The following is a 72,089-nucleotide window of genomic DNA, read 5'->3' as shown; positions in this document are numbered from 1 at the left end:
ACTTCCTACAGCAATGAGGCCTCACTAGATATATTACCTACTACCTCATATAGCTCGATATACAACCTTATTTTGTACTGAATTTGACATTTGGATGAATGTCTAAGAGTTGAAATGGATTGAGCAACTAGTGACTCATAGCTCAACAAACTAATGATTTAATCCAGCATAGGAAAAATGATTGAGATTTGCTATATACATCTGTTGGATATTTTGAAACCATGAAATTCTGTACTCTTTTTTTTTCAATTTTTTAAAAATTGTATTTACTATCTATTCAGTTAAGAAAATTCCTTTCTCATACAATGATTGAACATTTATGGAAATTATAATTTGTGTGATACAGCCACACTGAATTGGGAAATTTAAGCTTTCTTTTTTTTTTTTTTCAAATGCTTTATTAACTTCTGGTTTACATCATTCATTTCCGCCAGATTTTTAGTTACAAATTTTTCCCCTGTTTTTCCCCTACCCACCACCCCAAAATAGTGATCTGACAGGATATCTCCTCCTCCAATCTGCTCTCTCCCATATCTTCTCCCATACCCCTTTCGACTTTTCCAGTAGGGCATAGTGGATCTCTACGCCCCAGTGCCTATATATCTTATTTCCCAATTACATGTAAAATAATATTAATAATTGTATTTATATATTTTTAAACATTTGATTTTAAAACTTTGAATTCCAGATTCATTCCATTCCTCCCTTGTCACCCACCCTTACTGGGAAGATAAGCAATTCAGTATAGGTTATACATGTGTAGCTATGCAAAACATAACCATAGTAGATATATTGTAAAAGACTGACTATATTTCCCTCCCTCCTATTCTACCTCCCACTTATTCTATTCTCTGCTTTGATCCTGTCCCTTTTCAAAAGTGGGTGCTTCCAATTTCCCTCCCACCCCAGCCTGCGCTCCCTTCCATCATCCCCCCTCTCATCCCCTTCCCCCCTACTCTCCTGGAGGGTGAGATACCTTATTTAGTGTGTATGTCATTCCCTCCCTGAGCCAAATTCAATGAGAATAAGGTTTGCCTTTTTGCCTTCCTGTTCTTCCCCTCCATTGTAACCACTTTCCCTTGCCTCTTCTATATGAGATAGTTTACCCCATTCTGTCTCTCACCATCTCCTCTAGTTATATTCCTCTCTCACCTCTTAATTTCACCTTTTAAGTATCATCCTTTCCTATTAAATTGGTCCTGTGCCCTCTATCTATGTATACCTGTAAACATATATACACACATTTACATATGTATTCATATGCCCATATACCCTCCTATATAGACACACACACACATATATATATATAATGTATATTTCTATTCCCTTCAATTGTTTTCATACTGAGAAAAGTTTCATCAATTGCAATTATTGTTTTTCCATGTAGGAATGTAAATAGTTCAACTTTGATAAGTTCCTTATGATTTCTTTTCCCTGTTTACCTTCTCATGCTTCTCTTACTTCTTGTATCTGAATGTCAGATTTTCTATTCAACTCTGGTTTTTTCATCAAGAGTGCTTGAAAGTCCTCTATTCCACTGAATGGCCATATTTTCCCCTGAAACATAATACTCAGTTTTTCTGGGTAGGTGATTTTTGGTTTTAATCCCAGCTCCTTTGACCTCTGGAATATCATATTCCAAGCCCTTCCATCCCTTGGTGTAGAGGCTGCCAGATCCTGTGTTATCCTGATTATGTTTCCACAATATTCAAATTGTTTCTTCCTGGCTGCTTTTAATAATCTCTCCTTGATCTGGGAATTTTGCAACTTGGCTATAATATTCCTAGGAGTTTTCTTTTTGGGATCTTTTTCAGGAGTTGATTGGTGTATTCTTTCAACCTCTATTTTGCCCTCTTGTTCTAAAACATCAGGGCAGTTTTTCTTGAGAACTTTTTGGAGGACAATTTCTAGGTTCTTTCTTTGATCATGGCTTTCAGGTAGTCCGATAATTTTAAAATTATCTTTCCTGGATCTGTTTTCCAGTTTAGTGGTTTTTCCAGTGAGATATTTCACATTGCCTTCTATTCTTTCATTTGTTTGGATCTGTTTAACAGCATCTTGATTTCTCATAAAGTCACTAGCTTCTATTTGCTCCAATCTAATTCTGAAGGAATGATTCTCTTCAGTGAGCTTTTGAGATTCTTTTTCCATCTGGCAAATTTGGCTTTTTAAGGCATTCTTCTCCTCATTGCCATTTTGAGCCTCTTTTGCCATTTGAGTTAGTCTGTTTTTTAAGGTATTATTTTCCTCAGGCTGTTGACTCTCATTTCATAATTTTCTTGCATCATTCTCATTTTTCTTCCCAATTTTTCCTCCCACTTATCTTATTTGCTTCTTAAGGTCCTCTTTGGCCTGTAACCAGCTTGTATTTTTCTTGGAAGCTTTTGGTGGAGGAATTCTGACTTCACTGTCTTCCTCCTGTTCCATGCTTTGATCTTTTTTGTCCCCAAAATAGGAGTCTAATGTTGGAGTGCTTTGCTTGGTTTACTTCCTTTGACTGCTCATTTTGCCACCGAATTACTTACTTTTGGGCATTTTGCCACATTAGGACTCCGCCACCAGACAGGGGAGCTTGGTACCAAATGCTGGGGTTTTCTCAGCTGCTGGAGGTATTAGATGGGTGCCCTTTCTGAGGTCTCCCCATGCTCTGGCAAGCTGGACACACACTCCAGGACTTCCACCCTAGAATGCAATCCAGATCGAAGAATGTTAAAGCAAGAGCGGTTACCCCTCAGACTGGTGCTTGGTCCCTCTACACGCTGCAGGCCAGGAGCTGAAGCTTCCATGTGGGGGCTGCTGGGCAGCTGCATGGCTGTGGCTCCTCAGTGGCTTCTTGCCCCAGGGGAAGAGGCCGAGGCACTCCCACTTACTGGGTCCCAAAGTCCAGACTGCACTGACCTCTCACTTTGTCCTTTGTATCTATGTGTTGATAATTCTGGAAACTGCCACAGCTCCTGCTGATCTGGAGTCCCTCCAGCCTGAGGCTGGTCAGGCCCGCCCTGGGGCTAAAGCCTTGGCATGAGGCTGGGCTTGGCTCCTAGAGCGCTGTGCTGGCTGATTCCTGCAGGCCTGCCGGGCTGTCCCCAGCGGGAGGCCAGCTTCTGTGTGTCATTTTGTGGGTTCTGCAGCTACAAAGTTTGTTCAGAGTCCCTTTTACATGAACTGAGGGAGGTGGAAGCTGGAGTCCTGCGGAAGTTGAAATTCTCTATTCTTAAAGTTGGAAACAACTTTATAGATGTTAGAATCCAACTTCCTTCCCATTGCAGGACTCTCCTTGGCCAGGAGGTCTTCTTCTACATGAACTGAAAAAGAAATCTGTGGTCACCCTTCATGTCCTAATGTTATACTTCAAGCACTCTTCGTCCAAGCAGTGCTAGGTAGCTTACTGGATAGAGTCCTGGACCTAGAATCTGGAAAACCCAAATTCAAATATGACCTTAGAAACTTGTTAGTTATGTGACCCTGGGCAAGTCATTTAACTTCTGCTTTCGTTTCCTCAGTTGTAAAATGGGGATCATAATAGCAACTACCTTCTGAGGTTCTGGTGATAAGTACAAAGAATGCTGTGGCTAAAGACTTCCCACCAGGTTGACACTGCTCTATCTTTGGGTTGTATTTGTTTACCTAGTTATAAATACATTTAACTGTACTCTATGCCTCGTGTACAAAAAGGTAGTGAAGTGCTTTCTCACACATATTGCTGAAATCAAGATATTCTGTTCATCATTTTCTGTTCTGCAAATCCAATTATCCCAGTTGGTTAACAATTTCAGTGTTACTTATTGGGCAAATGCTGGGTTTTAGTGATCACTGATCCCCTTTTTAATGTCCATAGATGATTTATTAAATAATCCTTTCTAGATTTTTACTGGGAATCCACACCTCACTCCCTGGTCTAGTTTCTGATATTTACCTTTTTCTCCCTTTTGAAAATTGAGCCATTTGCCTGTTTCCGGAATTCTAGTCCCTTTCTCATTCTCAATTTTTTTTTTAAATATTGCTGTAATTATATCTGAAAATTCCTTTGGTACCTTTGGTTCTTTTCTGAAATTGGAATCAAGACAAGCATTTTATGGGTTCATGACAAATTTGTGTTTCTCAGTCTCTACTGGACCCTCAGTGCTGCATAGTCATTCCTTTATTCTTACCAGCTTAACTCTGTTTCCCTCTTCACAATAGCCAATCCAAACCTTCCTCTTCTCTTTAAGACTATTATGTCACCTTTTCACCCTTTCCTCTCAACAGTGAATCTAGAAGACTACTTTACTGAGACAATATGAGCTGTTTCAACTGTTTAAACTCTGTATTTCAGAAACTCTCTTCATTAATTCCTGATCTCTCAATTTAATTCAGCAAGGATTTGTTAAACCTTTACTGTGTATATGACTTTATATAAGGAACACATTGACAAGAAAGTTCCTGTGCTCTTGGAGCTTATATTCTATTGGAAACCTGAGGCAAGCAGGGTTAAGTGACTTGCCCAGCGTCATACAGGTATCTGAGATCACACTTGAACTCAGGTCTTCCTGACTTTAGGCTCTGCATTCCATCTTCCTTGTCACCTAGTTGCCCCAAGCTTGACTCAAGCATTGGCCTAACACTTTAACCTTTTCTTCTACTTCTCTAAACACAAAGAGTTCATTTAGGTTCTTTTACCTTCCCATCATTAGTCATATATTATGACTTACATTTTGTAGTCATCCTGGGCTATATGCCCCTGTCTTTTGTATAATTTTTAAAAATCTGACCTCATCATAGAATTCCCTTCCTAGCTTCATTAATCTTTTAACTGCTACCCTTCCCTTTTCTTTCCTCAGGTTCATTTATGATTATAGTGTCAGAATCCCATTTTTTAGCTTCCATTTGAGTTGATATCTTTATAGTTTTCAGGTCTTGAAACCATTTTATTTTAGCTTTTTGGCGGGATGAAGGCAGGGTGACTTGCCCAAGGTCACATGGCTAGTGTTAAGTGTCTGAGACCAGATTTGAACTCAGGTCCTCCTGATTCCAGGACCAGTGCTCTATTCACTGTGCCACCTAGCCACCCCATTGAAACCATTTTAGGTTGAACTTTGCTTGCAAATTTTGAATGATAAAAATGTTGCTCATGTAGCATTCAAAGAATTTTTTATATCTTTTTTTCTTCTTCTTTCTTTGCCAGTATTACTTGGATCCTCCATTGAAACTGAATGAATCCTTAGACAGGTATGGAATTAACAATGAAGATTTCTTTACCTTGAAGCATGGAGAATCAAGAGATGTAAAGACTGATGATGAAAACCTTGAATAAATGTGCACGATAAAGACTGGAAATAAATATGAATATCAGAGGGCTTTAAAAAAAACAATCTCTTGCAAGATTTGAAATAGCAAGACAAATTTTAAAATTAAGAGATAAAGAAAGGGTGGTTTTCTTTTAAATTTAGAACTAGATCTATCCAAGTTTGCATTTTACTTTATTTGTAATAATTTGCACAGGCTAGTTAATTTATACATTGAAATATTACAGAGCGATAGATTGGGTACTGTATAGAATTTAAATGTTATCTGTCTAAACCCATAATGTTGCAACAGAAGGTGTTTTTTGTTTTTATTTTTTACTAATTTAAGAGAGTGATTCATATGTGGGGTTCCTTTTCCAAAAGTTCAGAAAGGTTCATTCCTATGCTTCATGTCCTTTATATAAGGTGAATCAAAATTCATTGTATACCTATGTATTTTAAGAACCCTAATTGGTAATATAATCCCCCACCCCCACAGTACTTTTGTTACTAAAGTCTCCAACTATGCTCTTTTCAGCATAGGTATATTGGGATTTTGGTTCTGCTCTGGTTTTTGAAGGGTTTTTTGTTTTTTAAATAGGGGTATGGTATGCTCCAACTGAATTAGGAGGGAGAAGGTACAGAATAAGGTAAAGGGAAGGGAATAAGAAAGCATTATCTTTGAGAACTTTTTTATTTCACAAATATATATGAACATGGAAGTTGATGTTTTTACATAATTTATATCAGGTTGTGATAAAATGTAGCTATAGACTATAGTTTCATTTACATTTGATCCTGTCCATTCACCAATCTCTCTCTAAAAAATACCCCTTAATATTCTTGCCTAAATTCTCCTTTTCATTGGTCTGTGTAGCCTAATCTTAAAAATTTCAATACGGTTTATCTTTTAAAATTAACTTAATGATTACCTTGTATTACATTAAATAACTTACAATTAGATTTTGTCATTATAAGCAAGGTTCTATATTAAATATATTCACTCACACTACCCTGTGCTACAGTCTTACCTAAATCAATTTTCTGCATGTCACATTACTAGAATTGTATATATTATGCCAAATGTTTGGTACTTCAGGGAGTAGCCAGTTAGTCAATAAATAGCTTGATAAATTTGCATGTATGTACAGAAGCACTGAGATTTGGATGCAAAGCACTGAATGTCTGAATTCAAGCCTTGCCTAGCTATACCACTGATTTTTTTTTTTGCAACTTCAGATAAGTCACCTCCCTGTGCCTCAAGTTTCCCCATCTGTAATATGGAGCTAAAACTTTTTACCTACCTTCCAGGCATACTGAGGAATAAAGTACTTTGAAAATATACAAGAGAAAATTATTGTTTAAGGTTGTCTAAGAATAGGCACACTTAAACATAGACCCAATGCCTCTGAAAATGTATCTTGATAAATTTTTACCATATATGAAAATGAAACATGGAAATGAAAAACCTAGGGTGACCTAACTTACCCATGTTGCATATTTGGAGAGTAACAACCCACATGTAATTGTTGATGTTAAGCTTTAGTAAATTCTGTTTTATTTTTTTTGCTTACAAAGATGAAAATTGAAAAAATTTTGTGTACTGTTTGACAATAGCAGCACAAAATTCTCATCATTTATTAAGTCAGTTTTCCAGAGACAAAAACGTTCAAGTATGTACATCTTCAGTACAAAGTAAAATTGTATAGGAAGACAGGAATTCTATAGAGCATGGTGATTTTACATTAGTTATGCCAACCCTACCTGCAAACTTCAGTAACCATGGACACCTAACAGAAGCCAACATCTTCTCATCCATGTTTCTGGCATTATGTCCTCAATGAAAAATTTAAAGATTACAAATTGTCTACCATTTAAATTTACATTTTGCTTGAATATTTCTATTCCGTGAATCACCTTAATATTGTTTTTTATGTTTACAATAGCACCTTTTAAAAGATCTCCCAAGCACTTTAGAACATTCTATTTACTCCCTTAGCAAACTCATTTTTATTCAGACTTTTGTATGAAAATTTTGTTACTGTTTTAATTGTTCTCACTTTTAAGACTTACTGAATAGTTCTTTTTAGTAATTAAAACAGTGAGGATTCTGGTCCTAACTGTATAATAAAATAGCTTTATTCACTGAACTCCCTAAAGAATAACCAACTTTATCCCTGACTCTTTAAACATTTCTTTTCCATTGTAATATTTGTCTTTTGCCGTCCACACTTAGGAAGGCTTACATAGTGTTCAGTGATGACAGTTTTCAAATCTGAAAAAGTGTGAAGGGTGGATGACAGTAAATCAAATGTTTCCCTTTATTTGGAATAAAGGGAAGTACACTTTTTGGGTTCAGTCTAACTTCTACTTTTAGTCTTATCTATCCTAAAGTGAAGTCATAATATACTTTGGTTTGTTAGAATGTTCACTAAACTTTTGTGTGTGGTCATTTCTCCCCCAAAGTAAGACTCTTTTTCTCCTCAGGTATCATTCTTTGTCTTCCTCAAAATTGTCGGTTCTAATAATTAGGAGGAAAATCCTATCTAATTAAAAAACCATGGCATTATTCAAGCTGTGCCATGACATCTAGCACATATGTATCAAACATAGCCAAATAAACTTTTCTTTCTTTATTACCATGCTGTAACATATCCTTGTAAATTCCACTCCCTATTTCCTATTAATATATTTGGACAATGTCCCAATTTCAAGAAAACACCAGGAATTGTAACGATCAATAGTTCCAATGAATGGGTTGGCTGAGGCAGGGAGAGAATGAATGAAATGCAATCATGCCAACTGTTGGTAAAGGACATTAAAACCAAATGCCAGTTATAGTGAGTACACATGTTGCTCGTATGTTTTCATTAATTATGGAACATTCAAGAAAGTAGTTTTAAAATATTGTAAAGAAATGTGCCTTTTTAAAAAAAAAAAAGGGATGTAATACATGTGATTGTATCACTATGTATAAAATTATAACTGCTGGCCAGAATGTGTACATTACTATTCTCTCCCATCAGGAAGTCTATTTTTTTTACCTTATATAGTACTTTTCTATTGTAAATATGTTATTATTTTTAAAGTTTGATTTGTGTCAACTTGCCTGAAAAATTCACATTTTTCTCTAATGATGGATTCTTGATTCTCTAGATGAAGCACTCTTATATCTATGTAATAAAAAAAAATTTGAAGTATTCTTTGGATACAATAAGCACAAGGGGAAATAAAACTTATATGTTGGTTTCTGTATTGCTAAGCATAGTCTTGGATTATGAATATTAATACTGTAAACCCAGTTGAATATATATCAATACATTGCACAATAGCTTGTGAAAATAAATTTACTTACTACAAGTGCTGTTTAAATCATTTTTATATACTTTAACTTCCAACTGGTACTGTGGAGGAGATATCAATGTAAATTCTTTTCCAATATAGAGATTGCCATTTTTTATATTTAAATAGCCAGTACCTGGCATGGAGGAGGTACTTAATAAATGCTTACTGATTGATTAAAGAGATAGACATTCCTAGGGAAATATGTATACTTTAAAAAATGTAGCATAAAAATGTTTTTAATTTTAATGAGGGTGAGCAGCATTCTAGCTGGAAACACCCATGTCTGTAAGTTAATTTTTTTCCACAAAACATAAGCATCATTAGAATAGTTTTCAAAAGGAAGTATTATGGGTGGTTTTCTCTTAAACATTTCAATATTCATCTATCTGAATATTGTCCAATGATGCAGACTTAAACTTCTTGCAACTCTCATCTGCCTTCCTCCAAATGCACCAGAAGTTCCACCCAGGATTGGAGGGCTCCCTCACCTCACACTGTAAAGCTACTATGGAAGTACTTGAGATGTCAATCATCCATCCCATATCCTTCCCACCTGACTGGCCCATCTTTTTCTATCAATTTCTCTGATGACATCTTTGTTCCTTTTTTATAGAGCCCATTTATGGGTTGAAGCTTCCTCCTACAATGAGTCTTTCCTGCCAATCTGTGATAGTCATTTCCGTTTCTTCAGAGGCTTTGCTCCATGACTCACAGCTATATAAACACCACCACAACTACACTGGTATTGGAAAGATGGGCCTTTATTTCTAGGAATTTGGGATCACTAAGGAGCTTTGCAGCTTGCTGAATCCAACCCTGCCTGCCTCCTCTTTCATTTAATTCTAGGCCAAACTGGTTCTTCTATACTGAGTCAGATATCTATCTTAATCCATGGGCAAGCTGTATAGGTTAGCCATCCAACTGCATGTCATATACATTACTCATCCAATGAAACGGTTACATTATCAGTACGGGTTAAATGAGGGTACTTGTTAGACTTGACTGTCTGAGTGCCTATGACATGCTTAGCCCTCTGTTGGCTGTCCTGAAAGGGGAAAAATGTATAAGATACAGTCATCATTTTAGTTGGAAAGTCAAGACTGTCACTTGTTTTCCCAAAATCAATTACTCAGGGACAGGATGAGGGAAATGTGGTTAGACAGTAGTTAATATTTTTTGATAAGCATTTATTAAGCACTTACCAGACACCAGGTACTGTACTAGGTTTGGAGATACAGAGACAAAAATTAAACAGGCCCTAACCTTTAGAAGATTTTGTTCTATTAGGGGAATTTGCATTCTCTTGGAGGTGAGTATGGGGAAAAGACCTGGAAGGGGGGGAGTATATATGTGTGTGTATGAGTGGATTGTGCTAAATTTTAATTAGTAACTTCAAATGGCAATTAAAAACAATCAGTGGAGTCTTAGCATGAATAGAAAGCATCCAGAAGGGTGACAGTCCCCTTCTACCCAACCCTGAATAGTCTCATTATGTTCAATATGTAGAGTGACTGGTTTTAAAAAAGATCTTTAGCAAGCTTGAAAATGTACTGAGGAAGGGAACCAGCATGATGTAGGGACACAAAACCACACTGGATGAAATTCATTGGAAAAAAAGGGTTGCCAAGTATTTGGGGTAAGAGGGGGAATATGATAGCTTTCTTAAAACGAATGAGGACTGCCCTATGCAAATCATTATGATTGGTTTCATTTGTTCATGGAGAGAAGAGCTAGGGTCAATGAGTGCCAAGTCAGAGAGTCATATTTTGTGTCAATAAAAGGAAAAACTTCCTACTAAACAGCAAGAAAATGGAATGGAGGGGTGGCCAGGTAGCACAGCGAGTAAGAGCACTGGCTCCAGTGTCAGGATGACCTGGAGATCAAATCCTGGGCTCAGACACTTAGCACCCACCCAGAAACACCTGGCTGTGTAACCTTGAGCAAGTTACTTAACCCCAATTGCTTAGGGGTGGCCAGGTGGCTCAGCAAGTAAGAGCACCTGCTCCAGTGTTGGGATGACCGGGAGTTCGAATCCCGGGCTCAGACACTCAGCACCACACACAGAAATAACTGGCCGTGTAACCTTGAGCAAGTTACTTAACCCCGATTGCTTAAAAAAAAAAAATGGAATGGACTGTAACTAATTTTAGTGATGATGACAGAAAATAGAAAACTAGTTCAAAGAGAAGACAAATCACTGGGGGAAGGCATAAATATATTTTTGACCAGATCTGGGATTTCATTAGGAAAGGAAATCCCTGGGAAGAAAACTCCCTCTCCCAGTCCAGATTAGCTCCTGCTCTGCAATTCAGTCTTAGAGAACTGCCAGAGGCACTGAGAGTTAAGCCTGGATATACCTAGTCAGCACGAGCATTTGTCAGGCACGACCTGAAAGAACGTTTCCCTGACAACAGTTCCATCCATACTGCCATGTGGCCTTCTGAAGCCGGAATACATTTATTACTCTTTGGACTAGAAAACACATGATCCCTGATTGTGGAAAAGTATCTTTTCCAAAGCTGAAATTTTTTGCTTAACCTCGGAATTAAACTCACAGGGAGCCTGCAGATGAGACATGTGCTATTCTGCCAAATTAAAATGGAACTACTGCATATTGGTGGTTATTACAATGTCATGAGAATTCCCACAGATACACACAGGCTCGTTTTCACTAGAGTAGTTGTGCCAAAATTTACTTAGGGAATTTTCATATTTAAAACCTTCTAGAGGGCTTTTTTCAAGGCTTTAAGGAAGCTTCCTCCATGTCTGTTATTCCACTTCTTAAAATTGCTGATTCATAATTTATAATTCATATAAAACATAATTCATAATGTTGTTCAATTGTTCAGCCATGTCTGACTCTGTGACCCCAGAGGACATATCGTCCATGGGGCTTTCTTGTCAAGGGAAGCGGAATGGTTTGCCATTTCCTTCTCCACTAGATTAAGGAATAGAGGTTAAGTGACTTGCCGAGGGTCACATAGCTAGTGTGTAAGGCTGGATTTGAATTTAGGTCTTACTGACTCCAGGTTCAGTGCTCTATCCACTGAGCCACCAAGTTGCCTCTAGTTAATTCAATAAGTATGTACAAATGTTATTCTAGGACCCTAAACCAGCATCAAGAATTTTTAAACAACTGAAACCTTTCAAATAGAAATAAGCTTAAAAAAAGTAATACTGTCACTGAAACTTTAATAGCAATTTTAACTTTTGTACTTTGGTTGACAATTGCAAAAGGCTTTTATGATACACAAGACATCAAAGGAGCCACCAAAAGTTTGTCCCAGTGTCATTTAACATACCTTACAATAACCTTTACTAAAAAAAGTCTTTTTATATTTAGCAGGAAGTTTTCCCTTTTATTGAGCCAAAATATGACTCTCTGACTTGGCACTCGTTGACCCTAGCTCTTCTCTCCATGACCAAATAAAGCCAATCATAATGATTTGCATAGGACAGTCCTCATTCATTTTAAGAAAGCTATCATATTCCCCCTCCTACCCCAAATACTTTTATACAAAAAGTATATAGTACAAATGTTAATAATAATCACTCCAGAATAAAATCATTATAAATAATTATAAAATAATAATTACTTCAGAGTCTTTTGCTTAAAAATACAATTCATTAAAATAGCATACCCCAAAATGAAAGAACATGGTACATAACTTGGAAAAATACATTTCATTTATCAGACAGAAGATGACTCACTGTTAGTTGAACCAACTCAATTTTCCTGTCATATTCCAATTGTAAGATCCAGATATGGAGCTGGAAGGGACCTCACAGATCCAACTCCTCTGCTTTTCAGATGAGGAAACTGAGGGCCTGAATGACTTGCCTAGGTTCATACAGGGAGTAGACGGCAGAGCAGGGATGGTACTCAGGTCCTCTGATTCCAATCTGTGCTCCTTCAAGTCCCATGTATTAGTATAGCACTTTCAAAGTATCTTCATATCTATTTATTGATTTGATTCTTGAAATAACCCTGCACAAATTAGAGGAAATTTATCCCTATTTTGCAAATGAGGCTTGTCAGAGAGGTTAAGTGATTTGTCTCAAGTTCAAGTCCTGGTAGCTAGGTGGAAGACACTGGAATCCAGGAGTAGGTTAGATATAGATTAAGACTATTCTTAGGCTATGTTATAATAAATCAAAATACTGAAGGGACTAGACACAAAGGGGTGATTTTATTCATTTGGAGAATAAAACATCACACAGGTTACTGGTCACATTTGTTTTACACATTAGTTATTCTGTTGATTTTATGAAAGCTGTTTTAATGTTAAACACTGCGATACATTTTAAAAAATTATTCTGTAGCTTTCACACATCAAAATTCTAAGAGTCTTAAAAAGTTCTATAGCTCTCACTTGAACTCAAAGCCAACCAGAAAATTCTCAATAATTTGAATTAAGGATATTTTAACAAACTTGGACATTTTAGCTCACCATTTTTTAAATTTCTCAAGAATTCAAATGTAGGGGATGGCTAGGTGTTGCAGTGAGCAGAGCACCAGTCCTGGAGTCAGGTGAACCTGAGTTCAAAACTGACCTCAGACACTTTAACACTTACTAGCGATGTGACCTTGGGCAAATCACTTAACCCCAACTACCCTGCTCTCCCTCCACTAAAAAGCAAAAAAAAAAAAAAAAGAATTCAAATGCAAAATCATAACAGATTTCTCTTTGGATAATGATCTCATGCCACAGTATTAAGGGTCAATGAATCTGAATTAGCTCTCCAGGACTGGAATCCTCAAGGGCTTCTTAGACCAAACTCTCAAGGTCTCTCTTAAGAACTTTGGAACTGATTTGTGACATGGGAGACACTGGAATAAGTCCACCCAGCATGGTGTGCCCTCATCAGAAAAGGTGCTGTGCTCTATAAGCAAAGCAGAACTAAAGCAGCTCAAAAGAAACATGAGATGCACAAATTTAGGGAACCCACTCCAAATGTTCACACTGACTATTTGTGCCTGACCTGTGGCAGAGAATTCCAAGCTCATATTGGTCTCATCAGCCACAATTAAACATATTGGACCTTGACTCTAACATAGTGAAGTCATTTTGGTCTTCTTCAGGAATTAAGGACAACAACCAGCCACCAGACCAGAAAGTCCCAAAGGATTTTCCAGGTGTCTTCAGGTTTCTTGCTGCAGGCAATACTCTCTGATGGAGCCCATCCTTCTAGTTTTACTTTACTCATCAAAGGTGTAAGAAAAACTGGAAATCTCCATAGATTCTACTTCTTTCCCTTGGTTATAGTAAATGGCAGAGACCATATGAGCAAACAGCCAATCAGAACCTTTGTTTTATTTTTGCTAACAGGAACAATATCTCTCAATGAATTTTCTCTCTCTGCCCCAAGGCTCTACAGCCACCATTGTAATTTAGGGGATGAGAGTCCCAAATATGGGAACGAGATAAAAGTATCAAAACCACCTGTCTTGCTCACAGACTGCAACACTGAGCTATTCCTTATGGCACTGGTTTTTTAATTTTTTTAAATACAAGGCCAATCAAAGTATGGTGAGTATTTTTGCAACTTTCTCTTTCACATTGACATCATGGTGACATGCTAAAGCCAGCAGTTTCTCAGTACATTCTGTAGATTCTCCATACAGTAAAGAGAAAAGAGAAGTGTTATTAAATGAATGCTGGACAAATGCATTCTCTTTCTGCTTTATACTGTCTTTTAAATTTGCAAAGAGTGTAAGGACACGAAGAAGAATTTCCCTCTCCACGTTTCCATCAAAGAGGGAAATCAGTGATGATGACACCTAAAAAAGAAATAATTATTACTTTTAAAACCAAAATTTAGGATTCTAATATACAATCACATTTTTATATGCCCTGGTATGTCATGATTATATTAAAATATTTTAAATTTAGTAAGATAACTCAAAAATAGTTTTTTATTTAATTGATGATAAAATATTTTTATACATATTTGTGCCTACTTGTATCCACCTCCAGGGTGGAGAAGGAAAAAAAGGAAGAAAAATAAATTTACACGATAACTTTATTATATATTTAAAAGGAATAGCAAGCTGTATATAATAGATTTGCAGTTTCATGTGCAATCATCTTTTTAAATTTATACTATGTTATGGAAATGCTTGTTTTATTCATAAATAAAAAAAGGAAAAAAAATCTTTTTGTGATTATTCCTCAGGTACCTGTGCAAAATCTTCTAGGGAATTCACATACTATTGGAAAAGAGGGGCTCAACACTGAATGTTAAAATGCTGTATGCTCTGAATATTAGGATGTGGTTAAATTTTGGGGAGGGAAAAATCCATGTTGTTTTAAAATATCTAATGTGTAGTTTCTTTTTAAAAAATTAATCACTGAGTGAACTATAAGAAGAGGTTTTATGAAAACATTTCATGTCATAAAGTTCAGGGTGAAAAAACTAAATTTTATCCTATGTACATTAAACTATTAATACAGGGAATTATGAAATGGCATGACCAAGTGCAATTTCATACATATACTTTGTTCTTCAAAATAATAGCTCTCCTATACTTATTCACAGAATGGCCTGAGATTTCAGTATTACAGTTATTTTTCAGTTGATCAATATTGATTGATTTCATTATTTAGTAGCTTCTCGGTGATTAAATACATATGGTCTATAGAGCTTAAAACAAAATAAGTATATAAACTATTTACCTGCACATTGAGAAGTTCTTTTGTCATGGCTGGATTTGCTGACAAATTCAAAAGGACTTTTAAAGTCTGAATCTGAAATGAGAATACTTGCTAATTAATTTCAGCCATTTGAGCTTTAAAGGAACAGGAAGAAATCTTATAAACTAGATAAAAATGAGGAACACAAAGAATTAGTATAGATCTATAACACAGTCAGCTTCCCATGAACATAACCTGAGATAATCATATTATTGTATGGCAGCTAAGTAAGTAGCAGAATGATGGCATTTTCAAGCTAAAATAGTTTAGCTGAGATATTAGGTATAAATAGTTTAGATTAAAGTTGTTAGTAACCCCTCATTCTATACACAGGAAAACTAAGGCTCAAAGAATTTAAATATTTTCCTCAAACTGATACAGAATCAGGCAGAAACCTGGCAGAACCAGGGCAGGCACTTCACATCTAACTCTTTAAAAAGTCTTCTGTTCGCTTTATGCATGAATAGTTATTGTGCATGATACAAATAGAATTCATGTGTTTACAGGCTCTGACCTATTTTGAAAATTTAGCTCCATTCCAACAAGTCTATTATGTTACAAGAGAAAATTAACTGTACCTGTGTGAAGTCCAGAAAACAGGGTGTTACACTACAGACTGAACATTGTTCTAACCTCTACAGAATACTTACTAGCAAAACTAGCATCAAGCTACAAAATCGTAATTTCTTCTCACAGAAAACAGGATACTTCCTTGGACTACCAAAGAATTTTGCAATAAGAGGTACTCTATGTCTTCAAAAGTGGTATGTTTGTTTTTTTTAGTCTTTAGAAAGAGCAGTGGGTCAAAGGAGAAACATCAGAAAAGCAGGTGAGATGGTACTGGCTAGAAAGGAGAGGAATGTGAATGAAAAAGAAAAATTGTGGAAACAGAACACTGAAGAGTTAAAAAACAAGAATTGTGCTTCCTCTCCGGAGTACAGTGGTTAGACCTTAAGGTCAAATCCATGTGACTCCTATTTCTTTCTTGACATCTAACAAAGGGATGAACGAAAGATCCACCTCCTACCCTCCACCCCAATCCCATCCTTTGTAAGTCTCATTGAGTTTTTAGACTCATTACCTCAAATCTGGTCTACTGTAATAGTCCCTTGGCACATCTCACTTTTCTACTCACTTTTCCCACCAATCCATCCTACACATTAGTGGCTGATTAATTTTCTAACCAAATACCTCTGATCATGTCATCCTCAAAATTCCCTCATGGACATCCCCAGAATCTCCATTTGGAGAAGCACTCATTTTAACCATGCTTATTCCAAATCTGGTTTAGCTCCATGACTCCCAGACTACTTCTCAGCCTTTCCTCAAACATGCCTCTTCCAGTGGCCTCTGTAACCCCATCCCTGCTTCCTTTTAGGTGTTGTTTCCCCATTAGAATGTAAGTTCCTTGAGGGCAAGAACGTTTTTTGGGGGGAGTTGTATTTCCACAGCTTAGCACAGTGACTGGCACATAATAACTGCAAATGCTCTTGTCCACCTATCAGCTTCCCACTATTTACAAAGCAACATCAATCTATTTATTATGTTGGGATGCTCAGACAAGGTCTCATGGAGTGGCATGTCTTAAAGTCACTGCTTGTCTAGGTTTGGATCCTCAGCTTCACAGGTTCAGATATTTGATTTATCAATTTGTTTGGGAGGGATAAAGCTCAGGGGAAATGAATCATGGTGCTAAAAGTCACAAGACACTGGGTGAAACTAGAATGGCAGCTGATAGATAATGGGTGACATTCTGGGAGATAGCCCAGGAATAAGAACTGATGTGGGCTGTCTGCAGAGGATAGTCCCTCCTGGTGGGAAAGTCTAAGAGGATTAAATTCTAATTATCAAAGTATCTGTAAAGATTTTAGATGTAATAATCTTACAAGTGAGAAAGTAAAACTCAGAGAAATACTCGCCCAATGTCATAGGTGACAAATCCAAGTCCTTTGACTCCCAAACCAGCAACCTTTGTTATACTACCAAAGTCTCCACCCGAGGGCTGCTTGGTGGTATACAAACTGTGTGTGTGTGTGTATATATAAATTTTTTTTTGGAGAAGTGAAGGCAAGGCAATTGGGGTTAAGTGACTTGCCCAAGGTCACACAGCTAGTCAGTGTCAAGTGTCTGAGATTGGATCCGAACCCAGGTCCTCCTGACTCCAGGACCAATGCTCTATTCACCGTATCACCTAGCTGCCCCCAAACTGTATATTCTTGAAGGATATTTCTATCAAGTGTAGAGAGCTTGAGGAATATCTCTGTGGACAAATCACTTAATCTCTCAAGGTCAAAGTCAAGTAGAGAAGATAGTAAACTGATAATTAGACCTGGCAGACAATTTTTCTCAATGCAAGTTTTCTATACCAGTGAAAAAACATTGTAGGGACCAAAAACAAACCTCTAAGGCTATTTTATTTCTATCTTTTTTTTTAAAATTAATTTGTTTGTTTCCTTTTAGTTTACAGGATTCAATTCCACAATTCCTTGAGTTTCACATTTTGATCCTCTCCCTCCCTTCCCCCCCAAGGCAGCATATAGTCAAGTATAGGATCTGTAAATACTTTCACATTATACATTAGTCAGGTTATAAAGACAGATTGTATCAGATGGAATGAAAAATGGTAAAGAGGACATAAAACCAAACAAGAGAAGGAAAAAGATCAGGTATTTTGCTTCTACCTGGATATAAACTCAGTTCTTTCTAGTTCTTTCTCTGGATGCACATATTTCTCTCCATCATGAGTCTTTTGGGATTGACTTATATCACTGCATTGCTGAGAAGAGTCCAGTCTATCAAAGTTGGTCATCACACATATGCTGTGTCTGTAATTGTGTACAAATTTCTCCTGGTTCTACTCTTCTCACTCAGCATCTGTTTGTATAAGCCTCTCCAGGCAAATATGAAGACCGTCTGCGCCTCATTTCTTATAGCACAATAGTATTCCATAACATGCATATACCACAACTTGTTCAGCCATTCCCCAACTGATGGGCACCCCCTTAATTTCCAATTCTTTGCCACCACAAAAAGAGCTGCTATAAACATTTTTGTACATATGGGTCTTCCTCCCACTTCTATGATCTCTTTGGGATATAACCCTAGGAGTGGTATTGCTGGATCAAAGGGTATGAAAGTACTGGGCTATTTCTATCTTAAGAATCAGTTCTGAAAGCAGGAGGATAACTTCCCCTAAACAATGAGGAGGCACAGCAACAAATTCTTACTGCTTAACTTTCCTTCTTAAACATTCCTTATTATTAATTTCTAAAACCTCTGGTCATGACAGCACTCCTTGATTGAGAGATGAGATAATTTCTGAAGTTAAAGTACACGTTTAAGTCATGTAAGATAAATGAGAAGATGATGCCTTTATGTATGGGTGGGGAAAATAAATGCTAGATCCATTCCTAAGGTTTAAGCCAAAACAAACCTTTCAAGGAGCAGTTACTAAATATTTCAGGGTAGGTTACTTATGCAGATGGCAAACCCCACCTCCTTTATGTTCATTCTTATTATCTGTAATTTCAGAAGATAACGTTTTCTGTCTTGTCCCTAGATTGCAGGAGCATAACCTATTTAGGGCCTATATTGCCTACTGTGCATTAACTGTATTTCATGCTCCTTAACAATCAAAGCTCTCCATGCTCTGACCCCAACCCAACCTTTGTCTCTATATGTTTCACTATTCCCTTCACATGAATCTCACTCCAGTCAGACTGGATGACATCTCTCTTATTCGTACAGCTTGCCCTCCCCTTCCATTTCTACCAAACACGATTCTATTAATTATTTAAATGCTAGCTCTAATTCTCTCTTCTCTGAACAAACTTCCCTAATTCTCCTGGCTGGAAGTGTGATTTTCCTGTCCTGTGGATCCTGATACCACCAACATATCACTATTTCAATAATACTTCAATGATCTGTGATTTTCTCAGCATGGATAGTCCATGCACTATCTCAGAATGCAATCTCTTTAAGACAACCTAGCAGATGCTCTTTGAATATCTATGGCTGAAAAAAATTCATCACTACGCAGCCAACTTGGTGATAAGACCCTCTGAATTTAGCTAGGTTGGTCCTCAGATAACAGATAGGTAGCTGGACTTTTGTGGAGGCAGAGCATTACACGCATACAAGCTGTGTGATCTCGGTTAGATTACTCATTCTTTGAGCCTCTATTCCTTGATGTAAAACCCTACCTTGCCTATTGTACAGGATGGCTCTGAAGATCAGATGAGAGAAAGTACAGTGTCAAGTACTTGGAAAATTCTAAGAGCTCTAAGGAACGAAAGGGGCTATTATTGTCTTACTGACCAAATTAGGCTGTCAGCCCCTGGAGGGCAGGGAGCACATCTTAAAGCATTCTTTGTATTCTCCCCTGAATCTACCTAGCTTAGTGTTTTGAAATAAATATGTGCGATGAACTGAACTGACCTCAGTGTACAAACAAACACTGTGAAAACAAATTTACTTTTTAAAAAAGTGAATTAATTTTTATCAATGCTAGTACTAATTGAAATGGGATCCTAGGAACAGGACCTTCTTGGCCTCCAAAATACACAGTTTCAAGGTAAATGTATGTAAATGATGTAAAAACAAAAGACTCCAAAATGAATGATGAAACAGCAGGGAAAGAAGTAATGCACATTTTTTCTTCTAATTTAAACTGTTTCCTCTTTTTATTTATTTATTCATTTATTTATAACATTTATTTTTAAAAAACTTTGAGCTCCACATTCTCTCTTTCTCCAGTTCCTCCCCAACCCATCAAGAGGGCAAGCAATACACCCAGTAATGGGCATTTGGTACCTAATTATAAATGTAGCTTTTATTACCTGCTAAGCAATGCTACCTTAGAAGCAGGACGGTGAAGAGGATAACGATGATGATGATGCTAAAGCTAATACAAAGCACTTCGAGGTTTGCAGGACACTTTACATGTTACCTGATTTGACCCTCAAGGCAACGCCGTGAAGCAGACACTCCTCATTTTACAGATGGGGAGACTGATGCAGAGGCTAAGTGATTTGTGCAGGTACATACAGCTCCTAAGTGTCTGAGGCAGGATTTGAATGTGGGTCTTTCTGATTCCATGTACAGAGCAATTAGACTGTTCAGTGGAAAGAGCTCTGGACATGAAGTCAGAAAGACCGGCATTTAAATCCTGCCTCAGACACTTAAATCACTTAGCCTTGCTCTGCTGCAGACTCCTCATCTGTAAAATGAGGGGACTGGATGAGGTGATTTTTTTTCTTTTTGGAGGGGGGAAGGTGGAGCAATTGGGGTTAAGTGACTTGCCCAAGGTCACACAGCTAGTTTTTGTGTTAAGTGTCTGAGGCTGGATTTCAACTCTGGTCCTCCTGACTCCAGGGCCGGTGCTCCATTCACTGTGCCACCTAGTTCTCCCTGGATGAGATGATTTTTAAAGGTTTCTTCTTGCTCCAAAATGTATGATCTAATGATCCTGTAACTTTATGATCATAAGAATTATCAGTATTTGAGGAGCAGACAGGATTTTTAAATAACGTATACATTTAAAATCTATGACTTTAATTCAGCTGTTTGGGCATCTAGACTAAAAAAGTCTATTTTTTGTTTTGTTTTGCAGTAGACTATAATGTACCTTTGAAAAGGTATCTATCTGCATGCAAACCTTTCATAACCACTTTGCAAAATGCTGTAACTTGAATTTTTAAGCAGATCTACATCCAGAGATCCCATTCCTAAGCATATACCCAAAGGAACACAAAGACAGGAAAAAAGGTTAAATATACACCAAAATAGTTATAGCAACATACTGTGTTGTAACAAAGAACTGGAAACAAAGCAGATGCCACACTAACTAGGGAATGGTTTAGCAAACTGTGGCACATGAATGTGACAGAATTTTACTATGCATTAAGAAATGATAAATATAGGGACCCACGGGAAGATATCAACTGCTGGTAACAGAAAAAAGAAGAACCAGGAAAACAATATGCATAATAACTATAATAATGTTAATGGGAAGAATTATAAAAAGTGAACCTTAACACGGAATAATCATACCGATCAAGATCTGCCCAAAGGAAGAATGAAAAGAATTCACCACTTTACCTTCTTTCCAGAAGTAAGGGGATGATGTATACGCCATCAGACTAGATTTATGTGTTGGTTAGCTCTGCTTACCAGCTTTTTTTCTATTTCTTTTTTATTGTTTGTTCTAAGGGATGGCTCTCTGGGTAGGGAGTGGGGGAGAGTTATATGGGGACATAAAGCTAATATAAAAACCAAAGCTATCGGCAAGTTTCTTGTTTATTGAACCTAAATGTTAACTTCTTCATTGCTTATATAACTCTGGAAGGTTAAAAATATTCAAATTAGATGTTCCTTTAAAACAAATCCCACTTAAACTCACCTGCTTAAATGAGCTATTTGAACTACAGAAATTTCCTACTGGTGTCAGGACAAAGCAATCTTATGGGTTAGAACACTAGACATGGGAAAAAAATAGCTTTTTACAAATCTGTCCTCATGTAATCTAATCATACCCAACAATAAAAAATAGCAGGCAGGAAGGGGGTAGTAGTCTTTCTACTTTTGAAACTGTGGAAGTTTAAGGAGAGATTAATTAAGGAAAGATAATTCTCTCTAGAGACCTTCCTCTGTCACAATTTCCTAGAAATGACCTGAGTGCCTCCTGCTAACATTAAGTAGCTGTTTCAGAAAGCAAAACAAAAGAAAGAAAACAACTTGTTTTTGACATCAGTTAATTATGATACTTTGGGGAAAACAGTGGCAAAAGTTTATAAAACATAAGGAATGGTTCTGTTCATGTGAAGCAAACCTGAGTCACAAAAGATTTTTTTAAAAAATTACTTCTAAGCATGGCTTAAGGATTAGGCTTTCTTTTGTGCAAATCAATGAATCAAAGCAAGAATGGCAGAATGAAGAGTTCTTGATTTGTAGTCAGCAGACCTTAGTCTGAGTCCTTGCTCTGTTACCTGTCACCTGCCTACTTTGGGAAAAGTACATGCCCCTCTTTAATCTTCCATATGAAGCTGGACTAGATAATCTCTTGTCACTTCAAGAGTTAAATCTATGGTCCCAAGAACAGCATAGAGAGAATATTTGATCAGGGAGATATCAAGTACGATACCACATGGTTTCACCTTAGTTAATATACAGTTTAAAAAAACTGACACAGCTGAATGATACAGAAGAGATAGCTATAAACAGTACCAAGTCATAATGGACGACCAGATAATTCATGACACAGTGGAAAGGGCAGTGGCCTGAGCATCAAGAGAGATGAATTCCAGTCCCACTTTCATTTGTCACCCTGGACAAGCCACTTCTTTTGGTCACTTCCCCTGATGGTTAAATGAAAGGGTTGAAAAGAATGGTCTGTAAGGTCCCTCTTGGTTCTACCATTCATGAATTACTATCATCTTAGTTTGAAGTTGGGTTGCCACCCACTTCCAGGCTCTTTGGTGAGTTCTTGACTGGCAAAAATTGCCATCTTATAGTAATGGAAGGATGATTATTTTAAGCATTAGGAATTCTAGTTTTCCTTTCGCACACATCACATAAACCTTCATAATTTCTATTCCAATGATGGTAACATGGACTACTAGTAAGGTTTTTATTACCCAAAGACAAACAGTATTGTGGGTCCAATGGGGAAAGTTTACTCAACATTCTAGTGGCTGTTTGCCCAATAACTAGGTATCCAACTCAGTGCTTATGAAAGAAATTGTATTCCAAGAGGTCATTTGCAAATTAGCTATTTGAAACTCATAATGTAATTTTTTCCCTACAGAAATGTTAGAAAATATGGTTAGGTTCCAAAATGGACCTCACAAGTCAATTCCCATGCCTTACTGTGGTACTGAAGTTCTTGAAGGCAAGGCCAGCAGAGTACAAATTTTGGCAGGAATGCTAGAAGGTTTAGTCCTGGCAACAGCATATGCCTACCTAACTACATTTGGAGAGGCCCATTTCTAGAAGGTAGGCCAATAAGTAATGATTTTTTTTGGCTAGTGACTCATGACAGACATAAACTTGTAATAAAGGAAGTAGAAAGAAATACTGTGCTATCAACTTTGTCTTTCAAAATCATAAAATCTATTTTAAAACAGAGACACAGTATTCTGTGTCCTTGGCCTAACTGGCCTGGAATACTAATCCATATGGAAGGACTAGCAGGATCTCTCCGGGAGCCATGCCCATTCCTTAATTCCCCAAACCTAGTATTAGAACCCAGAAAGAGGGGAGGTAGACAGAGAAGGGGAAGCCTTAACTCCAAGAGAAAAGAGCACTTAGGACAACAGAAGGTTGCTAAATAGGCTTGAACAAAAATGTATTGTCTCTAGTATGATGAAGAAAGGGGTAAGATTGGGGGTAGAGGGATGACTCTGTAGCTAGCCAGGCAGCTACAATAAGTCAGCCAGCTGAGTAGACAGCTAAGAGCCAAAGCAGATAGCAGAAGGCAAAATAATGAGAGGGAGAAGAGAGGGGAGGATCAAAGGATTTTAGAAGGAGAAGGGACTTAGATAATTTGGTCCAAGAGCAGCGGAGACAGTATTTGAACCTGGGTGCAGAAAGAGCTTCCCAAAGGGTCACGCAGTTGACAGAGAACCAATAGGGATGTGGAAGGTAAAAAGGAGGAGGTTGACAGTGGGTGGGAAGAAGGAGAGGAAAAGGAAGGGAATTCTTGTAGGCATTATAGCAGCTAACAAGGGCTGCTATATCAGTTACAGGGGGGAGGAACAAAGTCAGAAAGGCAGCAATAGTGTTAGGGAACAGGAAGACGGAGCTAGGGAAAGTGAGAAAGTGGTAAAGACAGAAAAGCCAGGGTGGTGTGGCCACTCTTATCCGTGACATGTGTAAGAGGTCACGGACTACCTGTACTCTAGAGCTCAGTTCCATCTAAGCAAGGGTCGTGGGTCTGTTTAAGATCCTATTCAAGTGGACTCATCTATGGAAAACATTAAACATGCTTTATGATAACAATATGGTCTCATCTGTAAGTCATCTTGAAGACAACATACAGAAATCTCACAAAGGTGATATCAGAGGCCATCTGGTTCAACCCATACCTGCATAAAGAAATCCTTCTACAACATAACCATCAGGTGACTAGTCTTTGTGTGAACACCTCAAGTCAGAGAAAAACCCACTCTCTACCTCCTGAGGAAGCCAATGCCACCTCCAGATAGCTTCAAATGTTGGAAAGTTTCTACTTATATCAAACCCCAATCAGCCAGGTAGCAGCTGCCACCCATCCAATTTCTGGAGTCAAATGAACATAACCATCATTCAAAAATCTGAAGGTAGCTCTCATGTCCCTCTCTATTTCTCTTTTTGAGGCTAAAAATCCTCAGCTCCTTCAAACACTTCTTAAGATGCATGATCTCAAGGCCCATTATCATTTTGGTTGCCTTTAAGTTTTTAAATATCTTTTTACAAATATGATGCCTAGAAATGCATACAATACTCCCAATATCGTCTGATCAGGGCATAATGTCAGGGGTCTATCACCTGTTTATTCCTTCATGTTTTATCTTTCTTAATCAGCCTAAGCTTTTGTTAACATTCTTGGCCATTTTATCAGACAGCTAAAGCCCCCATACCTCTAACCATGCTTACCTGACTTATGAAGTCAACTTTTTTTAAGCCAAGTGTAGAACTTGATATTTATACTTGATAATTTACATCTTATTTGATTTGGCCTTAAGTTCTAGCCCATCAGGATCTATTTGAATCCTAACTTTGCCACCCAGGGTTTTCAGTCTCTCCCAGCTTTGTGCCATCTTTCTATCTGACAGGAATGTTATCTCCACCTTTATCCAAGCTAGTGACAGAAATGTCAAAAGGCCCAAGGTCAATCATGGATCCCCAGGGTATTACACTGAGGAGTTTCTTCCAAGTTTCCAGTTAACCAGTTCTGAATCTTTGTTATATTACCATCTAGCCCGTGGCTCCCCACTTTGCACAAAAAGGATCAATGCATACATGAAACTTTCATTTGGACCAGTGAAACCAACAATCTACAGATGAGGAAATAAAATCTCAATTAAGATAAGCAAGAGGCTGATTTTAAAAATAAGAGTTTCATACCTTGGTGTTTTCATTTCCCACACATAACAAATCAAAGAGTCCTGAAATTGAATTGGCAATTAAGTGCTGATAGTCATTGGTGACTGTCATGTTTGTTAACAATCTCAAGCCAGCCAACTGTACATCTGAATTCAATGGAGAGGAGAGTGTCTCCTCACAGATTTGGCTGAGGTGTACCTGGAGAAAAGAAAGAAAAATGAGAACCTTAGAACGTCAGAAATACTACTGAATTTCATCCAGGATAAAATAAATCATCCTCAAGTGCCTGGGCAAAGGAAGAAGCTTTCTCAGTTGTCTGTATAACAGGCCCTCCTTACTGTGTAGTGTTCCTTAAATGAAGGATTCCCAAAGCTTTGCTATGGTACACAAAAAATGGAAAAACAGAGTAGCTTTCTCTCCAAAGTTAGCTTTTTCATGGATAAAAGGAGGAAAAACCAAGTATTCTTTTAATTCACTCAGTCATGTGGGATGTGGGATTAACAGTGCCTCAAAATAATACTTAGTTAACCAAAAAAGCAGCTCTAGAGTTTATCAAATTTTCAGAAAGAATTCAAAATTATCCTGACAATCTGCTCTATTCTATAAAAAAGTTAAATTGTACCCAGAATGAACTTAAAAGCCAAACTTCCTACAGCAGAAAAATCTCTAGGACTCTAAATTTTTCTGTGCTTTACATGGAGGTTCCAGTCTAAAAAATGTTTATAAAGGACATTAACAAGCTGGAACATATTCAAATGAAGCCTATCAGGATAGCAAGAGGGCCTGAATCTATGTCACAGAAGGGAGTATGTGGCTTTCATAAGGCTTAGAGTAGGTTCAAGAGAAATCTTCAAAGTATTTGAAGGGCACTGAAAGACTAAGAGATCCCACTGCTAGGCCTATACCTCAAGGAGGTCAAAGAAACAAATATTCTATATATAACAACATGTTCACAGCATCTCTTCTCATTGGAGCAAAAACTGGAAATAAAGTAGGAGCCTAGAGGTTGGCTAGACAAACTGTATTAAATGAACACAAAGAATTATTCTAACATGAGAATTCAGCCAAACACTGGAAAATTCATTAGGAAAAATACAAAATATACACAATGACAACAGTATAAATGAAAAGAATAAAACAAAGCTGAATGTTTTATTATTATGAAAATCTTGGCCACAGAAGAGAGATGAGCAAATACATCTGGTATGTGTTGTCAAATGTGGTCAGCATGTAAGTTTTGCTTAACGAATTTCTGCCCCTCTCTTACAAAGGAAGGTTCAAGGTGCAGGGGGGAGAGGCATATTTGGAAATGACAGTCACGCAAAAACAAAGGTATCGAGAAGTTTTTTCTTATAGCAGAAGGGAAAAGAAGAAAGTATTTTCAGTGGAGTAGGGTCACAAATCTAGATTTGAAAGGGACTTTAGAGGTTATCTAGTCCAGCCCCCCTCATTTAACAAATGAGGGAACTGAGGCCTGGAGAAGTTACTGTGTCATAAAGATATCAGGGGAATAAGCAGCAAAACTGGGTTTGAACTCAGGGTTTCTAATTCTCAATCCTTTGTTCTTTTTATAGGAGGACTGGACTGGATGTCTGGACCCAGAGGACAGAGCAAGAAGCAATGGGAAACTGCAGACCAGCAGGTTTCAGGTCAACAGAAGGAAAACGGCTCTAACAGAGCTGGCCAAAATTGAAATAGGTCACCCCAAAGGATAGAGAATTCTCTATTGATGGAATTTTCAAGCAAAGCCTGGTTAACCATTTACTGGAGATGTTATAGAAGGTATTTTTGTTCAAATATGAGTCCAACTAGATCAGCTCTGAGGTAATTTTAAGTATTTCTATAATATTTGAGAAGAAAGGAACTTTAGAGATTATCCTCTTGAACCTTCCCACACTGCCTCAAAAAGTTCAGTCATTCTCCAAATTAGCATAGTGAGTTAGTGGTAGAGACATCAATAGGACCCAGGTCTCCAGTCTGGTGCTTCTGCTATCATACACCATACTGCCTCTAATACCAAAAACCTCAAGAAATTTTGTTTACGGGCCCATTCTATTTCATTAGCACTCTATACGATATCAGTTATCTTCAAAACCTGAGGGCTTCTCATTCTTTATAACTGATATATAACACATTTCTCTAGAATTCTGGGGTTCACATAGTTTTTAAAAGATTTTTTCCTCAACTCTTAAAAAAATGTGATCTATATAATTTTCATTACTTCCAAAGTCCTTATTCTTCAATATCTGTAAAGATCAACTTTAAAAGAAAGTAACCTACGTATATTTTCAATTACTATTGTTCAGATAATTATTTGTTGCTCTTAAAGCAAGTCGATTCTTAATTCACAATCTTTCTGGTGTCTTTCCCTAATCTTGTATTAGTTTCCTTTCAAACAGGCAGACTGCTCTGTAACCCAACTAGAACATTCTCTAGGCTCTAAGATGATGCCTGGTTCCAGCCCTCTGCTGGCCCATTCTACAAAAGGGTTCTTTTTTACCTCTTCCAGGTAAAGTACTGGGTACACAGTAAGTAAAAGCTTGCTGAATAATCATGACTTCCCAACAAAATTTATTTTCATAACTTTTTAACCTTTTATAATTAATTTTCCTTGTGTTTTTATGCCACTCACCTTAATTTCCCTCTGATTCTGAATATTCATACTTAAGTTATTTAGTGCGTTTAAAGCCTTTTCTTTAACTTTGGGGTTGGGATCTTTCAGTATGTTTCCAATAACTAAGAGACCATCCAAATTACGAATAATATCCTAAAAGGGAGAAAATAAGATTATGATTTCATCAAGTTTTTTTTAATATTTAGCTCCTCTATTACTACTTTTTGGATTTCATTTAACTTATCAGTTCTCCCAGGGAATTCTCCAAGACTATTAGAGGGAGTTTCCTATATCAATGAAATCACAGTATAGATAAAAGAAAGAATTCAAGTGATTGAGTGAAGCAATGGATAGAACACTGGGCCTGGAGTCAGAAAGATCTGATTTGAAATCCTGTCTCATACAGGACAAAAGCTGTGTGACCTTGGATAAGTGATAGCCTTTGTTTGCCACATTTTACTCAAATTTACTATTATAATGGGAATAGTACCTATATCCAAGGGTTGCTGTGATCATCAAATGAGATACCGTGTTTCCCGGTAATAAGACACTGTCTTATTATTTTTTTGGACAGAAAAACACCAGAGGGCTTATTTTAATGAACATTGACAGCAATTTTAATAAACAGGTAAATGTGAACAAAAAAATGTACCTTTATTCAATAAGCAAATCACTGGGGAAGAACAGGATGACGCGCTCACTGCTGCAGCTCTGATTGGATGCAGCTCGGAGCGCAACATGCGTTTCACGGGGTGGGGGGGATGCACGGTGCATACAGAGGGTACCGTAATGTAGCGTGTAGCGCAGGGGATCACCTTCACTACAGTAGCAATCTCAATAGGGCTTATTTTAGGGGGAGGGCTTATTTTAGAGGAATCTTACACAGTAAGGGGAGGGCTTATTTTCGGGATAGGTCTTATTATCGGGGAAACACGGGTAATTGTAAAGTGAGATAAACTGTAAAATGCTTTGCACAGTGCCTGGCACTATTTAAATGTTAGCTAGTAAGTGATTGTTCTAATACAGGGCAAACAATTATCCATAGTTATCTGCACCATGTTATCCTTCAAAACACTGCTGTGGAGTATAAAATCAATCTTGCACAGTTTATGTAAGGGACTCAAAGCAATTTCTAAATGTAATTAAAATCCACTAGGTGGTACAACGAATAAAACGCTGGGCTTGGAGTTAAGAAGACTCATCTTCCTGAGTTCAAATACTACCTTAGACACTTACTAACCATGTGACCCTGGACAAGTCACTTCATCCTATTTGCCTCAGTTTCCTCATCTGTAAAACAAGCTGGAGAAGGAGATGCAAACCACTCTAGCATCTTTGCCAAGAAAACCCCAAATGAGGTCACAAAGAGTCAGACATGACTGAAACTGAACAACAACTCTTTAAATAAGTATTTTCAATTCCTGTGTTATAAGTAAACCTGGAAATTACATTATATATATCAAAGCTGCCTAAAGGATTCTTGGTCTGAGACCATATTAAGCACCCTCCTGGCTCCTCTACTGAAAGAAAAATCAATTGTTTCAACTACTTATAAGGGGAAAAACCCCATAACTATATGCTTCCCAGAATATGCCAACATAACAGAACAAGAAATTGGCAAAATATTTCTTTTTTTTTGTCATAACTGAGTTTTAATGAGCAAATAATGCAATTTATTTAACAAATAAAACTTTACATACATGTAATGATGAGGAGAACTGCCAGTTTTTTTGACTTTGTTCTCTCTTACCCTAAATCTTAATAGATTAGGAATAGACTTTTTTTCCAGGGGGTAAGTGAGGAGAATTGGGCTGGACCAAGACACGATTTAAAAACTGACTGAAAGTCTTAGGCCCATTTCTCTATTCTGCAAAGTGAAAAAAGGAAATATGTAATGATAAGGGACTATTTAAAGTCAGGCTTTTTAGTACTGCTGGGAAGTATGCTACTTTCAGAAGTTAGCTTCCAGAAGTCTTTTCATTCAAACGAATAAACCATCAGGCACTGACAGATACAACAGCTTCCTGGATGTATTGATCTGTGTGCAGACCTACAACCTGCAGTTGCTAAAGTAGGAGAAACCACAAACTATATAACAGATTCACTGTCTCTAGTCACAGGTTTATAGATCTCAAGCTAGAAAGGTCCTTAGAAGTCACCTAGTCGATCCTACTCCCATAAACTTTTTTTTTTTTTAAACCGATGTCCAGAGAAATTCTATGATCTGGTCACATGGTTACAAAAGAAATGCAAGATGTGCAAATTTAGGAAATCCACCCCAAATGTTCACACGGTCTATTTGTGCCCAACCTACAGCAGCATTCCACGCTCATTCTGGTTTGATCAGCCACAGTCAGACATACTGTAACTTGACTCTAGCACAGTGATTTTGGTCCTCTCTAAAACGAATGACAACGACCAACAACCAACTAAATGACACAAGTAGGATTTGAACACAGGCCCTTTAACTCCATACTAATCGTTCTTTCCACCGATCCATGATACCTCATGGCCAGCAGATCACTTAATAGCTGTTTTCATTTTTCTATTAAAACAATATAAATTTTTAAAAGATCAAATGTTTCATGCAATTGAGGGATAAAAGAGATAGCAATCTTGCAAAAGATGTATGTAATTTAAATATATTAGTGACTAAATTTTAGGAGATCTGAATCCCTAAAGGTCTTAGGATCAGCAAATGTTACAGCTGCAAGGGATCTTGGAAATGATCTACAACTTGACACTCCGCCACCACCCCCATTTTACAGATGGAGAAACTGAGGCCCAAAGGTATCTTACACTCAGACAACAGCTGAACCAAGACTAGAAGGATTCAAGTCTCCTGACTCTCAGTCTAGTGCTTTTTGGGTTTTTTTTCTTAGAAATAGACTGCAGAGCATGGAAGTGGTGAATTTCAAAAAGCTTTGTTTTTTAAATGACATTATGAAATTGTAATGGGAATGCAAATTTGGAAGATCTTCCCTGCCCCTAGGCTAAAGTGCACCAGAAGCCTGGGGAGGGAGGCTTGTTTTTCAGAAGATACTTTTTGATTGGCCAGTGGGTCAATAAGGTTGTTACATTCTCTGAGCCAGGAGAAGGCTATATAAGCCCTGATGTGTAGCTTTGTTTTGGGGGCTCACTTTGAGAAGTGTTCTGTGATTTGATCTGAATTCTGGGAAGCCGTTGTTGAGAGTCCCCCGGCTTTGAAAAACCCAGATGTGGAAACCCAGATGTTGACTGGGTATGGATGTAATGGCTGGACAGTTTGGAAAGCTGTCTACTTGATCTGTTTCTGTCTTGATAATTCTGTCTGTATATTTTGAAGTTTGGGGTGCTGACCTTTTTCCCCTGAACAAGGTAAACGATATATGTCTGACTGATTAAAGTAAGCTTGTTAACCCATTTTGAGTTGCTTTCCTTTAACAAAGCAGATCCAAGAACCTGTGCTAGCAGCCACCCTGGGAACGCTGGGGTGCTTGCTGCTACAAAATGGCGTCATGAACAGGATCTGCAGAGTAAAAGGAAAGTATGGGGACTGGGATAATTGTTTGTTTCCCAGTTGTGGTAGCCGTGATTCTGTGGAGCTGTGGAGCAGGAGAGAAGAATGGCCTGCATGCAGACTTCGCTGAGCTGAGAGCGGGAATGGTGAGCTGCCTGCATCGGGACCTGGGCAGAAGCCAGGAGCAGCTGCTGCCTGTGGGAGGAGAAGGAGCCCAGGAGTTTGGAATTCAGCCACAGGAAAAGATAAGAACTGAGCAGCAAAGCAGGGGCACGGAATGTGTTTCCTGGCTGCATCCCACAGTTTGGGACCCTGGGGGAGGATGGACTTGTGACTATGGTGGGTGGGATGAAGTGCCTTGGATCCCCAGGGACCCCACCTTGTTGGTTTTGTTGCCCAGCCCCCTCTCTGTACTTGGAAGTAGGGGCTGGAGCTGTGTGAGGGGAAGGACACCCCCCCCCCCCAACTTTATTTGAACTCTTGTTTTGAACTGAAGTGATAATGGTGATAATGCTATGTACTTTGTGTTTGTTTAAGGCCCAGTGGTCACTTTGGTAACTTTACTTCTGTACTTTGAAAATGTGACCTAAGAGATGTTTAGTGCTAATTCAAAAGTAAATTGTCTATGCTATGGGCATGAAAGATCTTGGGGCCGATTTTGTAGCAGCAAGCACCCCAACGTTCCCAGGGTGGCTGCTAGCACAGGTTCTTGGATCTGCTTTGTTAAAGGAAAGCAACTCAAAATGGGTTAACAAGCTTACTTTAATCAGTCAGACATATATCGTTTACCTTGTTCAGGGGAAAAAGGTCAGCACCCCAAACTTCAAAATATACAGACAGAATTATCAAGACAGAAACAGATCAAGTAGACAGCTTTCCAAACTGTCCAGCCATTACATCCATACCCAGTCAACATCTGGGTTTCCACATCTGGGTTTTTCAAAGCCGGGGGACTCTCAACAACGGCTTCCCAGAATTCAGATCAAATCACAGAACACTTCTCAAAGTGAGCCCCCAAAACAAAGCTACACATCAGGGCTTATATAGCCTTCTCCTGGCTCAGAGAATGTAACAACCTTATTGACCCACTGGCCAATCAAAAAGTATCTTCTGAAAAACAAGCCTCCCTCCCCAGGCTTCTGGTGCACTTTAGCCTAGGGGCAGGGAAGATCTTCCAAATTTGCATTCCCATTACAGAAATGTAGGGAATTAGGTGAGCATGAGCTAGGGTAAACTAACACAGATATCTTGGGTCTTGTGATTTTGGGAGCCCCACAAAGCTGCTGTCTGACAACCCTGAACCAGGTTTCAGGAAAGAAGAGCTCCTATATCAAAGCTCCTTAGATCTACCCAACAGTATATGTAATTGCAGCTGGGGCCCTAGGAATAACTGCCTTCTTTGAGGTTATAACTTGGTTGATGGTGAATCTCAGAAGAAAAACCTCCTGTTACCATGATAGGGGTTTCATTTCCTCTAAAGTAGGTCTTCCCTTTTTATCTATGGATAGAATTTAGCAGGATTTGGATGGGAAGAAATTTACATCTTTATTTTTACTAACATCTAACTGAAATTTAGTATTTCCTTCAATTACAAATTTAAAAAAAAGTAATATTATGAGAAAGGGTCCATAGATTTCACCAGACTGCTAAAAGGATACATGATACACACATAAAAAGACTAAGAAGCCCCACTCTAGAGGCCCAATAAGGCATGTACTCTCCAATGAAATAAATTTTCTAACCTGGCTGATTCTACTGTGGAAAAGGCATAAAGAAGCCTGCATCATAAAAACAGATTACTTACTTGATTGACTGAAAAAGCAGCACTGTTACCCAGTGTAATCAAAGCTCTTTCACGAATTAAAGCATCCTCAGTTGACTGTAGCAAGCAAATGAGTTTTTTAAGATGTTGAGCATCCAGTATACCAGATGACTTGGTACAATCATTCTCTGTCAAGTGTACAAGAAAGAAAAAATGTCAATTAGATTCATTTGTATTCAATTCAATTCATTGTACACTCAAGCTACTGATTTCTGACTATTTTAAGACCCAGGTCAACTATAAAATAGTGTCAGTAACTAAGACAGATTTAGGAATATCTTTATAAAACTACATTTTAGAAACCTTTAACATGCTGCTCCTCCAATTCTTAAAAGTTTCTACCTTGATTCTTCCTTTTCTCCACTCATGCATGTCATCAGGTTATATAAGCAATTCTTTTATCATCAATGGTTTGGCATAGATAAATTCTGACATTAGAAGTCACTCAGGCAGAAACCACCAATTTTTTCCTCTATCATATTACTTGCATTTAGCACAGTGCCTTATTTATGGCTTAATAAATACTGCCTGAATTGAAACATGAATGAAGATTTACCAACTTTTATATTGCAGAAACTATGAATACGAAGTTATTGCAATGTGTATATTTAGAGGTAATCTATAAAAAACGAAAATTCACTTTGTCTCCACATATACGTGTACATGACCACATGACCTCGGAGATTCCTTCCAGTTGCAAATCCTACGATATGAATAAAAAAATAAGCATTATTTAAGAGTTTACTCTGTGCTAGGCATATTCTAGGCACTCACCAGATCATAGTGAAATACTTACAAACACTGCTGTCTTATCTGCTGATACCCCCTAAGAACTCCTGGGCCTTGTCATCTGCTCTATTGATGTGCCTGAAGATTTCTAGTTTCTTATAAGTGAACTAACTAGAATGTGAGCTTCTTGAGCACAAGGGCTTTCTCAATTTTTCTGTTTGAATCCCCGGGTCCTTGGCATGGTGTTTTGTACATAATGAGTATATAAATGATTTTTCATGTATGAATGCACATATATTTTCACCTATGTTTTACTTATTTAGAAGCCATTAACTGAATTATACATGATATCCTAGCTTAACTGGCATTTTGCTCAAAAATTAAAATAAAACAAAAACCTAAACCACTAACAATCACAGAAAAATCAAAACAAAGCTCCACAATTTTTCCCCTGGCCTATGATGTAATGCTAAAAGGTCATTATAAATATGTCCTTGAATAACTATTGAGTACACAGCCAGGGAAAGATTCATATAGACTGTGGGACATACTGAAGAGAGAGAAAGCTTTTAGCAGATGGGTAAGCAATCCACTGTTAGAAGCATTTAAAAAGTCTGATGATTTATTGCACTATATATTTATTAAATGAATCCCTTTAGTGTCCAATTATTTCCACAAAACAGGACTTCAATACAGAGTTATTAAATGTCTATGTGTAAGTTGCTGTCCAAGAGCCTTTTCACAAAGGATATCCTGATGTTTAATAAATTATAAGTAAAGCAATCATCGAAACATAGATTTTTTTACGCTATATCTCTTCTGAGTCAAATGTACAGATAAAGAATATCTAAAGAGGTTAAATGTCTTAATAGATTCATATTATCTTAGGGCTAAAAGGGACCACAGGGACTCCATAACAGTATAAAGCAAAAATGACTAGATTGTAAATCTAGAAACCTGGTTTAATTCTGGATCTGTTAGCCACTGCCTGTGTGACTATCACTTCAAGCTTCATTTTCTCATCTGTAAAATGAGATGACTGAATTAAATGATATGGCCAAGTCATATAGACATTTTCAGAAAAAAAAAAAAAAAGCAAAGGACTTACCTAGACTCACAATTTTACTGTGGACCTGGGTTCAGATCCTGTCTATGCTGTTTAACTGTGTGACCTTGGATAGGTGAGTTATTTAACTTCCCTGGGCCTCAGTTTTCCTCATCTGTAAAATGCAAGGGCTGGACTAGATGGGCTCCAATGCCCCTTCCAGCTCTAGAGCTGTAGTCCTAAGAATTAGAAGGAACCTTGGTGGTCACCTAATGCAACCATAAGATGACCTCTACTACGTTATTAGTACACGGTAATGCAGTGGCCTTTGAAAGATTCCAGGGGTGAGGAGTCCACTACTTTCTAAGTCAACTCATTTTATTTCCAAAAAGCTCTACATTTTCTTTAACCCGCCTCTCTGCAAATTCCAACTACTACTCCTAATTCTGAACTCTCAGACCAAATTTTCTCAGCAAATCTAATCTCCCTTTCCCATATAAATCTTCAAATATTTGAAAGACAGCTATCATGTCTCCACAAGAAACCAAGATTCTACATAATATAATCTGGTAGAAATGTTATGAATTTACTCAAACATTATCTCCTTTAATATTTTGTCATGAAACCTAATTTTCTAAAATCTGATTCTATTTCTATATAATATAAACATTTTTTCTAAGATGTCTTATTTTTAAAAAATTATTATACTCTATTTAACATTCATGAACAAAATTTTTTAGCTTCACATTTTCTTCTTTTCTCCAGTCCTTCCCGCACCTGCTGAGAAGGCAAGAAATGTAAGGTGACTTATTGTTTGGAAGAAGTCTCTTGTTTATTGGAAGTTGGCTGTTTTTAAGGATGCTGAGAATTACACAATTTTGGGGCTGCCTAGGAACCCTGACTAAACGTCCAGTGACCAGCAAAGCAACATACCATCAAAGAACCGAACCTCATTGATACTGACATTTTGGTAATCAATGAAACCAAATGAAGACAAAAGAAAGATGCAGCTAAACTGGAAGGATGGGCCACAGGTTCTCCTGGAGAAGCAATGAAAGGAGTTGGTTTCAATGTGTGTCCACTATTTCATGTGGCATTTATTGGGCACTGCTTGTAGTGCTTACAATGAGCACAAGTAAAAGGAGTTCTGTGACTATAAGTGTAGCTTATGCACCAACACTTGTGAGAAAGGACGAAGAGGTGAAGAAACTCTAGGAAGAATTAAGCAATCAACAGGTTTTCAGAGCCTACTATGTGCTAGGCACAGCATGAGGTGAGACAATACAAGTAAGAAAAACAAAAGACCTTGACTTCCAAGAAGTATGATTCTAATGGGGCAGACAAGTACATATGTAAACATAAAGAGATAACATAAAACAACATAAAGAGATAGTTAATAAATGCAGACAAAGTAGCTAAATATAAGGTAGTTTTGGGAGGGAGGACATTAGAAATAGTGAGGAAAATCAGCATCTTAAAGGAAGAGAGGGAATTTATGAGGCAAGGCATGGGGAAAGACCAGTGTAAAGATGTGAGATGTGTGCCTAGTGTGAGGAACAAAAGGAAAGCCAGTTTGGTGGCATCAGAGGTTGGAAAGCAGGGGGTTGGAAAATTAGGCTGCTAGGAACTTGCTAAGATCCTCTAAACCAAGTCGACATAATTTGATAACTACTTACTTTAAAGTGAAGGCAGGCAATGGAAAAAATAATTAAAATTAAATTAATTAATGAAAAATCTAATTAACAACTTCCTGCTGAAGTCTGTATTAAATTGCTCCCATAAGGAGGCCAAAATAACATGGAAAACATCTTAGATGGAAGAACCTTGCTAAGCAGACAGATGGCTAAAGGAAATGTCAATTTAGAATGTAAACTCATTGGTAAAAGAACATTATGGTTAAAAAGGAGAAAATTGAGTGCTGGGAAGGCAAAACAACATACTTATTTGGTAAGATATTAGTAGCATTTGCTTGTAAAGTAGCAAAAAGCATAAAGGCAAACAAGTCTTCAAATGGCTTGGTCTAAACTACAACTAAGCTCCCACCATCACAAGAGGATCCCTGGATGAATGAAAACAAAGGTGAAAAATGAAACATTGATCACTGTTTCTATCGTGATCTATTTCTGCCAACTGACACTGTAATCACCACACTTAGATCCTAACATTTCAGTCCCTTCAAGAACTATGGTAGGAAACCGTACAGAGAAGTCAGGAAGAAATACCAGACCAGAAGAAATCGATTCTGGAGGTGACACAAACTGGGAAGTGGATCAAATATCACCTTCTGTTTGGCATTAAAAGTTCTTTACAATCTGTCCCCTCTCCATCTCTCCAGCCATCTTTTGTTTTTTCCTTGAAAATTCTAAAACAGTTAAATAGAAACCAGCAGGCAAAACTCCCATCTTTTCAACCTTCTTACCCCACTCATGCACTCTACAATTCCGCTGTTCCCTCTTCCGCCTACGTGACTTTGCCTTTCCTGGTCCCTGTGGCTGCCATGCTTTCCCTCCTCACCCGGTCCCTGGTTTCTTTCATGACTCAGTTCAAGTGTCACCTTCTGCAGGAAGCCTTTCCTGGTTCATTCAGCTAATAAGAGTAGTTAATCTTTACATATACCTCTTTAAGGTTTCTTCTCAAATTTCTTATTACTCATCAGATGCAATTCAATTACAACTACTTTCTTCCCAGTTACCAACGTCTTAATGAATACACCTCATATGTTTTTCTCAGTCTTTATCCTTCCTGATCCCTATACTATTTGACACTGTTCACCATCCTTTCCTCCTGGATGCTCACCATCCTCAGTTGCTGAAAATTATGTGTACCATCTATAAAAACTCTTTACTTGAACACTTGGGGGAAAAAACACAACTTTGGAGAGTGAACTTTCCAACCTGCTTAAAAAAATGTTCCAATGAAGTGTCTGACTGGATTTTGAACCCATTTGTTAAAAATAGAAAAATGCAACACGCTCCAATTAGTTTACAAGAACAACTAACTGACATCAGGGAAGATGGAAATTTACTATTGAATTTCAATAAAAATCTCCACAGTGTTGGGTAATGGATAGAACAATAGAGATTTAGTGGGCACAGCCAACAATACATTTCTTTCACTTGAATCTAGGTGCCTTTCTGAGGTTTCTTTTTGTACTATGACATCTGTTACAACCAAATTTTTAAACAAATTAAACATAGAACTAGAATTTCAAATCATTGTATCACAAAGTATTAAAGTAAAAAAAATTTCAAATGTATTTTAAATATTCAATCCCAATGCTTGCATTAGAATAAGAACTAATATAGTTTTAGTGAGAGCAAAATAATTTTTGTACCATTAATAAAATATTTTCAAAATATTCTCATCCAATTCTTTTAAAATTTCTACTTTGTAAAACTGTAAAATGTACATAACTATATGTATTATGTAATTTATAATTACATAAATGTACACTGCAAGTAGACAGTCTTAGTTTTTTTTTTTACTGATAGTTACATGACCAGAAATATTGGAAATTATTGGTTTAGACTGTACCATGCAGTTGGACTGCCAGCCCACTGAGTCAATCCATCAGTAGATTTAGCCAGAACAGTTGCTATGGGTGGATAATGAGTTTGGAGAAGTGAAAAGGAAGATCTGGATAGACCATATGAGAGAAATTACACAGATTTTAATGATCTCAAGCTGCTTCCTGGCACAAAAGCTGATAAACACAGACATCCTCCCAGTGAAGCTATATAGCTGCAAATCTCATACCGTAATTTCTTAAGGATGGTGGTCTCACCTGCTCTGGTTGATACAGACATACACAGTGAACACAAGTAGGCTACTGCATATATTTAATGCAGGCCTATGTTCTAAAACTGGCAAAAGGAGTATGGAAATGTATGACTGGCAGAGGGTGAGTCACACAGAAAGATGGAGGGACAGATGGTACCTACAAAACTCAGCTCCTGACACTTATTACCTCTGTGACCTTGAGCAAATTTGGGTCTCAACTTCTTCAAATGTAAAATGAAAGTTAGACTGGTCTCTGGGATGCCTTCCAATTATAGATGTATGATGATTGTCATATGGTCAGTCACTTAACTAGCTAGTTACTTCTTGACAATGTCCATTGAAGTGGTCTCTCTGGCAATAATTATTCCTCTAATCAATGGGAAGTACATGGGATAGAGCTGGACCTGGAGTCAGAAAGACCAGTGTTCAAACTGAGCCTCAGACATTTCCTACCTTGTGACCTTGGTTGAGTAACTTAACCTGTCTGTTTCAGTTCCCTAAACATAAAATGGGGAAAATAATAACACCTAGCTCCCAGGATTGTGTATGTGTGGGGAATCAAATAAGATATTTATAAAGCATTTAGCATAGTTACTGGTACATAGCAGGTTCTTTAAAAATGCTTATTTCCTTCCCTAAGTGAAATGAGTCTTTCAGAATATCATGCAGTTCTTTGAAAATTCAAACATCAATGAGAAATTTTTTTTAAATTTATTCCTTTGTATCCATAATGGGTTTTTTAGTTCAAAAACAAAAACCCTTCATTTAAAATATCCTTCATCAGCACAGAGCTATTCCATCAATGCACAGTGAAACCCATCTATATATGAGTTTGTGCAACTCTCAACCATGAATATTTCACAGAAGAATGGCTCAACATTTTAAAGGTCACTCTCTCCATGATCTCAGGTCTTTATATTAATCTCAGGTTCATGAACTTGTTTTTCTTTTAACTGAGACAACCATATTTCAACATAAATTTTATTTTATACGCTTAAAAGCATTATTCTAAAAAAGGCTCTATGGGCTTCACCAGATTGCCAAAAGGGTCCATGATATAAAAAAGGTTAAGAACCCCTCCTCTTAAGACTTCTGACATTTTGTAGGTGCCTGTTAAGCACTGGGGTTGATCTGCATCCTCAGACTGCAGAGCCATCAATCTTTCTTCTATGAGCAAGTCATTTTAATGTCAGTAAATGACTTTTCCAGTTATATAATGGGATAAAATCACTGACCCGACAGTGAAAATGAATCAAGAATGCCAAAGTTATTTTTTAAGTGATTTGTTGTTGTTCAGTCATGTCTGTCTCTTTGTGGTATTTTCTTGGCAAAGATACAGGGGAGGTTTGCCATTTCCTTCTCCAGCTCATTTCACAGATGAGGAAACAGAGGTGAACATCGTTAAATGACTTGCCCAGGGTCAAACAAATAATACGTGTCTGAGATCAGATTTGAACTGAGGAAGATGAGTCTTTCTGACTCCAGGCTTGGCACTCAATCCACTTCCACACCTAGTCGTCTAGTTTAAAAAAAAAATTAAGTGATAGAGGAAAAACACCATGAGAAATATAACTTTAGGTAAATACTGTTATTTCCATTACTTCTGAGGAATATCAGATTTTCTTCAGTAGCTCTGGAGTCATATCAGCTTAACATTACTGTCTATAATGGAAATTCAGTTAATATCCAGACCCTTAAGAATAGCTTTAGTCAAACAGAAGAGAGTATGTAGCGAGTTATAGGAGATATTAGTCAGACGTAAGTTATAGATCGCACGTATATCTATGTACCTATATCTGTAGCTAGGATAAATTGGAGGGAATCTCAGAGGAAAGGCTTCCTGCAGAAGGTGGGATTTTAGCAGAGACCTGAAGAAAGCCAGAAGGCTTCCATTACATTCAACATTTTTTAAAGAACCACCAAATCGGTGGCAGAAATTTAACTCTTCCCACCTCCATCATCAGCTACAGAGCTAGAGCTGGGGAGCCAAATCTAGGAAAAGGTGGAGGAACCTCGTTTGAACCTCACAGCGACTCAGGGAGGCAGGGTGCAATTAGGGAAACAAAAAAGCAGAAGGGAAGTGACTTGCCCGGAGTCACAGGGCTCAAAGGTGTCTGAGGATGGATTTGAACTTGACTCCAGGGCCAGCGCTCTTTCGGCCGCGCCGCCCAAGTGCCTCACGAGCATTTCAATGCCCGGGCTTCTCCTCCAGTCCTCGTACCCCTGGGGCTGCAAACCTCATCCACTTATGGGCTGCTCAGGCCTCCGGCACACGGGAGGGAAGCCAACAGCGCGTGGGGTTCGGACTCTCCTGCCCTCCCCCCAATCCCGGATCTCCCGGGGTGGGGGAAGGGGCGCTCACCTGCAGGAGGGGAGGGGCTGGACGTGACCTGGAGGCCGGACCCCCGCTGGGGGAGCGTCCTCCCCGGCACCGCCGGGCAGCCACGGCTCCCGCCCGCAGCCGCCGTCTTCCGGCTCTTTTCTTTCCCCCAGGTCAGTCGGTAAACGCAGTAACAAGCGCCGGCCCCGAGCACCAGGCCCGCCACCCAGCCCGCCTCCTGGGCTCTGCCCATGCTGTCCCCTCGGGCCCCGGGCTAAGAGGCTAGTCTGGGGTACTAGGGCCGGGGGTCCCAGCAGTGTGCGCCCTAGCGGGAGCACGTGAGAATAAGTTGCCAGTACGCGTGCGCTCAGGGGCGGGTTCAGCCGAGGAGGACAAGGGGAGTTCAGTTCCGCTTCCCCTCCCCTCTGGCTGGCTAGAAACTTCTTTTCCCCGAAGTGCAAACCTCTTTGTCCCACTCGAGGGAATCCTCGCCGCCCCTGAATTCAGAGGTAGCTGGGATGACCCTCACTAGTGCTCTGCACGCGCACACACACACACAAAAAGGAAGGTGTTTTGTTTTTTTTTTTTTATTGTTTTACGGGTAGAAGAAGCTAGGGGTTAGAATTAATTATGGGAGTTGCATGTAGGCATTTACCTACCTTTGTGCGAATAACCACACCCCAGCCGACACTTTGAAGAGCATCTCTGAGTGCTTTTTTGGGTTCAGGGAGAGAAGCGGAAGTGGGAAAGATTTCCCTCCATTCATTAAAAATGGGAGGAGGGGGAAATCCACTTAGAAAGATGTTCTAGAAGCCGGAATTCATTGATAGAATTGCAAGAGTTCATGAACTTGGTTTGGGGGGAAACCCATTTATTTAAATATATTTGACTTTTTTTGTAATAACTGTATTTTATTTATACATTGAAATACATTATTCTGAGAAGTAAGTTTGTAGAGTTCACTAAATTGACAAAGTATTTCATTACAACACACAAAAAGCTTGAAACCAGAATGGCCAGGCAGGATAGCTTAGCGTAAACATTTGTATTCATTCCTAGTTCTTATTTAAGAAACTATGCCCTAGACCTAGAATGGAAAAGGACCATGGATTTGGAGTCGGAAAACCAAACTCAAATCTTGCTTCTAGCATATGCCACCTGTCTGACCTTGGTTAAGCCCTTAACCTCCATCTCTTAGCATTGTACCTCGAGTTTAGTAGGGTTGAAAGGAAATTTTTTCATCTGGGCTTTCACCTTGACTAAGGAGGCAAAATTCAGGGCAAAGAGAACTAAAAGGATTTTGTTATTAAGTATGTCAAGGCAGCAACACATTAATGGGCTGATGACTGAAGATCAGCCATGGCTTGAAGGTGGGGACCACTTTTCTAGGTGATTTTAAAATAGTCCAGATAGGTCCACCCCAGCAAAAGAGGTGGGGCTTTGAAAATGTGACAATTTGCTGGTGAATAATATAATAAAATAATATAAAATAAGTGAATAAGATCAGGTGATACAAAAACACAGTTTGATAAGCAGAACTAGGAACAACTGGTAACTCAACCAACATAACTTTCAACCAAAGTGGTTTAAAGTTTATTGAATAGAATTAAATTGAATCTTTCAGGACCTCTGTTTAACCACCTTTTTGGCATCTAAGGCTCTTTTCACAACCTGATCAGAGTCTAACTTGCCAGGGTTATTATACATTGCTCCCCTTTACCCACTGTAAGGTCCAACCAAGATGGCCTACTTAAAGATTCATATGCCCAAGACTCCCAACTCCTATCACCCTGACCTTGAACAAGCTGTTACCCCAGACCTAGAATACACTAACCTACTAAATCTCTGGCCTTCTTTAAATCACCACCTCCTACTTCAGGTCTTTTCTGATAAATTTAATTGTTACTGCCTCCTAGACTCATTTACTTTGTATTTTTGTGTGTATACTTTACATGTGTGCATATTGTCTCCCTACTGAATGTAAGCACCCTAAAGGCTTTTGCTTTGTTGCACTTTTGATTTGTGAACTAGTTATACAACACCACCCCAGCCATACATTCTGTATATGATATGCCTTGTATATTATTATTAACAAGTTGTCTTCTCAATTAGAATATAAGCTTTTCAAGGCAGGGACAGTCCTAGTCAAATAAATAAATAAATAGTAACTAGTATTTACATAAAGCTTTGTTGATTTTAATGTAGTAACTCATTTGAACCTCACAACAACCCTAGGAGGTAAGCGATATCATCATTGTCATTTTACACAAAAGGAAACAGAGGCTGAGAGAAGGTAATTGACCTGTCTGGAATTCACTCAGCTAGCAAGTCTGATGCAGTTTTTGAACTTGTCTTCCTGACTCCAAGGCCAGCACCTGACCTGGCGGTCTTTCTGCATCACTTGGGCTTAATGCAATGCCTCGCACACAGAAGGCGCTTTTATAAATGCTTGTTGTTTGAATGGGTGGCCTAGAAGACCACTCTCACTCCTCACTCCCATACCCGAACCATGCCTAGAAAGCTCAGTTTGGCTGCAACGTGGGCCAGGCTGGCTCAGGAGGTATCCCTTCCGCCCTGCCAGGCGCATGCGCCCACGACGGTGGGGGAGGGGGGCGAAGTCCCGGCTCCTGGTTGCCAAGAGCAATGCGCTGCTAAAGAGAACCTCGAGGTGGCCCTCTTGAGCGGTGGTGCTGGCTGCGAAGAGCTGAACCATCGCCTGGTTGTCCTCCTGTCTCGGCTAGTCCCAGTCCACTCGGGCAGGCCACAGCCAGCCCTGCAGGCCCCAAAATGGCCGGTCCAGAACAATGCCACCCTGGAGAAGAGAAACTACTTCAGCCAACACTACCTGACCCAGGTGTCCCAGGTACTAGGGCTGGGTCGGGAGCGCCGTGAGCTGGCCCGCCCGGGGCCCACCCATCCCTGGGGCCTCCCACACCGGTCGGGACACACAGGTGCTGACCCACCACGTGCTCTCGGCCGCTTTTCCCCTCCCAGTCAAAGTGGTCCCACCCTCACCCTCTGCCCTCTCTGATCCTGACCCTTTTTCATTACTTTTAACTTCTTGTTCTTTTGCTGTCTCGACCACCTAGTTTTTCTTGAACCTTGGCCTCTCTGGAGCGTTGTCATATCAGTGTGGCTTTGGGCAGATCACACAACTTTTATGGACCAGAGTTCCTTCATCAGTAAAATGATGACTAAAATTCTTTTTCAACCCTACATCGATGATCCTATGACCCTCTCTCCTCCTTTCGAAAATCAGCCTCTCTATATTATTGTTCTAATCTCAGCCTCTACTCGGAACTACCCACTTAAGCCTGTCATGTCAGGCGGCATAATATGGTAGGAGACTCAGGCAGCTTGATATGGTGGGGAAAAAAGTCAGAAAGAGACCTGGCTTGCTGGCCTACTTTTGTACGTTAATTACTATTGTGGTTAAATTGTGTCACTTTTCCGAATTTGTTAAATAGGAACAAAAATTTAGTCAGAAGCTCCTCAGGTTTGGTATAAAATTAGTTATGATGTTTTATATTGGAACACATCTTCAAAGGATCTTGACAATGTATACTTTCTTTGTTTCAGTCAGCCATTTTATCATAAAAAATGTGGCCTATTATTAAAAAAAGTTGTGAAGGCATAGCTGTTGACTACTTAAATTTTCATTTTTGATCTCTTCAGTGTGTTCGTAACACCCTATACAGACAAGAAAGAAGGCATAGCATCTGGGAATGTCTTTTTGGTTACCTTTTTTTTTTCTTTATGAAAGCACCATTTATTTTGGATATTTAAAAAAAATAAATAAAATAAAAGAATTTTCCATTCTTTTGAAAATTTCCCCTCTCAGCTTACAATTCTCTTGCATAGTGCTTTAAAAATTGTATTGCCACCTATGCATACTTCTCTTTGTGCTTATTTAGGTTCAACCACAAGTCTTGACTTCTTCTTAAATGCCATTATCATGTCATTAGTATTTTAGACATAGGGATGCTATAATCTAAATGTTTTTAATTCAAAGAGATCTATGTGAAAATGCCTGTAGATTCATTTTATTTTCTCTGTTTATCTTTTGTCTAGTTTTATCTACAAATGCACTTGAGATAATTTGGCTTAGCTGTATCTCATCTAGAAGGGATGATGATGATCATGATGATAACTATTTATATATTTTTTTCAAGCATCAGCCATCTTGCAGTTCTTTATTTTTTTCCAAATGCTTTATTAACTTCTGATTTACATCATTCATTTCCACCAGATTTTGAGTTACAAATTTTCTCCCCGTTTTTCCCCTACACACTGCCCCAAAATAGCAGTCCCACAGTATATCCCCTCTTCCAATCTGCTCTCTCCCATATTTTCTCCCATACCCCTTTGGACTTTTCCAGTGGATCTTTATGCCCCAGTATATCTTATTTCCCAATTACATGTAAAATATCATTAATAATAATAATAATGATATATTTGAATATTTTATTTTAAAACTTTGAATTCCAGATTCATTCCTTTCCTCCCTTGTCACCCACCCTTACTGGGAAGGTAAGCAGTTCAGTATAGGTTGTATATGTGTAGCTAATGCAAAACAATAACATAGTAGATATATTGTAAAAGACTGACTATATTTCCCTCCCTCCCATCCCACCTCCTACCGGTTCCATTCTCTACTTTGATACCATCCTTTTTCAAAAGTGGGTGCTCCCAACTTCCCCCCCCAGCCTGCCCTCCCTTCCATCATCCCCCCTCTCATCCCCTTTCCCCCCTACTCTCCTGGAGGGTAAGATACCCTATTTCGTGTGTATTTCATTCCCTCCCCAAGCCAAATTCAATGGCAATAAGGTTGACCCATTCCCTTTTGCCTTCATATTCTTCCCCTGCATTGTGACCATTTTCCCTTGACTCTTCTGTGTGAGATAGTTTACCCCATTCTGTCTCTCCCCATCTCCTCTCGTATTCCTCTCTCACCTCTTAATATCACCTTTTAAGTATCATCCCTTCCTGTTAAATTGGTCCTGTGCCCTCTATCTATGTATACCTGTAAACATGTATACTCACATTCACATATGTATTCGTATGCCCATATACCCTCATATATAGACATATATATGTGTGTATATATATACATATATATATATATATATATATATATATTTCTATTCCCTTCAACTACTGAGAAAAGTTTGATAAGTTACAATTATTGTTTTTCCATGTAGGAATGTTAATAGTTCAACTTTGATAAGTTCCTTATGATTTCTTTTCCCTGTTTACCTTCTCATGCTTCTCTTGCTTCTTATATCTGAATGTCAAATTTTCTGTTCAATTCTGGTTTTTTCAGCAAGAATGCTTGAAAGTCCTCTATTCCACTGAATGACCATATCTTCCCCTGAAACATGATACTCAAGTTTTGCTGGGTAGGTGACTCTTGGTTTTAATCCCAGCTCCTTTGACCTCCAGAATATCATATTCCAAGCCCTTTGATCCCTCAGTGTAGAGGCTGCCAGATCCTGGGTTATCCTGATTGTGTTTCCACAGTATTCAAATTGTTTCTTCCTGGCTGCTTGTAATATTCTCTCCTTAATCTGGGAATTCCGGAACCTGGCTATAATATTCCTAGGAGTTTTCTTTTTGGGATCTTTTTCAGGAGTTGATTGGTGGATTCTTTCAACTTCTGTTTTGCCCTCTGGTTCTAAAACATCAGGGCAGTTTTCTTTGAGAACTTCCTGGAGGATGATTTCTAGGTTCTTACTTTGATTGTGGCTTTCAGGTAGTCCAATATTTTTTAAATGATCTCTCCTGGATCTATTTTCCAGGTCAGTGGTTTTTCCCATGAGATATTTCACATTGCCTTCTATTCTTTCATTTGTTTGGATCTGTTTAACAGCATCTTGATTTCTCATAAAGTCATTAGCTTCCATTTGCTCCAGTCTAATTCTGAAGCAATTATTCTCCTCATTAAGGTTTTTGAGATTCTTTTTCCATCTGGCAAATTTGGCTTTTTAAGGCATTCTTTTCCTCATTGCCTTTTTGAGCCTCTTTTGCCATTTGAGTCAGTCTGTTTTTTAAAGTGTTATTTTCCTCAGTCAGGCTGTTGACTCTCATTTCATAATTTTCTTGCATTGTTCTCATTTCTCTTCCCAATTTTTCTTCCACTTCTCTTATCTGCTTCTTAAGATCCTCTATGGCTTGTAACCAGCTTGTATTTTCCTTTGAAGCTTTTGGTGCAGGAGTTCTGACTTTACTGTTTTCCTCCTGTTCCATGCTTTGCTCCTTTTTGTCCCCAAAATAGGAGGCTAATGTTGCAATCTTCTGTCTGCTTTGTTTCCTTTGCCTGGTCATGTAACCCCTCAGTCACTTGACCCCTGGGCTTTTTGCCACAGTAGGACTCTGCCACCAGACAGGGGAGCTTTCGTCCCAAACACTGGGGTTTTCTCAGTTGCCGGAGGTATTAGATGGGTGCCCTCTCTGAAGCCTCCACAGGCTTTGGCAAGCTGGACACACACCCCAGGACCTCCGCCTTAGACTGCAATCCAGATCCAAGCAGGTTAAAGCAAGAGCTATTACCCCTCAGACTGGTGCTTGGTCCCCCTACACTCTGCAGGCCAGGAGCTGAAGCTGCCACGTGGTGCTGACTGGCTGTGCCAGCGGTCTCAGCAGCTTCTCGCCCACTTACTGGGTCCCAAAGTCCAGACTGTACTGACCTCTCACTTTGTCCTTCGCATATATGTGTTGATAAATCTGGAAACGGCCACAGCTGCTGCTGATCTGGAGTCCCTCTGGCCAGTGGCTGGTCAGGCCCGCCCTGGGGCTAAAGCCTTGGTGTGGGGCTGGGCTCGGCTCCCAGAGCACTGAGCTGGCTGATTCCTGCCGGCTTGCTAGGCTGTCCTAAGTGGGAAGTTAGCTTCTCTGTGTCATTTTGTGGGTTCTGCAGTTCCAAAGTTTGTTTAGAGTCCCCTTTTACATGGATTGGGGAAGGCGGAAGCCAGAGCAGTGGGGAGGTCCTTCTTCTACTCCGCCATCTTAACTATTTATATTTTTACATGGCACTTTATATTCATTATCTATTTTGATCCTTATATCCTCTAAGGTATGAAGCACAAGTATTATCATCTTGGAGCAGCTAAGTGGCACAGTGTATAGAACACAGGACTTGGAGTCAGGCACACCTAAATCTAGTCTTTGACACTAGCTGTGTGACCCAGGGTAGCCTTTTATATCAGGTTAAAATAGCTGTTATTAATCTCTCTCTCTCTCTTTTTTTTTTTTGCTTTTTGGAGGGGGGAAGGTAGGGCAATTGAGGTTAAGTTACTTGCCCAAGGTCACACAGCTAGTAGGTGTTAAAGTGTCTGAGGCTCTATTTGAACTCAGGTCCTCCTGACTCCAGGGCCAGTGCTCTATTCACTGCACCACCTAGCTGCCCCCCTGTTATTAACCTTAACCTCTGTTTACCTCAGTTTCCTCATCTGCAAAATGGGAATAATAATAATAAGATCACCTACTTCCCATGGTGATTGTGAGGATCAAATGAGTTAATGATTGTAAAGTGCTTAACATAGTGCCTGGCACAAAGTAAATACTATATAAATGTTAGCTATTATTATATGCATAGTTAAGCAAAACTAATTTCTACATTGGCCATGTCCAAAAATGTATATCTCATTCTTCTTCTTGAGTCCATCTCTGTCAAGAGATGAGTAGCATGCACCCTTATCAGCCCTCTTGAATATTGCATTGATATTACATGAAGTCTTTCAGAGTTGTTTGTCTTTACAGTATTGTTGTTATTATTTTATAAAGTCTTTTGGTTCTGCTCACTTTGCATTAGCTCATATAAGTATTCTTAGGTTTCTCCAAATCCATCCCCTTCATCTTTTCTAACAGTACAATAGAATTTCATTACATTCATTTGCCATCATTTATTTAACCATCCCCTAATTGATGGGTGCACCTGGAGTTTCCAGTTCTTAAACATTATGGAAAGTACTGCTGTAAATATCTTTGCACATATGGGTCCTTTTCCTCTTTCTTTGATCTCTTTGGGTTTATAGGCCTAGTATCAGTGGATAACAGTATGCACTTGAGTAACTTTGGGGGCATTATTCCAAATTATATTCTAGAATGGCTGGACCAATTTACTCCTCTACCAAGAGTGTATTAATATGTTTGTTTTCCCATAGCCCTTCCAACATTTGTCATTTTCCACTGTTTCCACCTTTGCCATCAAATTTGTTGGGTTTGAGATGGAACCTCAAAGTTGTTTTAATTTCACATTTAGCACTTTGCTTATATGTCTCGTTGCCCTGGCCACTTAACACTTTTGAAAAGCAGCATGGCACACTGGAGAGAACATTAGATTTGGCATCAGGAGACCTGAATTTGAGTTTTGGCCCAGACACTTTCTAGTTGTGTGACCAGGATCAAGTAACTTAACCTATCTAAACCTGTTTCATTATCTATAAAATCTGAGTTTGTGAAATGCTAAGTTCAATGAGTTGTCATTTTTGCCTAACTTTAGGCAAACCTGTGAAGTAAGTGAATTTTGTCTTTTGGCTCACAGCCTCCTCTTTCTTTGTCCATCTTCTTTCACATTCCCTCTCCCCCACCCCCCTTCTCTCTGAGGCCTCCTTTTGTCTGTAATATATTCTTGTGTGAATTAGTTCAGTGTGTTAACCTTCAGAGTAGCCTTTGCATTTTTAAAAAGGCTATAGGAGAGAAAGCCAAAGAAATGAATGTGTTATGGTGGATTTTTTGGTACCCTTGAGAAAGAGATACTTTCAATTAAGGGTCTTTTTAGTGTGTCATTAAATTACATAATACAGGCATCTACTTACACTGCCTACTTGTAAATTTGACTAATAATAATAAAGTAGCTATTTTCATTGTAGTTTTGAAAAAAAGCACTATAATTACCTAGTATTCTTACTTCCATAGTTATGGAAATAAAAGTGCATTCTCAAATTAGAAGAAGTGAAAAGAGTTTTGGAGTTGTAATCTGGAAGATGTGTGTTTAAATTCCACTTCAGACTTTTAGTAGTTATGGGACCCAGGGAAAGTCAGGTGGCACAGTGGGTAGAGCTCTGTACCTGGAGTCAGGAATACCTGACTTCTAATACAACCTTAGATACTTCTTAGCTTTGTGACCCCAGGCGTCACTTAACGTACCTCAGTTTACTCTTGTAAAAAGGAGATAATAATAGTGCCCATCTTCCAGGGTTGTTGTACGGATAAAATGAAATACTATTTGTAAAGCACTATACAAACCTTTAAGTGTAATATGTTAGATATTATTATTATGGTTATGATTATGATTTTATTATTTAACCTCCATAAGCCTCAGTTTCCCCATCTACCAGATTTGAATGTGATGGCTTATAAGGTGTCTTTCAGCTCTAAATCGATGATCCTATAATTCCAAATCTAGAATAGCATTTTAATGTCTATGAAAAAATAAAGTACTTCTCAAAAAATTGTCCAGCAGAGGGAGTATCTAAATTCTGTTATTTCATAAGGTATGATTTTTATTGAATCAAGTACTCACTTTACAATTCCTTTGTAGTTAGCATTTCTAAAACACCAACTGTATTTACATATTTGGAAAACAGGCAGGTTTTCAAAATGGGATGCAGATTGTGTTAAATTGAACTTTCTGACTTCACCAGTATTACAACAACAACAAAAAAGATGATGTGGAAAGAGAAAGGTTAGGTTGTTGGTTTAGCTGAGCCCCTAAGAATAGTGATCAGCACTCTTAGGCATCATTTCAAGTCCAGGGTCTGACCTTTAGCTATTTTTGGGTCATGAATTTGATTTTATGGTCCCCTCACTTGGAGGTAATGAAACTCTGGGTAGCTGATTCAAACTAACCAAACTCAAAGGTGATTGATGAGTTAAGTAAAATACCAATTTATTCACATACTAGGAGAGACAGCTAGCTAGAAAACTAGTATCAATACAGCTATTCAGATCACTTATTCCTAATGAGTCCCCTTGGGAGACACAATTACAAAATGACAAGTTTACATGGTAAGTATTGAGTTAGGGCAAGGGGAATTAGTTGTACTTAAGGGAAATTCCCACTAACATAGGAGTGTTTGAAAAATTGCTCTTTGTTCTAGGGATATTTCTGTCTAAAGAATCAATTAAATTCATTTAAACAATGTCAGTCATCTACAACCTGAGGACCCTTTCCGTTGTACAGTACCAAGTAAACCACCGATCAGTTTCTACTCTTTCATCTCCTTTATATAGATTCCATTGCAAACCAACATTTTTCTGTTGAGATATTATTTTGGTTAAGTTTTAAGACCATTGAGTGGGTTGTAGTTTCTGCTACAATCAGTTAGTTTCTAATTCAGGTGCATCCCAGAATCTCTCAAGAAAAGCATGCCCTAAAAGAATGTAAAGAAAGGAAATCAGTGAGGTATAGCAGAAAGAATATTTACTCCTGAATCAGAGGATTTGGATTAAAATCCTACCTCTACCAGTATCCAGCTTATATGACCTTGGGTAAGTTACTTGACCTTCCTGGGCTTCAGTTCCTCATCTACATGTAACATGTATGCACTAGCGCATTCTCTGAAAATCAGGAGGGCTATACCTGCCGCTCAGAATTCAAGGGGATCCTGAAGAGTTTGGGACAGCTTTTCCTCTTCTTGTTCACTTGAGCCCCTACCTTTGTGTTTACCCTCATGTGTTAGGAGGCCGCTGATTAATCCAAAAAGTCCATTTAATTACTTAGCAAATTCCAGTGGCTTTCTGTTGCTTTTAGGATCAAATAGAAAATCCTCTGTTTTGCATTGAGTCCTTCATAACCTTTCCATTCTTATAACCTGTTCCTTGTCATGTATTCTTCTATACAGTGTCACTGACCTCTTGACTGATCCATGAACAACACTTTCTTTTTTGTTCTGGACATTTTCTTTGGCTTTCCTCCATCCCTGGAATGCTCTCCCTCCTCAGCTCCCTTCTGATTTCCCTTTTAGTTCTAAGTAAAATCTGTCTTTTACAGGAAGCATTTCTTAACCCCATTTGATTCTAATGCCTTCCCTCTGTTAATTATTTCCTATTTATCCCATATGTAGTTTGTATGTATTTTGTTTACATGTTATCTTCCCCGTTAGACTGTAAGCACTTTGAGGACACTGTCTTTTGCCTCTTTTTGCATGCTTTACCTTAAGCATGGTACTTGGCACATAGTAGTTGCTTAATAAATGTTTACTGATTGAATTACTTAACATAAATTAACTTTTATAAAGGAATATTTGCCTCAAAGAAATATCAAGAGTAAAAGTATTAGCATTTCTCACAATATCTTAAGGGTATCCAGTCCTTAACACAGTGCTTCCAGCACTTAACACAATGCCTGGCACCTAGTAGGTGCTTAATAAATGTTTATTATTGGCATAATCTCCCCTATACCACCTAAGTCTCTGAGGAAGTAGGCTCAAGACATGAATGAAAGCCAAGATGTGAATGAAGCCAAGATGTGGCTGGAGCTGAGTCAGGTCTTTTTGAAGACGTCTATAGTTTTGGCTACACAGCCAGTGGAGAAAAGGCTCCTCCCACTCCTTCTGGTGGTGGGTAAATTGGAACCAGTTACAAAATGTCTATGCATGCCCCACAGTCTCTCCAATGCATTTCTCTTACCAATCATTAAAATTCTTATGGATGCATCTCCCTAGGGTTCTCCACATGGAAATGCACCTAGTGCAAATGCTAACCTGAGGCACTCAGTACATATGCCAGATTCTCCTTATGTATAAAATGAAAGAGTTGAATTAGATGCTCTGTGGGGTCCCTTCTAGCTCTTGAGCTATGATCATGTGAGAGTTTAATATAGAATTACTTCCAAATGCCTTTTTCCTTAAAAAATACTTAGGAATTAAAAATTAAATATCAACATAGAAATACAGTGAGCAATTTTAACATGGAGGATAGCACCGCAGATCATGAATGGGGGAAAGCAGCAGGAGGGACACCCTCAAATTAACTTTTTAAGACAGACTGCAAACCTCAGCCCACAGAGTCCATGTAGGAGACAGAGGCTTCAGGGAATTCTGTGAGAGTGTTTCTAGAAGCTTGGTTAGGGGAGGAGCTTGGATGTTCGAATACTATTAACTTCCTATTTTAACTAATTCTTATTAATTAGGTGCTAAGCTCTTGACTTCTTCAAGCCCCAATTCAGGTGAGCACCTTCCCTTGATAGTGAACTATATTTCCCTCCTTTTATCAGAGTGGTGGGAGACTGTAAGTGTAGGATTGTAAAAAGGAAGGATTCTGTGGGATAGGGAAAAGGGTGGTCTTGGAAAATGACAGTATTGTTTTTAAGAAATCATCAATGAAAAAAAACATTTACCAAACCCCTTCTCCTTCCCCCATCCACTTCCCTGATTCTTTTTAATACCAGCAAAGTAATATCTTCCTCCTCAAATTTTCTATGGAACTAAGACTAAACCTTTCCTTTGCACATATCTCTTTTTGTTGTTGTTCAGTGGTTTTCAGTCGTGTCCAAATCTCCAGGGTTTTCTTGCCAAAGATACTGGAGTGGTTTTCCATTTCCTTCTCCAGTTCATTTACAGATGAGGAAACTTAGGCAAGTGGGGGTTAAATGACTTATGCAGGGTCATAAAGCTAGTAAGAGTCTTAGGTCAGATTTGAATTCAGGAAGATGAGTCCTTCTGACTTCTGGCCTGGCTTTCTATCCCCTGTGCCACTTAATGGCCTGAATTCTTTCTTTTTCATCATTTATGTACATACCTTATTAAGTGATAATAAGCAGCTTGAAATCGGCATCTCCATCATATCTAGAGTTTCAGCTAAATCTTCCCTGTAGCCAAAGAGTTTTACTTGAAAGTTGCATGTTTGTTTCTGCTTCCCCTTTCTCAGCCTGTTCTTGGCACCTGTTACCCTGGAGTCTCCTCCTTCCTTCTCTCTGCTTATATATCTTTATATTCAGCATTTGCTTTCCATAGCGTTGTAGACCTAGTTGTGATTAATATATATGTGAAAATAAGTACCAGGACTAGAGCACCTAAGTTTCACCTCCTCCATGAAACTCCCCTTAGGTGCTCTAGTCATTGGTGGTCTTCTCAAAAGTCCAGTAACATTTATCTATGTATTTATTGTTATTCCTCACCTGGCAGTTATTTTTTCACATATATATAAATTTTGAAGCCCCTTCAGGGCAATGCTTGCATCTTATACCTTTTTCTAGCAACAGTATGATTTCATAGATATGGTTGGTACTTAACTCTGTAAATGCTATTATGATGATTTTCACCAAAAGTTTATCAAACAGATATTAAAATGTTTTGAATTTTGCCTCCTTCCTCTCCCTCTTAGCTATCCTCTGGAAGAAATAATAATGAGTAATGAAAATATTCAAAAGATGGATAATAATGAGGAGTAATGGAAACATTAGTTCATTAATGAACTAATAACCCCTTGAATATGTGAGATGCATTGAGTACAGAGGTCAGGTATATACAGTCAAAGCAAGGTTGGGATTTTTGCCATGGTGGTGTCAATTTAAAAATCAAGGTAGCTAATATGGCTCATTACGTACAGTAAGAAAGCATAACTAGGATACCAGGGTACTGCGATTGGAGGTTTGCTCTGGGCCACCCAACTTAGCTTTCCTTCAGCAGTGAAAAAACAAAGAATACCTGGGTAGGATGAAGAGTTCATTAAAATAGGTTGATACAAATGGCCAGGCTTTCTCCACATCCTTCCTGTTCGAAGGAATTGCTCCCTGGCTATGCATTTTCCTGCTTCCCCCAACCTCCTGTGTAAGTGGTCTCCCTGTCAGTGTCTTCACAGTATTCCTAGGGTCTCTGTTCACCGAGGTTCCTAGTGTCCTGGTTTTCAAAGTTGATTTAAGGGTAAAATTTATGCCATTTCTCTAAGCCACCATTTACATCTTCTATAGGCAAAAAATTGATGTAATCTGCTAAGTTACATACTCTTTTAGCCATTATTGTGTGGCGAATTGTGTAAGATGCCTCTACTCTTTGGTTGTGTAGAACAACCTTAATAAAGGCCTAATGAATGTCCATATTCATTATTCTGTGGGTGGTTTCATACTTTACCTGTACTTCTGAGTAAGAGTGTAGTTAATTAGTGGTTACATTATTTATTTATATATTTAAGCCATCAAAAAATTTACTGTTGATCCTTTGAGTCTGTTGTCATATTTAATCAGTGGTTATATTATGCTACAACTAAATAAATATGAATATGGAACTGCAACCACTAAATAAATATGAATATGTAAAATCTTTCATTGGAAAGATGAATAGCAACTTTGTTTTCTCTTAAATAATAGGCCCCAAAGAGGTTTCAGCTGAGCTTTTTTTACACTCACATTAGCATCTTAGTCTGTCTCCTTGATTTGCCCTATGCTTTGTTTCCTATACAAGTAATGAGTCATATCTCCATTGATTTAAAATAAAAAGAGACTTCCATATTCTTTTATTTAGCTATTGTACCTTTACAATTTACAAAGCACTTTCATATACATTTAGTCTCTTTTTTTTTGTTGGGGAGTGATGGGATGGATCTGGACCTGTTATTTTTTTGGTATAGGAAACTCCCAAAGACAAACTCCCTCTACTGGAGGGTAGATCAGCAACTCTTCTGAAGTGAATAATCTTAAGAATTACCTGAGGCATTGAGAGGTTAAGTGATTTGTCCAGGACCTTGTTAGGTCTTCCAGCTGAAGCTCTCCACTATGCCAGGCTACCTGTCTCATATGTTATCTAATTGAGGCCTCACAATAACCTTGTGAAGTAGGGGGAACAGCTATTATTATTCCTATTTTACTTATGAAGACACTTAACAGACTATGAGATAAAGTGATTTGTTTAAATTCATCTGGTCAGTAATGGTCACTGTGCTTCTTCCCTTTAAAATTCATCTCAGAAACCCATGTCTTTCAGAACACTTGTCCTTAATGTTGGGTGAGGAAGTTATCCTAAATTCTACTGACTGCACAGCTCTTTATTTTCCTACTAATAACAACTTATGGAAGGGGAAAAGAATAAAAAGATGATGCATATTGTCTTTCCTTTCAAGTAGAAAGTAAGCTCTTAGAGGTCAGAGATCATGAATTTGCATAATTGTATGACAATTACATTTTAAGGAATTCAGAAAATATTCTAAATATTTAGAATTTAATTTTTTGAATGAGTTTTTTCCAAGTAGCATAGGCATTAAATGTTTCTAAGTGTAGGCATTTAGAAAAACTTGATGTGATCCATTTGAAAAATGTTCCCATTGTTATATCATCTTCCATTTCTTTACTATAATTGTTGTTGTTCACTGTATCTTTCAGATTTAATTCCTTCTTTGTTCCAGGTTTGGATTGTATATGAATTCTTTTGTAATCGAATAGTTGTTGGTGTAGTCTTTTACAACTTTGCCATCGTTTGATCTAAGGCATCTTTTTTACACATAGGTTGACTGATAAAATAACCTACTCTTTATATGAAAGCAGAACAACACATAGAGAACAGGGAGTGTATCATTTCAGATTTTTATTCTAAGAAGGGAGGTAAAATAAATTTTGATCTGACTGATTTGAATTTAACAAATAGATTTAAAAATAGATATGACTCTGGAAAAACTGAATAAAGAAAGGTTTATAAATAAAAATGTGTTTATATTTTAAAGTTTTGAATTAGCATTTGATTCTGTAACTTTTTACAAAAATTAAAACAGTAGCTTCAAAAACGAAAATAAAATAGTATCTTCTATGTGGAAGAAATACAAGGTTAAGACATATCTCTTGCTACTATGAATATCTTTGATGCAGGACAATTTATTCCATTTCATTTTTTTCAGGCCCTATTCAGTGGTCTACTCATTTCACCCCCAGAGGATCCACTGAGATTTTTAGAAAAAAAAAAAGATCATGGAACTAGCTGAAAATGGGCTTTAAAATATTTTATGGTATATATTTATCTTTCTGTGTATTCACTAAACAAAAAACGCCTTATGATATATGGGGTAGGGAGGCAGAAGACCTGAGTTCTAATCCCTGTTCTGCCACTTAAAAGCCAATTCATCTTGGAAAAGTTAACCTCTCTTAGTCATTTCCTCATCTGTAAAATGGGAATAATAATGTGTAGGAATGTTGTAAGAACAAAGTGAAATAATGTCAACTTAGCATTCAGTAGATCTTAGGCATCTTTTGTGTGCACAGCATAATGCTAGGGGCTTGGTGAGATACACAGTTTAAATTAGACACACCTTGCCTTCATAGAGTTTACAATCTAGCAGCAGAACGTATATGAATATTTTGTAAACTGTAAAGTGCTATAGAAAGGCAAAGTTTGATTACTGTTATTTTGTAATAATGTTAAAATTGTCATGATGTGGTATCAATCTTAGTTGTAGTAATAGATGACCTCATTACTATATCTGAATTTATAAAGAATCTCTAAGGCAGGGGTTCTTAACCATTTTTGTGTCAGACCACTTTGGCAAGTCTGGTAAAGCATAGGACCCTTTCTCAGAACAATATTTTTAAGTGCAAAAGAAATCTATTACACTGAAATAAAAATATAAATTTTTTTTCCCCATCAAAGTTCTTAGAATTCTGCTCTGTGGACTCCAAGTTAAGAACCTCTACTTTAGACTATGGTGCCTCATAGGGCGTGAAGAATTTAGGCACTAAAGGCAATATATATTTAGGGATTAATGAAATATTTATTCAAGAAAACTTATTTAATGCCTGTTCTATGATTTTTTTTAAAAGGGATATTTGACTGATCCATCAATGAGACAGAAATTTCAAAAGATAACAGAAACTTTCCTGGGACAGTCTTCTCACTTCAATGAACAACTGGTAATTAACTAATCATACTAAAATATTCATCTTTAAATTTTCTTGACTATTTCAAGGACCTAATTAGGTTCTAGATTTTCTAGGAGGCTTCTTACCAGGATCAGACTGTTTATGAAGATCTAAGTAGTAGCATTGCTCAGAAGGTGAAGACTGCAAAGTGCATCAGAAAAGTCTCTACTCTTATTTACCATCGCAGCACCACTCTAGCTATAAAACCTCAGAGAAAGTCAGTATTGTAGACAGGGTTTTTTATTTTTGAGACTGGTCTCCCTGTCTCACCTGAGATAAGGAAATAGCTGGAACCAGTAGTTAAAAGTTTACATTGGGCCAATGTACTGAATACTTGCCTGCTTGGCCAACATATATGTTCAGCTACACTTGTCAGTCTTGTGAGTGACAGCATGAAGACCTTCAGTTAACATGGGGAAAATAAGCAGTTTAAAATGCCATATTTTTTTTTGCAGTCCATTCCTTCCTTCTTTCCTTCCTTCTTCCCTCCTTCTTTCCCGTCCTCCTTCCCTCTCTTCCTTCCTTTTTCTCTCCCTCTGTCCCTTTGTCTCTCTCTCCCTCCCATTCTCCCTCTCTTCCTTCCTCCCTCCCTCCTTCCCTTCCTTCCTTCCCTTGTCTAGAAGCACAGCAGCCTCTTACAGATTACCAAGCATGGAAGTATGTTAATGAACTTTAATGCTACTGTAGTTTAGAATCCCTGAACCCAAGGGATCAATCAGCTCTAGCCTCTCCAACAGCAGGGATTATAGGCTTGCTCCATCAAGTCTAGCTGTGAGCTGGAATTGTGTAATAAAAGGAGTCCCAGGAATAATTATTTGACATACTGTATCAGCAATGCCATATTCACAATGCCTATAGAGATTACAAATATGCTGATATAATTATCCATCACAAAATACATCAGGTTTGCCATTTGGGGAAATAAACTAGAAAATTTATTAAGATACCAAAAGACTGAGTCCCAAAACCAGAAAGTGAAAGCCATCAGAGTAGTTATGATATTGGCACAGGTAGATAAAGTAGAAAGCACCCACATTCTCAAGCCTTTAAAACAGAACAGGCTACCTCAGGCAAAGGTCCTCCTCTCCCCACTCACAGCAACCACCCAGCGTCCTGGAAGAGCACTCCCAGCAGCTCCGGCCCCTGGCAGTGCTCAGCCGGAGTCCTAACTCAAAAAAAAAAAAAAAGGCAACTGCCGCCAACTGCCAACCACAGGACCGTTAGCTCGGCTTTTTTTTTTTTTCTTGCTCTGCTATGTCAGCACGTCCATGGGGCATGGGAGATCTTTAAATCCCATAACCCTTACACATACCAGTGTCATTGGCTAGATGAACTGTCAGTCAGCATTAGGCCAGTCAGTGATATCAAAATTGGTGGCAGTACTGCTGCTGTATATCCAGATGGCGATTGATAAGTTAGTCAGCCAGTGACAAGAGAACATAGGAATGGTGAGGAGGCCTAGATATGTCCCCTTTCTCCCTGGGCTTTTGCTGATTCAGATGTAGAAAGTGATAGGCAGATTGGTTAAGGATTACTGCCTCAGAAACACCAAAGTAACAGTAGATATGATGGAATCTTCTTCAGTTTTCCACTAGTGTTCCCCTCAGGGTCATGCTAGAGCCAGTTTTACCTGACTTGGGAAAGTTGATTGATCAGCAAATGCTACAATTCAGGGCTTAATTTATCGTCTTGTTGATTATCTAGACATAAGAATAATAATAAATAAACATCATAAATAATATTGTAAGTAAATATAATAGTAAGAACGTAATGCAAATTAAACTTAAAAGTGTGGGTGCATACGTACATTTTTTTTTCTGAGTGCTTGGTTGTTAAACATTCACCAGCATACTCCTGTATTACTCTAGCTGAGCTTAGCAGGAGTCTAGTAGAAGGCTTAAGGAATGGATTATCACCAGACTGGAGGCTAATAATGATTTAAAATAATATTAATTATAACAGCATTTTGCAACCAGTCAATAAGTGTTTACTTAAGCACCTCCTACATGCCAGGCACTGTGCTCAGAATTGAGGATACAAAAAGAGGCAAAAGATAGTCCCTGCCCTCAAGGAGCTTCCAATCAAATGAGGGAGAGAACAAGCAAACAAATGTATAAACTAGCTATATAGAGAGGATTAAAGGCACTAGAATTAAGAGGGGTTGGGAATAAAATACAAGGATTTGTCCTTAATGAGAGGATTGACTCAGTCAAAAGGCTTCCAAAGACCTAGAAGACCACCTGTGGCCCCAAAGCTGCAGGTTTCCCACCCTTACTGGTTATGAAGAGGCTTAAATGCTAAACAGAGAATTTTGTATTTGATCCTAGAGGGGATAGGGGATAGGGAGCCACTTGAGTTTATTGAGAGGGAGGGTGACATGATCAGATTTGCATTTTAGGAAAATCGCTTTGGCAGGAAGATGAATTGGAGTGGACTTACAGGCAAGCAGACCCACTGTCAGGCTGTTGTAATAGTTTAAACGTGAGGTGATGAGGGCCCATACCAGGTTAGTAGCATTATTAGAGGAAAGAAGAGAGGAATATTTGAGAGATATGGCAAAGGAACCAGATTCAGTAGTATTAGACCTTATACCATATTAAAATGGATAATTTTGATTGTTTTAAATTAAAATTTTCTTGTATAAGTAAAACCTATGCAGCCAAGAATAGAAGGAATGTAGAAAATTGAGAAAAAAAAACTTTCATAGACAGTCTCACAGATGGAAAGAAAAGCTGGGCAACTTTGGAAACAATGTGTAGTACTTATATAGGTGTTCTTGGAATGGAAATTTATTGATTTAAATTGAATCCTCTTATGTTCCGTTATGTACATGGTAATTTTCTTCTATTTTGTATTTAAGTATAAAATAAATTTTAAAAACTTAAAAAAGAGATATTATAAAGGTGAAGTAGACTGGTGTCAGATTGGATATGGGGAGGGGGTGAGAGATAGTGAGGAATTGAGAATGTAAGACTGAGGGAATGGGTGCCTTTGATAGTAATAGAGAAGTATGGAGGGGTAAGGATAAGGAGTTTAGCAGGGAAGAAAATAAGTTCAGTTTTGGGCATACTGAATTTAAGATGTCTTCTGGACCTCCAGGTCAGGATGCATGAAAGGCTATTGGAGATACAAGAGTATAGGTCAGGTTAGGGCAGGCTGAGTAGATTTGAGATGATGGAATAGAGATGATAATTAAATCTCTGGAAGCTGATGAGATCAACAAGTGAAGTAATATGGACAAAGAAGAGAAGAGGGACCAGAACAGAGCCCAGTGAGACACCTACTGTTAGAAAAGAACAAAAATGACTAGTATGGAATTAGGCTTTAAGATACCTAAGATCTAATAAGAGATGCCCTTATTGAATTCAAGTCATTTTTCCTAAGTGATCGTTGAAAAGTGGTTTGGTATAATAAAAAGAGTAATAGATTTGAAGTCAAAGAATCTCTTGCAAGAATCAAGATATCTAGAACCACATCTTACCATCCTCAAGGAAATGGGGAGTCAGAGAATTTTAGTCATATACTACTAAATGTGCTAGGCTACTTGAGCTCTAAGCTGAAGGCTAGATAGAATAAGCACATGAAATTTTTATTGCAGATGTATCATGCCACCAATAACGTTACACCATAGATTATATGCCACACTTGAAGTTAGAGTGCGATTGATTTGTGTTTTGGAGTCAGGAGATGGAGAAGACATCAAGGCTCCTGACTGCTATATCTTTGCACTGAGAGATGAACTGAAGGACACCTACTCCATAATAATGTCCTTGACTTAGAAAATCTTGAAGAGAAACAGGTCACAGCAGATGCTTGAGGAAGTTTTAAAAAGTACTGGGACTGAGGAACCTTTTATAGGATCAGTAGAGAGCAGATGGTAAGGAGGTATCTAACCATAGGCAAGGGCCAAGAGTCAATGCAACTAGAGGCACAGGAGAGAAATGCAGTAATTAGATCTATTAGGGAGCCAACTGTGGGCATAGCCATGAGGAGCAGGCTCATCATTCTGCAACTGAGAGCACTCAGCTTTCATTTGGGTTATATAGCATCTCTCTTTAGTGACTGTCATATCTTCCTGCTGGTGTATTGAGGAGACCAGGGGGTCAGTTGGGAGCAAGACTAATGCTCCCCAGGAGATGTGCATTTGAGGAATAGACACCAGTCTTTTGGGAATGTGTTCTAAGGTCGTTATTGCCTGATGATTTCAACTTTAATTCTGTTTCATTAAGATGTCTTTGATGTGTATTTACAGTCATCTGGTTTGTTTTAGTAAAGAAGCTTCACTGAAGGCTCATGAGCAGTGGATTTAAGTAGAAACTACCCTAACAGCACCTGGGCCCTAGGGATCACACAGAAAAAGGTTCCAGGGCTTTAGAGATTCTATCATCTGGAGTTCATGGTTTCACTATCTTTTCCAGTTTTCTGTAGCTAACACTGTCAATAACATGCCATTGGAATGAGTTGCTTTGGAGCTATTTGCAAACAAGGTTCCAAACGCAGTGAAAACTTTAATGCTCTTAGTGCTTGAGAGAAGAGACAATCAGGAAAATTTGCTTTTACAGAATCATTCCTAGGTTCATGTTCAAATTTGCTTTCACAGAATCATTCCCAGGTTCATGCTCCATAGTGGTAACATCACACAACATAATAACACTAGTGGCAAGGCTATGAGGAGAAATTTGCTAATGAGAACTTTGATCTTAAGTACAGTGTTCTTGGACAAGATTTCTTGTGCATTGCAAATGCTGAGGCCAACACAAATAGCTGCCAGTTTTTCATCTGTCTGTTTCTAAGATTGATTGGGTGAATGGCAAGCATGTTATCCTTGGCAGGGTGAAAGCAAGCATGAATACTATGGAAGCCCTAAAACATTTCAGATCCTAGGGTGATGAGACCAGCAAGAAGTTTATTATTGCTGATGGTTGACAACTCTCCTAAGTTTATTATTTTTGTTTGTTCTTGTATTAATCAACAAACCTTTCCTTTATCTGGGGAGAGCACCTCCCCACTCCTTTCACTTGTTACAATTCTCTTTTCCTTCCACAAGTCTTTCTAGACTGAATATTTAAGTTTATGATTGCAAGATAAAAATAAACTACAAAAATGGGTAGGGATGGGGGGTTAGGAGGGGACTACATGTATATATGTGTATGTCTATTTACATATCTATATGAAATTTGAGCTACAAAGCACTATAAGAACATGGTATGAGAAAAGGTATTGACTCTTATGAGCTGCAACCAAAAGAACCCCTCTGCCTGCTGTCAGTACCCCATGGGAGCAGTCTTTGACTACTGAAGCTAGCATCATCATGTCTGCTATTTCTGGGCTTTGTGTTCTAAGCCCACCAAACCCACCACCAAGAATGCCCTCCTCCTAGCTTGTCCTTACAGTGAAAGACAAAAGTAAGAAGGAATCTCTTACCAACAGTGCATCAGAAGAGGGAACAGAAATCCCCTCTCATTTAGGAAGGAGAAAGGCTGTGTCACCCTCTGGAACATTTTAGAGTAATGAAGAGAGAGGGGTGGCATTGGAAGAAGAGGATCAGGCTTTCAACACTGGGAGAAGCAAAGGGAAGAAGAAATAACTTCTTGCCACTGGGAAAGCAGGGGCCGATAGTAGAAGGGGATTCTCTTTTAGAAGGAAGAGCTATAGATAGATAGTTTTCTGGTATTGTAAATTGGAGCCAAAGGGAAATTTTCTGGTAGAAATAATAAGAAATACTAATACCATAGATCAATTAAATTGTAAGTAAAATAGCCTTTTGTCAGAAAACTGGGAACATAGCCAATATTTATATTGCTGTTTCTATGAAAGAACTGTTCCAACTTCCAATAAACCAATTTACAAGCATATTTTTGGAAGATAACCCTTTTTAAAGTTGAGGACTCCCTGTACTCTCATTCCCTCCCCTTTTATAACCTCAGTTGTGCTTCCAGCCAAAAGTAGTTCCCACAGAATTTCATGGAACACCTTAATGAAAAACTTGGCATGATTTCTGAACTAGCCTGAGCTTGGCCAGTACCATGTAGGGAACTACATCTGTGCCAAGGCAACCCATAAAAATACCATAAGATTTTCTCTAATTTTGTCCACCTTGAGAAGCTTGTATCCCCAACATTAAATATTGAATTCCTTCCTCTTAGTAAATAAAGGTTATAAGATTTGGCAGCTAATAAGAATGATCAATTAATTTCTCCTACCTGAGAAAGAAATAGTTCAGAACTCTTTTTGCAAAGTTATAGTCTCTTAAACCCTTTCCTATAAAGGGGATTCCAAGTGTCCTTATACCTAGACACAAGAAGTATAGTTCATATCAGTGCTTCTCTAGATCTAAAACAAGCACATGGGGTCACAGAACAATGAAACTTGAATAAGATGGTTGATTGCAGGGCAGGGATTATCTGCCCTCTGCTCTGATTTTAAGTATTTTCAGCATCAATTTATGTTATCGTACAACATTATATTAGTTGATGATTTTTATACATTTGTGGAAATACTATCCTGACAGTACCTCTAATTTCTCCTCTGTTAAATTTAAAGCATTTATATTCACTTATTGGTTTACTTATGTCTCTAGTTTTTACAATCTGTGAATGTCAAAATTACCCTACTACAAAAACAAAAATGTATATATTTTGTGGATTTAAAAATAATTCATTGTGATGGATTTTCACCTCAAGAATCTCTATGTGAATCTCTCTGAGGATCATGGCAAAGCCTAGCTAATGTCCAAATCATCTATTTTTACCTTTGGAAGGTATTTTTATATTTATATTTGAATTTTGGTTTCTCGCATCTGAGAATTCAGGATATTTCAAGCTCAGTAATTCTCTAAAGAATAAACAAAAAGGTGTAAATAAAGTGAGACTAGAAAGTTTTCTAGCTTCCTTATCTAATTTCCTGTTCTTTCCTCCATAATGAAAATGGACTATCAAGCTAATGGAAAATACCAACCTATAGCAGAGCTATACTCTTACTCTACATCTAAGTACATATTATTTATTCCTGAGGCATAGAGGATTATGGACTTGCTGATTTGCAGCTTCTTTCTGAAAGTCTCCCTTAAAAGACATTCTCTTTTAACTCCTTTTGGATTAAATTAGAGTGAATAAAGAGTACATTTTGGGGGGGGGGGCAGAGCCAAGATGGCAGAGTAGAAACAGGGCTTCCATGTGGCTCCAGCTTCTACCTTCTCCAATACATGTAAAAAATGACTCTAAACAAACTTTAGAGCTACAGAACCCACAGAGTGACAGAGAGAAACAAATCTCCCACAGAAGGAAGCCCGGAAGGTTGGCAGGAAGGGTCCATTGCAACACACTGGGAGCCAAGCACAGTCCCAACTGAGCCGCAATTTTAGCTCCAGGGCAGCCCTGACCAGCAGCAGCTGGAGCAGACTTCAAGAGAGTAAATCACTAGCAGCTGTAGTGGTTTCCAGACTTTTAAATTCACAAATGCCAAAGACAAAGTAAAAGGTCAGTGTGGAACTTTGTTCAAACAGGGGGAGCACAGTCTGGCCGCTACCCCTGGGGCAAGAAGTGGAGGAGGTGCGGTGGCTGCAGCCACTGCCCCATGGCTGCTTCCTTAGCTCTTGGCCTGCAGATTGTATGGGGACCAAGCAACCATTCAAAGGGTAATCACTCTTCCTTTAACCTGATTGGATCTGGGTCACTGTCTTGGGTGATAGTCCTAGAGTACGTGACCAGTGAGCCAGAGCATGTGGGAGCTATAGAGAGGGCACCCATCTAATAGCTCTGGCAGCTGCTAATCCCAGTGATTTGGGACATAGCTCTCTCCATTCTGGAAGCAGAGTTGTACCGTGGCAAAGAGCTCAAAAGTCAAGTAATTGGCTGCTAATATGAGCAAGCAATGGAAACACAAACAAGACAATAGAATCCTTTTTTGGGGACAAAAAGAATCAAGGCATGGAGCGACAGGAAGACAGCAAAGTCAGAACTCCTGTATCAAAAGCCTCCAAGAAAAATGTGAATGGGTTACAGGCCATGGAGGAGCTCAAGAAGGATTTTGAAAATCAAGGAAGAGAAGTCGAGGAAAAATTGGGAAGAGAAATGTGAATGATGGAAGAAAACCATGAAAAGCAAGTCAACAGCCTGCTAAAGGAGACCCCCAAAAATACTGAAGAAAACAACACCTTAAAAAATAACACCTTTTGCCAAATGGCAAAAGAGGTCCAAAAAGCCAATGAGGAGAATGCCTTAAAAAGTTGAATTTGCCAGATAGAAAAGGAATTTCAAAAACTCACTGAAGGGAATAACTCCTTCAAAATTAGATTGGAGCAATTGGAAGCTAATGACTTTATGAGAAATCAAGATACTATAAAACAGATCCAAACAAATGAAAAAAAAATAGAAGGCAACATGAAATATCTCATTGGAAAAAACACTGAACTGGAAAATAGATCCAGGAGAGAGAATTTAAAAATTATTAGTCTACCTGAGAGCCATGATCAAAAAAAAAGCCTAGACACCATCTTTCAAGAAATTATCAAGCAGAATTACCCTGATAGTCTAGAATCAGAGGGCAAAATATAAATGGAAAGAATTCACCAATTGCCTTTTTAAAAAGATCCCAAAAAGAAAACTCCTAGGAATATTATAGCCAAATTCCAGAGTTCTCAGGTCAAGGAGAAAATACTGCAAGCAGTCAGGAAGAAACAATTTGAGTATTGTGGAAACACAATCAGGATAACACAGTATCTAGCAGCTTCTACATTAAGGGATCGAAGGGCTTGGAATATGATATTCCAGAGGTCAAAGTAGTTAGGACTAAAACCAAGAATCACCTACCCAGCAAAACTGAATATAATGCTACAGGGAAAAATATGGTTATTCCATGAAATAGAGGACTTTCAAGCATTCTTGATGAAAAAACCAGAGCTGAACAGAAAATTTGACTTTCAAATATTAGAAGCAAGAGAAACATGAGAAGGTAAACAGGAAAAAGAAATCATAAGGAACTTATTAAAGTTGAACTATTTATATTTCTACGTGGAAAAACAATAATTGTAACTCATAAGACTTTTCTCAGTATGAGAATAGCTGAAGGGAATATATATGTATATATATGTATACATACATATATATGTATGTATAGGAGGATGTATGTGTATATAAATATATATGCTGAGTGTAGGCATTTGTATGTTCATGTATACATAGAGTGCACAGGATGAGTTGAATATGAAGGGATGATATCTAAAAAATAAAATTAAGAGGTGAGAGAGGAATTTATTGGGAGAAGGAGAAAGGGAGAGATAGATTAGGGTAAATTATCTCATAAAAGAGGCGAGAGAAAACTGTTACAATGGAGAGGAAGAGCAGGAAGGTGAAAGGGAATGGGTCAACCTTACTCTCATTGAATTTGGTTTAAGGAGGCAACAACATACACAATCATTTGGGTATCTTACCCTACAGGAAAATAGGGGGGAAGGGGATAAGAGGGGGGGATGATAGAAGGGAGGGCAGATTGGGGGAGAGGGTAGTTAGAAGCAAACACTTTTGAAAGGGGACAGGGTCAAAGGAGAAAATAGAATAAGTGGGGGGCAGGATAGGATGGAGGGACTTACAGTTAGCCTTTCACAATATACCTACTATGGAAATGATTTGGGTAATTACACATGTATACTCTATATTTAACTGCTTATTTTCCCAGTGGGCGTGGGTGAGGAGGGAAGAAGGGAAAAAATCTGGAACTCAAAGTTTTAAAAACAAATGTTTAAAAATTGTTTTTTTTACATGCAGTTGGGAAATGAGATATACCGATACTGTGGTATAGAAACCCATCTTGCCCTAATAGAAAGTTAGGGGGCTTAAGGGGGAGGACATAAGAGAGAACAGATTGGAGGAAGGGGTATTCAATAAGCTTGCTATTTTGGGGTGGGGGTAGGGGGAAGATGGGGAGAGAAAAAATTGTGACTCAAAACCTTGTGGAAATGAATGTTGAAAACTAAAAGTACATAAATTAAAAAAATTTTAAAGAGTACATTTTTGTCTAATTCTTTTTTTTTTTTTTGCTTTTTGGAGGGGGGAAGGCAGGGCAATTGGGGTTAAGTGACTTGCCTAAGGTCACATGGCTAGGAAGTGTTAAGTGTCTGAGGTCAGATTTGAACTCAGGTCCTTCTGATTCCAGGGCCAATGCTCTATTCACTGCACCACCTAGCTACCCCTAATAAATTCTTTATTAGAAAAAGAAGCAATGTCAGTGAGATTTTGTAAACATATAATCTACCCATAGAAAATTGAGATTGGGTTGTTACTTTTGCTTTAATGTTTTGATGTTCCAGTGAATCTGTAACTTAATTGATGTGTGTAGTGCTGATAGTGGAGAAGAGAGTAGAGCCTTCTCCTGCCTTCTCAAACAGTGGGACTCCTTTTCTTTCATCCCCTAAAACCTTTTTACAGGGTCTACCAAATGTGCTGCAGGTCTTCTTTAGTTGTTTGTTTTTTTTAACATTCCATGAATAAGCATGAAAGAGGAAAATTTAAAACTGGAAGAAAAATGGATAAAAATAAAGACAATTGTATTCATAAAAAAAGAGCTATTCTTTTTCTCTCTTTTTTTTTGGAAGCACTAAAAATTACCAGCATGTTTATGTGGTAATAACAAAACCGGAAGAAGTTATAAACATTTTGTCCAAATTGCTAGCAAATTCATAAAATATACAGGAATTAATCTATCAAGTCACATTTGGAAGTTATATAAATAGAACTTTGAAGTACTTCTTAGAAACATAAATGAAGTGTCAGGTAAGTGAAGAAATAATCATTATTCATGGCTTTACTGCAATAGTAAATAAAAATAATGCTGTCTAAATTGATTTACAAATTTAGTACTATAACAGAAAAACTATGAACAAGTTATTTTACAAAATCAGAGACGATAATTACAAAAATGATTAGGAAAAGAGGTGAATAATTTTAAAGGAAATATTGAAAATAATGAAAGAAGGGATCTAACATTGCCAGATCTCAATTTTTTCTAGAAATTGATAATAATGAAAACTTTTTGTTTCAGTATTAAAATATTTTAAATTTGTTTTAATTTGAAACTGTTTGTTACTGGTTAAAAAAATAGAAGAATAGGGCAGTGGAACATACTAGATAAGTAAGAAGGAGAAGCCAAACACTATAGTTCAGTATTTGCTAACCCCAAGAACAAAGACTATTAGGGGAAGGATTCCTTTGACAAGAATGTCTAGAAAAACGGGAATATAATTTGGCAGAAGAATGATTTAGGCCAGCTTCTTATACTAAATGTTAAAATAAACTAAAAAGGGAAAAGAAATCTAAATATAAAAAGTCACATAAAAAAATTTAGAAAATAATGAAAGTAGCTTTCACAGCTACTGTCATGGGGAGAATTTATAAACAGCTAAATGCTAGGAAACGTTATAAAAGATGACATATCATTTCAGCCATGTCAAATTTAAAAGTTTCTAAAGTAAAATTGTAGCTAATACAAATCTGGCACAGCTGGTCTTCCTGTCATGTTATCAGATTATCAGTTTAAGGTCGGAAAGGACCTTAAAGGACATCCAGTGCTATGCCCTTATGTTAGAGAAGAGGAAGCGGAGACTGAGAGGGATTCTATAACTTGTCCAAGGTCACAGATGAAATGAAGCAGAGCAGATATTTGAAGTACAGTCCTCCGGTTCTATGTCCAGTATTCTTTATACTTTGCTGCAAATCCTCTGTTCATTTTCTTTACTACCATTTCCTCTTCCTGATACACTACTTCTTATTTTGAGATGTTGAGTTCAAATGTGGCTCCAATGTCATTGGAAGCTATGGGGCAGATGGGATAGATTGTGGGACCTAGAGCCAGGAAGAATTGAGTTCAAATGTTGTCTCAGGTACTTAACTTACTAGTGTGACCCTGGGAAGGTTGCTTAACCTTTCTCAGCCACAGTTTCTTTGTCTATAAAATGGGGATAATAATAGTATGTTCCTCACAAAGTTGTTGTGCGGATCAATTGCTATAGCTTATTTAAAGCTCTTTACAAGCCTCACAGCAATGCTAGTTATTATTATTAGGGGCAGCTAGGGGGATAGAGCATGGAACTTGGAGTTAAGAAGAGCTAGGTTAAAATCTGTCCTCAGACACAAGCTTTGTGACCTTGGGCAAGTTATTTAACCTACCTCAGCCTCACTTTAAAATGGCGATGATACTAGAACCTAGTTCACAGGGTTGTTGTGAGAATCACAAATGAGTTAACATATGTAAAGTGCTTTTTTTTTTTTTTTTTGCTTTTTGGAGGGGGGGAAGGCAGGGCAATTAGGGTTAAGTGACTTGCCAGGGCTAGTTAAATGTTAATTGTCTGAGGCTGGATTTGAACTTGGGTCCTCCTGACTCTATGGCTGGTGCTCTATTCATTGTGCTACCTAGCTGCCCCCTATAAAGTGCTTTTGCAAATTTTAAAGCGTTACGTAAGATAGCTATTATTATTTAATGAAGAAAATATTTTGTTGTAGAAATATTTAGAAAATTGATAAATTAAAAAAATCTATTCATTGCCCTTTTTCCAGTTTCATCTCTTAAATCTGACTTAGTTGAGTCCCATGCCAAGACTTTTATGAACTAATGTTTTCCTCTTCTGCTTCTTGCTATTTTATGAGGCAATACTTCTCTATAAGCTTGAATTATAAATCTGTGTTACCCCTGGCTGCCATGTCTCTGCTTGGAAAGGATTGTAGAATCATAGATTTAGAGCTGGAAGAGATTTTAAAGCCCATCAGATTCAATGCCTTCATTTTATAGGTGAAGAAACCAATGTCTGGAGGCGTTTGCCCAGAGTTACACAGCTAGTTAGTGGGTGGAAGGATTTGAGCTCAGATCATCTTGCTTTTCAGTCTAGCTCTCTGTCTGTCTCTCTCTGTCTCTGTCTCTCTCTCTCTGTCTCTCTCTCTCTGTCTCATATCACATTGCCTCTCAGTTGTTTGCTAGTTGAGGCAATTGCTAGACTTTGGGCTTCCTATTATTTTACTTTCTTTATATTGGTTAAACTCAGAGGAAATGGCAGTATTTCTAAAATATAGATCAGACCATATTGGTCTTCTGCGCAAAAGCCTTCCGTGGCTCCTTATAGACTTTTGGATAAAATAGAAACTTCTCTGCTTTGCATTTAAACCCTTCCACAGTCTGGCCCTCCCTTGCCTTTTCAGTCATTTCATATTCCTCTCCTTGTGTACTCTTCATTCCAAACAAATTGACCTACGACCTAGTTCTTGTACATGACATTCTAGCTCATGTTACTATGCCTAGAATACATTTCTTCCTCACCTCTTAGAATCTCTGACCTCTCTTAAAACACAGCTCAGGTGCTGTTATATAAGGCCACCACTGAGGAGTTCAGCATAGTAAGTGCTTAATGAAGTTGTTGACTGATCTGTTGACCAACATATACCACAGCCTCTGAAGACAGCTAGATGGTACAGTAGACAGAACACTGGACCTGGAGTCAGGGAGACATGAATTCAGATATGACCTCAGACACTAGCTGTGTGACTCTGGGTAAGTTGTTTAACCTCTGAGTTTCCCCATCTGTAAACTAGGGAATAACAGTAGCACCTGCCTACTTCTACTTGTTATGAAGATCAAATGAAAGAAAAATTGTTAAACATTTAGCACGGTGCCGGGTACATGGTAAGAACTATATAATTGTTAACTATTATTATTAAAAGAAAAAAATTTAAATATGTTAAGGAAGAGCAGCATCATTGGAATAAGTGTATGTCCTCTCAAGGTAATTTATAAAGTAATAGTGCTCACATAGGTGAATAAGATTTAGTATGTTTATATATTTGAAAAATCATATTTGTTAAATTTGAAAAATCCCTGTGTCAATGCTATGGTAGGCATGGGTTGGTATTTCTCTGAGATAAGAGAATATGGACTGGGAGTAATATGTATGCTTAATTTTGTTAATTTAATTAAATTTAAAATATAATACGATTTTTTCCTTTAGTTAGATAATGAACTATAATAAAAAATTTTAATCATGTATTGCTAGGCCAGTTTATACTTCCATTAACTA

The 72,089-nt window shown here is 38.1% G+C and overlaps 2 protein-coding genes across 5 annotated transcripts in view; one reads left to right on the top strand and one right to left on the bottom strand.

The window, feature by feature from the left end:
- LOC138175896 (N-acyl-phosphatidylethanolamine-hydrolyzing phospholipase D-like) overlaps nucleotides 1-8,005 on the top strand; it is a 103,273-nt gene extending 95,268 nt beyond the window's left edge. For all 3 annotated transcript variants that reach the window (XM_069106549.1, XM_069106547.1, XM_069106548.1), the window contains exon 5: nucleotides 5,162-8,005. In XM_069106549.1, coding sequence (XP_068962650.1) covers nucleotides 5,162-5,290 — 129 coding nt within the window. In that variant the 3' untranslated portion in view covers nucleotides 5,291-8,005. The remainder of the gene's footprint in view (nucleotides 1-5,161) is intronic.
- Nucleotides 8,006-12,777: 4,772 nt separating this feature from the next.
- LOC138175897 (armadillo repeat-containing protein 10-like) lies at nucleotides 12,778-41,562 on the bottom strand. 2 transcript variants are annotated; one of them, XM_069106551.1, is made up of 6 exons: nucleotides 41,236-41,562; nucleotides 33,302-33,447; nucleotides 28,017-28,151; nucleotides 25,406-25,582; nucleotides 15,284-15,355; nucleotides 12,778-14,388 (listed from the first exon to the last, which is right to left on the bottom strand). In XM_069106551.1, the coding sequence occupies exons 1-6, from the start codon at nucleotides 41,444-41,446 to the stop codon at nucleotides 14,128-14,130; spliced, it is 1,002 nt and encodes a 333-aa protein (XP_068962652.1). In that variant the 5' UTR covers nucleotides 41,447-41,562; the 3' UTR covers nucleotides 12,778-14,127. The 2 variants fall into 2 exon arrangements, with proteins under 2 accessions (XP_068962652.1, XP_068962653.1); XM_069106552.1 differs by lacking the exon at nucleotides 28,017-28,151.
- Nucleotides 41,563-72,089: the final 30,527 nt, after the last annotated feature.

Source organism: Petaurus breviceps, unplaced genomic scaffold (genome assembly GCF_028583685.1).
Source record: "Petaurus breviceps papuanus isolate PSGF00001 unplaced genomic scaffold, PetGlider_PUasm1.0 79, whole genome shotgun sequence".
NCBI lineage: Eukaryota > Metazoa > Chordata > Mammalia > Diprotodontia > Petauridae > Petaurus > Petaurus breviceps.
Note: the sequence above shows the minus strand (reverse complement) of the source record. Positions and strands in the feature narration are given on the sequence as shown.

Bases quoted from the DNA above. Each gene is read 5' to 3' on its own strand.
- LOC138175897 (XM_069106551.1), bottom strand. From the start codon at position 41,446: ATGGGCAGAGCCCAGGAGGCGGGCTGGGTGGCGGGCCTGGTGCTCGGG. The intron at 25,583-28,016 runs GTGAGTGGCATA...TCTTTTCTCCAG, and splicing joins AGAATCAGAGGGAAATTAAG to GTACACCTCAGCCAAATCTG. The intron at 15,356-25,405 runs GTATGAAACTCT...TTCTCATTTCAG, and splicing joins TGGGAAATGAAAACACCAAG to ATTCAGACTTTAAAAGTCCT.